This window comes from Ranitomeya imitator, chromosome 2 (genome assembly GCF_032444005.1).
Source record: "Ranitomeya imitator isolate aRanImi1 chromosome 2, aRanImi1.pri, whole genome shotgun sequence".
Lineage (NCBI taxonomy): Eukaryota > Metazoa > Chordata > Amphibia > Anura > Dendrobatidae > Ranitomeya > Ranitomeya imitator.
Genome location: NC_091283.1, coordinates 321,540,441 through 321,612,529, shown reverse-complemented (window position 1 = coordinate 321,612,529; position 72,089 = coordinate 321,540,441). Strand labels below are relative to the sequence as shown.

At 45.6% G+C, this 72,089-nt stretch overlaps 1 protein-coding gene across 1 annotated transcript; it reads left to right on the top strand.

Moving 5' to 3' along the window:
- Nucleotides 1-46,329: 46,329 nt before the first annotated feature.
- LOC138663484 (oocyte zinc finger protein XlCOF6-like) lies at nucleotides 46,330-60,081 on the top strand. The gene is made up of 7 exons (XM_069749722.1): nucleotides 46,330-46,356; nucleotides 53,227-53,376; nucleotides 53,506-53,685; nucleotides 53,768-53,891; nucleotides 53,975-54,072; nucleotides 54,614-54,704; nucleotides 58,342-60,081. The coding sequence occupies exons 2-7, from the start codon at nucleotides 53,299-53,301 to the stop codon at nucleotides 59,781-59,783; spliced, it is 2,013 nt and encodes a 670-aa protein (XP_069605823.1). The 5' UTR covers nucleotides 46,330-46,356; nucleotides 53,227-53,298; the 3' UTR covers nucleotides 59,784-60,081.
- Nucleotides 60,082-72,089: the final 12,008 nt, after the last annotated feature.

The window sequence follows — 72,089 nt, the reverse complement described above, 5'->3', positions numbered from 1 at the left end:
CATGCTCTCTCCCCCCACAAAGTCACTGCTGGCTGCGTTCTCTTAACCCCTATGTGCCAGCTCTGACACAAGCATCTTCTCACTCAGTGAGTGTAGCCAGGCAGGCACACATAGGGGTTAACAGAAGGCAGCCAGTGTGACATTGTGGGCGGAGAGAGCACATTCTCTGCTCTCCCCCCTGGCTGGCTGCAGACAGTGCTGAAGTTTATCAGGCAGATTCCGGAGCTCCGTCCTACCAGTGCCTGAGTGCAAAGGTATCTTGCAGTTGTGGCTCAGTCTGCTGCTGTCTGTCTCCGCTGCCTAAAAATGTGGGTGATGTCTGGAGGAGCAGCTGGTGGGGTGCAGCCTGTAGCCGCCCAGCTCACCCAGAATACATGCATGCTGCACCAAACCTGCACCAGTGGGTTAGGAAGAAGCTTAACCCCTTCCCATCTGTATGAAGGTTATTGCTGAACCTTAAAGATAACAATCCGACCCGCATTAATGGGGTTAACCAGATGCCAGGAGGGAGGGGAGCTGCTGCCATGGATAAATCTGAGCTGTGGGCTGTATGTTGGGGCCCCGTGGCCCCAGGCTGGTGACTGGAGGGACTCTGCCCAGTGCTGGCATGTGGGTGATTTCTGCTCCGGAGTCTCAGCTTCTCTCCTCCAGGTCACACTGTGCAGTGACAGCAACATTGGTTGTCTCTGTCCAGGTCCCAGCAGCTGCCACCGCTCCCACCACGGACATGGCATCACTTAACCCTTCCCCTGCAGCCACCGGCAACAAATCCACATTATTCCTTGATTAAATCAGGTTCCAACCCAATAGAGGAGCAGACATTTCCTGCTGCCATTAGGGTCCGGGAGGGGGTGACATTGGCTGCCCTGCTACTCTGTAGTGGGGGGTGACAAATGTAACATGGGGTAACGATGACGGAGAAATGCACAGGATAATAGTGAGCGCGACAGAGGGCAGTGTATGGTATGGAGCAGTCAGGGGGTGGGCTGCAGGATCCCCCCATACTGTACATGACTGCTCGGGACAGGGAGGCGTTTAATGAGCTTCTAATGACAGGGCACTAATTGGGTCATTAGGGTTTGTGGAAAGGATTCAGCATCAGGTCCCTCATTAATGCCCGAGCCGCCTGTTACTTTGTAGCACAGATCTGTTGGGGCCGCAAAACCAAACAACGTAGTTTATGTAGAAAAGTCTTTGTTTCATAGAAAAACTCAAAACAGAAAAGCACCTCTCCTGTATATATACACTGCACAGCACCTTTCCTCCTGTATATATACACTGCACAGCACCTCTCCTGTATATATACACTGCACAGCACCTTTCCTCCTGTATATATACACTGCACAGCACCTCTCCTGTATATATACACTGCACAGCACCTTTCCTCCTGTATATATACACTGCAGAATCTACAATAGCTGTCACTCATGTAAGAAGTGAAATCTGGCATTGTACTATACATTTCTCTGCCGTATCTGTGCATCATAAATCAGGGTATGTGTTAAAGGGGGGGGCCCACTGAGACTCTTTCGCCCGGGGCCCTCGAAAACCTGGAGTCGGCCCTGGAGATGGCACACACAGGACTGGCACTCTAGCAGAAATGCCAATCTTAATCTCCCACTACTTTTTTTGGTTAGGGAGAATTGCCAAGAAATCAGGGCCAGTATTACACACTAGGCTTTCTGTGCCCCAAAATTGGAGAGAGATGGCACACACAGGACTGGCACTCTAGCAGAAATGCCAATCTTAATCTCCCACAACTTTTTTTTTTAGGGAGAATTAAAAAAAAAAAGAAAAAAAAAAGGATTATAGACACTAGGCTTTCTGTGCCCCACAATTGGAGAGAGATGGCACACATGACTGGCACTCAAGCACAAATGCCAAGATTAATCTCCCACTATTGATTTTTTTTCAGGGAGAATTAAAAAAAACAAAAAAACAGGGACTGTCCTACAATTACTATCTCCCTGCAGTAATCTCAGCCAGGTATGGCAGGCAGCAATAACAAGGAGTGGACTGCTGCACAAATTAAATCAATTAAATACCACAGTACACCCCAAGATAACCACAAATCAAACAGGATCTCACTATATTAATCAAAAAAATCCATTAGATAGGGTGCGCTGTGAAAACGGACAGTGAAAACCACTGCCAGAGAAGAGATTAAAAACCAGAGCACTGAACAGGAAAACCACCAGAAAAGTATACCAATCCAGGGGAATTTAGAAATTAAAGCCTTTATTTTCAACAAGTGGCAATTGATTACATAAAATATATGATCATGCATACAAATAAAATATTAAATAACAAGAATTGCGCTACAGGATAAAAACATAATAGTTCCCAGCAAGAAAATAACCCCAGATATAACCTACTCAGGATTTTTACTTCAGCTGTGCCACAGATGACCCCAAAAACAAAGTGTTAATCCGTGAAAAAAATAAAAAAAATATATTTTAAAAATATTTAATACGGAGAAATGGGGGGCAATACTAAAATAATCAAAAAGTGCAACTGTGCGATATTACAAAATATATGAATATATACAGTGGGGCAAAAAAGTATTTAGTCAGTCAGCAATAGTGCAAGTTCCACCACTTAAAAAGATGAGAGGCGTCTGTAATTTACATCATAGGTAGACCTCAACTATGGGAGACAAACTGAGAAAAAAAAATCCAGAAAATCACATTGTCTGTTTTTTTAACAATTTATTTGCATATTATGGTGGAAAATAAGTATTTGGTCAGAAACAAACAATCAAGATTTCTGGCTCTCACAGACCTGTAACTTCTTCTTTAAGAGTCTCCTCTTTCCTCCACTCATTACCTGTAGTAAGGGCACCTGTTTAAACTTGTTATCAGTATAAAAAGACACCTGTGCACACCCTCAAACAGTCTGACTCCAAACGCCACTATGGTGAAGACCAAAGAGCTGTCAAAGGACACCAGAAACAAAATTGTAGCCCTGCACCAGGCTGGGAAGACTGAATACGCTATAGCCAACCAGCTTGGAGTGAAGAAATCAACAGTGGGAGCAATAATTAGAAAATGGAAGACATACAAGACCACTGATAATCTCCCTCGATCTGGGGCTCCACGCAAAATCCCACCCCGTTGGGTCAGAATGATCACAAGAACGGTGAGCAAAAATCCCAGAACCACGCGGGGGAACCTAGTAAATGAACTGCAGAGAGCTGGGACCAATGTAACAAGGCCTACCATAAGTAACACACTACGCCACCATGGACTCAGATCCTGCAGTGCCAGACGTGTCCCACTGCTTAAGCCAGTACATGTCTGGGCTCGTCTGAAGTTTGCTAGAGAGCATTTGGATGATCCAGAGGAGTTTTGGGAAAATGTCCTATGGTCTGATGAAACCAAACTGGAACTGTTTGGTAGAAACACAACTTGTCGTGTTTGGAGGAAAAAGAATACTGAGTTGCATCCATCAAACACCATACCTACTGCAAAGCATGGTGGTGGAAATATCATGCTTTGGGGCTGTTTCTCTGCAAAGGGGCCAGGACGACTGATTCGGGTACATGAAAGAATGAATGGGGCCATGTATCGTGAGATTTTGAGTGCAAACCTCCTTCCATCAGCAAGGGCATTGAAGATGAAACGTGGCTGGGTCTTTCAACATGACAATGATCCAAAGCACACCGCCAGGGCAAAGAAGGAGTGGCTTCGTAAGAAGCATTTCAAGGTCCTGGAGTGGCCTAGCCAGTCTCCAGATCTCAACCCTATAGAAAACCTTTGGAGGGAGTTGAAAGTCCGTGTTGCCAAGCGAAAAGCCAAAAACATCACTGCTCTAGAGGAGATCTGCATGGAGGAATGGGCCAACATACCAACAACAGTGTGTGGCAACCTTGTGAAGACTTACAGAAAACGTTTGACCTCTGTCATTGCCAACAAAGGATATATTACAAAGTATTGAGATGAAATTTTGTTTCTGACCAAATACTTATTTTCCACCATAATATGCAAATAAAATGTTAAAAGAACAGACAATGTGATTTTCTGAATTTTTTTTTCTCAGTTTGTCTCCCATAGTTGAGGTCTACCTATGATGTAAATTACAGACGCCTCTCATCTTTTTAAGTGGTGGAACTTGCACTATTGCTGACTGACTAAATACTTTTTTGCCCCACTGTATATATATATAGGTAAAAAATATAAAGTGCCAATGTGCTGTGACCAGGGGTGGATTAAGGGTAGCCAGGGCCCCGGGCTGTTCAGACACTGTGGGCCCCCCCCGGTCATGTGACGGGGGTCATGTGACGGGGGTCATGTGACGGGGGTCATGTGACGGGGGTCATGTGACGGGGGTCATGTGACGGGGGTCATGATATACCCGAACCAGATTATTCCAGAAAAATGGCCAGGCCCTACTCTACTGTAACCTATTAAATATTTGTTAGAATCTGCAATACAATTTAGGTATATTTTGACCAATAATATCACATACAAGGAACAAATACCACCGCACCATGACCAGACCACAAATTACAACCACAGTGATCGAATAATATCACATACAAGGAACAAATACCACCGCACCATGTCAAGACCACATATTACCACCACTTGGTGACCAAATATCACATACAAGGGACAAATACCACAACACCATGTCCAGACAACATATTACCACCACATAGTGACTGAATACTACAATACTGATCGGTAAAAAACAACAACACAATACTATCACCATAAGTGCCAGTATTCACAGGAGATCTGTACTTAGTATGCAGTGTCTGTGTAGAGGTAATACAGAGATCACTGGTGGTATTATACACAGGACCTCTATATAGTATACAGTGTATAGTGTCAGTGTATAGGTAACACTGACTCACCAGTGACGTCTCTAGGTGAAGTCCTTCATCTTTCATCCAGCACAGACCGCCATCATTTCTTCCAGCCAGGACTCGTTTCTGCAGGAAATACCACAGTTATCTCGAGCTCCGCTTGCAGAACACATTACTTAATTTTTCACAACTTCTACATTACACCACATGAAGAAAAAAAGGCGATATAGTGTCACTCTGCACAGTAACAGGACCGACCCCCATTTAAAACAGTATACTCAAAAAATAAAATAAATACATCACTGCAGTAATAATATCCCTTAATTAGCCCCTATGGTAATAATATTCCCCACCCTGGCCCCGTGTGTCTCATTCCTGGCTCCAGCCATATGTTCTCGCATCCTGCCCTCATGAGTATCCATTCTACCCCATATGATCTCCACATCCTGCCCCATCTGTCTCCATCGTATCCATCCTGCCCCATGATCCAATCCTGCCCCATGTCTTTCATTCTGCCCCGTGTCTCCAATCATGCCCCGTGTCTACATTCTGCCCATGCCTCCAGTCCTGCCCCAGTGTGTCCAGCATCTGCCTCAGTATGTCCAGCATATTGCCCCAGTGTCCAGCAATCTGCCCCAGTGTCTCCAGCATATTGCCCCCAGTGTGTCCAGCATTGCCCCCAGACAGTGTGTCCAGCAATCTGCCCCAGTGTGTCCAGTAATCTGCCCCAGTGTGTCCAGCAATCTGCCCCAGTATGTCCAGCATATTGCCCCAGTGTGTCCAGCATATTGCCCCCAGACAGTGTGTCCAGCAATCTGCCCCAGTGCGTCCAGTATTGCCCCCAGACAGTGTGTCCAGAATATTACCACCAGTGTGTCCAGCAATCTGCCCCAGTATGTCCAGCATTTCCCCCAGTGTCTCCAGCAATCTGCCCCAGTGTCTCCAGCAATCTGCCCCAGTGTCTCCAGCAATCTGCCCCAGTGTCCTCCAGCAATTTGCCCCAGTGTCATCCAGCAATCTGCCCCAGTGTCCTCCAGCAATCTGCCCCAGTGTCCTCCAGCAATCTGCCCCAGTGTCCTCCAGCAATCTGCCCCAGTGTCCTCCAGCAATCTGCCCCAGTGTCCTCTAGCATTGCCCCAGTGTCCTCCAGCAATCTGCCCCAGTGTCCTCCAGCAATCTGCCCCAGTGTCCTCCAGCAATCTGCCCCAGTGTCCTCCAGCAATCTGCCCCAGTGTCCTCTAGCATTGCCCCAGTGTCCTCCAGCAATCTGCCCCAGTGTCCTCCAGCAATCTGCCCCAGTGTCCTCCAGCAATCTGCCCCAGGGTCCTCCAGCAATCTGCCCCAGGGTCCTCCAGCAATCTGCCCCAGCGTCCTCCAGCAATCTGCCCCAGCGTCCTCCAGCAATCTGCCCCAGCGTCCTCCAGCAATCTGCCCCAGCGTCCTCCAGCAATCTGCGCCAGTGTCCTCTAGCATTGCCCCAGCGTCCTCCAGCAATCTGCCCCAGTGTCCTCCAGCAATCTGCCCCAGTGTCCTCCAGCAATCTGCCCCAGTGTCCTCCAGCAATCTGCCCCAGTGTCCTCCAGCAATCTGCCCCAGTGTCCTCTAGCATTGCCCCAGCGTCCTCCAGCAATCTGCCCCAGCGTCCTCCAGCAATCTGCCCCAGTGTCCTCCAGCAATCTGCCCCAATGTCCTCCAGCAATCTGCCCCAGCGTCCTCCAGCAATCTGCCCCAGCGTCCTCCAGCAATCTGCCCCAGCGTCCTCCAGCAATCTGCCCCAGCGTCCTCTAGCAATCTGCCCCAGCGTCCTCCAGCAATCTGCCCCAGCGTCCTCCAGCAATCTGCCCCAGCGTCCTCCAGCAATCTGCCCCAGCGTCCTCCAGCAATCTGCCCCAGCGTCCTCCAGCAATCTGCCCCAGCGTCCTCCAGCAATCTGCCCCATCGTCCTCCAGCAATCTGCCCCAAAGTCCTCCAGCAATCTGCCCCAGCGTCCTCCAGCAATCTGCCCCAGCGTCCTCCAGCAATCTGCTCCAGCGTCCTCCAGCAATCTGCCCCAGCGTCCTCTAGCAATCTGCCCCAGTGTCCTCCAGCAATCTGCCCCAGCGTCCTCCAGCAATCTGCCCCAGCGTCCTCCAGCAATCGGCCCCAGCGTCCTCCAGCATTCTGCCCCAGTGTCCTCTAGCATTGCCCCAGCGTCCTCCAGCAATCTGCCCCAGCGTCCTCCAGCAATCTGCCCCAGCGTCCTCCAGCAATCTGCCCCAGTGTCCTCTAGCATTGCCCCAGCGTCCTCCAGCAATCTGCCCCAGCATCCTCCAGCAATCTGCCCCAGCGTCCTCCAGCAATCTGCCCCAGCGTCCTCCAGCAATCTGCCCCAGCGTCCTCTAGAAATCTGCCCCAGCATCCTCCAGCAATCTGCCCCAGCGTCCTCCAGCAATCTGCCCCAGCGTCCTCCAGCAATCTGCGCCAGTGTCCTCTAGCATTGCCCCAGCGTCCTCCAGCAATCTGCCCCAGCGTCCTCCAGCAATCTGCCCCAGTGTCCTCCAGCAATCTGCCCCAGTGTCCTCCAGCAATCTGCCCCAGTGTCCTCTAGCATTGCCCCAGCGTCCTCCAGCAATCTGCCCCAGCGTCCTCCAGCAATCTGCCCCAGTGTCCTCTAGCAATCTGCCCCAGCGTCCTCCAGCAATTTGCCCCAGCGTCCTCCAGCAATCTGCCCCAGCGTCCTCCAGCAATCTGCCCCAGTGTCCTCTAGCATTGCCCCAGCGTCCTCCAGCAATCTGCCCCAGTGTCCTCCAGCAATCTGCCCCAGTGTCTTCCAGCAATCTGCCCCAGTGTCCTCCAGCAATCTGCCCCAGTGTCCTCTAGCATTGCCCCAGCGTCCTCCAGCAATCTGCCCCAGTGTCCTCCAGCAATCTGCCCCAGCGTCCTCCAGCAATCTGCCCCAGCGTCCTCCAGCAATCTGCCCCAGCGTCCTCCAGCAATCTGCCCCAGCGTCCTCTAGCATTGCCCCAGCGTCCTCCAGCAATCTGCCCCAGCGTCCTCCAGCAATCTGCCCCAGCGTCCTCCAGCAATCTGCCCCAGCGTCCTCCAGCAATCTGCCCCAGCGTCCTCCAGCAATCTGCCCCAGCGTCCTCCAGCAATCTGCCCCATTGTCCTCCAGCAATCTGCCCCAATGTCCTCCAGCAATCTGCCCCAGCGTCCTCCAGCAATCTGCCCCAGCGTCCTCCAGCAATCTGCTCCAGCGTCCTCCAGCAATCTGCCCCAGCGTCCTCTAGCAATCTGCCCCAGCGTCCTCCAGCAATCTGCCCCAGCGTCCTCCAGCAATCTGCCCCAGCGTCCTCCAGCAATCGGCCCCAGCGTCCTCCAGCATTCTGCCCCAGTGTCCTCTAGCATTGCCCCAGCGTCCTCCAGCAATCTGCCCCAGCATCCTCCAGCAATCTGCCCCAGCGTCCTCCAGCAATCTGCCCCAGTGTCCTCTAGCGTTGCCCCAGCGTCCTCCAGCAATCTGCCCCAGCATCCTCCAGCAATCTGCCCCAGCGTCCTCCAGCAATCTGCCCCAGCGTCCTCTAGCAATCTGCCCCAGCATCCTCCAGCAATCTGCCCCAGCGTCCTCCAGCAATCTGCCCCAGCGTCCTCCAGCAATCTGCGCCAGTGTCCTCTAGCATTGCCCCAGCGTCCTCCAGCAATCTGCCCCAGCGTCCTCCAGCAATCTGCCCCAGTGTCCTCCAGCAATCTGCCCCAGTGTCCTCCAGCAATCTGCCCCAGTGTCCTCTAGCATTGCCCCAGCGTCCTCCAGCAATCTGCCCCAGCGTCCTCCAGCAATCTGCCCCAGTGTCCTCTAGCAATCTGCCCCAGCGTCCTCCAGCAATTTGCCCCAGCGTCCTCCAGCAATCTGCCCCAGCGTCCTCCAGCAATCTGCCCCAGTGTCCTCTAGCATTGCCCCAGCGTCCTCCAGCAATCTGCCCCAGTGTCCTCCAGCAATCTGCCCCAGTGTCCTCCAGCAATCTGCCCCAGTGTCCTCCAGCAATCTGCCCCAGTGTCCTCTAGCATTGCCCCAGCGTCCTCCAGCAATCTGCCCCAGTGTCCTCCAGCAATCTGCCCCAGCGTCCTCCAGCAATCTGCCCCAACGTCCTCCAGCAATCTGCCCCAGCGTCCTCCAGCAATCTGCCCCAGCGTCCTCTAGCATTGCCCCAGCGTCCTCCAGCAATCTGCCCCAGCGTCCTCCAGCAATCTGCCCCAGCGTCCTCCAGCAATCTGCCCCAGTGTCCTCCAGCATTGCCCTCAGTGTTTCCACCGTTATAAAAACAAAAAACAAAACCTGTCCGCGCTCCAGCGCTGAGCTCCCTCCAACAGAGCACACTCGCCGGCGACTGACAATGACGTCAGACGCCGGCGACGTGTGCGCCTGCGGCCGACATCAGCCGCCAGCCTCCAATTGGCTGGTGGCTGTTGTTAACTATTGACGTGCGGGCGAGTGCCCGCACGTCAATAGGAAACCGGCGCAGCGCCGTAAGGGGCCCGGTGAGCAGATGAGAAGGGGCCCGATGCGGGCCCCCTCTCTCTGCCCACCGGGTATGGCGGGGGCACATAAATGCTGGCGGCGGCCGCCGGCATTCACAGATGATTATCAGAGGGTCAATCTGTGCGGTAGCCCAGGGCCCCCCCAGACCACTGGGCCCTGGGCTACCGCCCATATTGACCCTCTGATAATCCGCCCCTGGCTGTGACCATAGGAGAGGTCAGAACCTGTGCACTCCACATCAATCATGTGAAACTATGTGCAAAGAGAGGGTCAGAATAGCACAGCAGTGAATCGTACTCATATACCTGTGGGGGGCTGGGTCCTGTGGCTGCTTACACCCGACGCGCGTTTCGGAGCACTGTCCTTCGTTAGGGGGTGACTGGTGCAGGCATTAATGGGTGTTTATATAGTGCGCTCATTCCGAACGCTGTGGCCCGGGTAGGAACGGCGCATGCGCGGTCAGGAGGTCCCGGAAGTTCCGGTCCTCGCGTCACATGACCGGCCGTACAGGAACGGAGTACCTGACGTAACCAAGGGAACATGGACGCGGAGAGCCGGGACCCAGGGACACAGACCGGGCATGCGCACAGCCCGAGACACAGTGTGGGAAGGTAAGTATGGCGTTACAAATATAGGTAGACGGGTAGAAGTAATGAAAGTGAAAATATAACTAAGAGCGCACCTGTATATCTTCTAGAATACTAATACGATATGTGGACAAACAAGGGGGATGGAATATTAACAAAAAAGTTGGATATGTGTATCAAAAATAATTATATAAAGGATATGGCCATATTTTAAAGTAAAAATATATCCTCAGTACTAAAAGGGAAAGTCTATGATGAAAGCACACCTTATGTTACTTACACCCAGGGGCGGATTATCAGAGGGTCAATATGGGCGGTAGCCCAGGGCCCAGTGGTCTGGGGGGGCCCTGGGCTACCGCACAGATTGACCCTCTGATAATCATCTGTGAATGCCGGCGGCCGCCGCCAGCATTTATGTGCCCCCGCCATACCCGGTGGGCAGAGAGAGGGGGCCCGCATCGGGCCCCTTCTCATCTGCTCACCGGGCCCCTTCCGGCGCTGCGCCGGTTTCCTATTGACGTGCGGGCACTCGCCCGCACGTCAATAGTTAACAACAGCCACCAGCCAATTGGAGGCTGGCGGCTGATGTCGGCCGCAGGCGCACACGTCGCCGGCGTCTGACGTCATTGTCAGTCGCCGGCGAGTGTGCTCTGTTGGAGGGAGCTCAGCGCTGGAGCGCGGACAGGTTTTGTTTTTTGTTTTTATAACGGTGGAAACACTGAGGGCAATGCTGGAGGACACTGGGGCAGATTGCTGGAGGACGCTGGGGCAGATTGCTGGAGGACGCTGGGGCAGATTGCTGGAGGACGCTGGGGCAATGCTAGAGGACGCTGGGGCAGATTGCTGGAGGACGCTGGGGCAGATTGCTGGAGGACGTTGGGGCAGATTGCTGGAGGACGCTGGGGCAGATTGCTGGAGGACACTGGGGCAGATTGCTGGAGGACGCTGGGGCAATGCTAGAGGACACTGGGGCAGATTGCTGGAGGACACTGGGGCAGATTGCTGGAGGACACTGGGGCAGATTGCTGGAGGACACTGGGGCAGATTGCTGGAGGACGCTGGGGCAATGCTAGAGGACACTGGGGCAGATTGCTGGAGGACGCTGGGGCAGATTGCTGGAGGACGCTGGGGCAAATTGCTGGAGGACGCTGGGGCAGATTGCTAGAGGACACTGGGGCAGATTGCTGGAGGACGCTGGGGCAGATTGCTGGAGGACGCTGGGGCAATGCTAGAGGACACTGGGGCAGATTGCTGGAGGACACTGGGGCAGATTGCTGGAGGACACTGGGGCAGATTGCTGGAGGACGCTGGGGCAGATTGCTGGAGGACGCTGGGGCAATGCTAGAGGACACTGGCGCAGATTGCTGGAGGACGTTGGGGCAGATTGCTGGAGGACGCTGGGGCAGATTGCTGGAGGATGCTGGGGCAGATTGCTAGAGGACGCTGGGGCAGATTGCTGGAGGACGCTGGGGCAGATTGCTGGAGGATGCTGGGGCAGATTGCTGGAGGACGCTGGGGCAACGCTAGAGGACACTGGGGCAGATTGCTGGAGGACGCTGGGGCAGATTGCTGGAGGATGCTGGGGCAGATTGCTGGAGGACGCTGGGGCAATGCTAGAGGACACTGGGGCAGAATGCTGGAGGACGCTGGGGCCGATTGCTGGAGGACGCTGGGGCAGATTGCTGGAGGACGCTGGGGCAGATTGCTGGAGGACGCTGGGGCAGATTGCTAGAGGACGCTGGGGCAGATTGCTGGAGGACGCTGGAGCAGATTGCTGGAGGACGCTGGGGCAGATTGCTGGAGGACGCTGGGGCAGATTGCTGGAGGACATTGGGGCAGATTGCTGGAGGACGATGGGGCAGATTGCTGGAGGACGCTGGGGCAGATTGCTGGAGGACGCTGGGGCAGATTGCTGGAGGACGCTGGGGCAGATTGCTGGAGGACGCTGGGGCAGATTGCTGGAGGACGCTGGGGCAGATTGCTGGAGGACGCTGGGGCAATGCTAGAGGACGCTGGGGCAGATTGCTGGAGGACGCTGGGGCAGATTGCTGGAGGACGCTGGGGCAGATTGCTGGAGGACGCTGGGGCAGATTGCTGGAGGACACTGGGGCAGATTGCTGGAGGACGCTGGGGCAATGCTAGAGGACACTGGGGCAGATTGCTGGAGGACACTGGGGCAGATTGCTGGAGGACACTGGGGCAGATTGCTGGAGGACACTGGGGCAGATTGCTGGAGGACGCTGGGGCAATGCTAGAGGACACTGGGGCAGATTGCTGGAGGACGCTGGGGCAGATTGCTGGAGGACGCTGGGGCAAATTGCTGGAGGACGCTGGGGCAGATTGCTAGAGGACACTGGGGCAGATTGCTGGAGGACGCTGGGGCAGATTGCTGGAGGACGCTGGGGCAATGCTAGAGGACACTGGGGCAGATTGCTGGAGGACACTGGGGCAGATTGCTGGAGGACGCTGGGGCAGATTGCTGGAGGACGCTGGGGCAATGCTAGAGGACACTGGCGCAGATTGCTGGAGGACGCTGGGGCAGATTGCTGGAGGACGCTGGGGCAGATTGCTGGAGGATGCTGGGGCAGATTGCTAGAGGACGCTGGGGCAGATTGCTGGAGGACGCTGGGACAGATTGCTGGAGGACGCTGGGGCAGATTGCTGGAGGATGCTGGGGCAGATTGCTGGAGGACGCTGGGGCAATGCTAGAGGACACTGGGGCAGATTGCTGGAGGACGCTGGGGCAGATTGCTGGAGGACGCTGGGGCAGATTGCTGGAGGACGCTGGGGCAATGCTAGAGGACACTGGGGCAGAATGCTGGAGGACGCTGGGGCCGATTGCTGGAGGACGCTGGGGCAGATTGCTGGAGGACGCTGGGGCAGATTGCTGGAGGACACTGGGGCAGATTGCTAGAGGACGCTGGGGCAGATTGCTGGAGGACGCTGGAGCAGATTGCTGGAGGACGCTGGGGCAGATTGCTGGAGGACGCTGGGGCAGATTGCTGGAGGACATTGGGGCAGATTGCTGGAGGATGATGGGGCAGATTGCTGGAGGACGCTGGGGCAGATTGCTGGAGGACGCTGGGGCAGATTGCTGGAGGACGCTGGGGCAGATTGCTGGAGGACGCTGGGGCAGATTGCTGGAGGACGCTGGGGCAGATTGCTAGAGGACGCTGGGGCAGATTGCTGGAGGACGCTGGGGCAGATTGCTGGAGGACGCTGGGGCAGATTGCTGGAGGACGCTGGGGCAGATTGCTGGAGGACATTGGGGCAGATTGCTGGAGGACGCTGGGGCAGATTGCTGGAGGACGCTGGGGCAGATTGCTGGAGGACGCTGGGGCAATGCTAGAGGACACTGGGGCAGATTGCTGGAGGACACTGGGGCAGATTGCTGGAGGACACTGGGGCAGATTGCTGGAGGACACTGGGGCAGATTGCTGGAGGACACTGGGGCAGATTGCTGGAGGACGCTGGGGCAATGCTAGAGGACACTGGCGCAGATTGCTGGAGGACGCTGGGGCAGATTGCTGGAGGACGCTGGGGCAGATTGCTGGAGGACGCTGGGGCAGATTGCTGGAGGACGCTGGGGCAGATTGCTGGAGGACCCTGGGGCAGATTGCTGGAGGACACTGGGGCAGATTGCTGGAGGACACTGGGGCAGATTGCTGGAGGACACTGGGGCAGATTGCTGGAGGACACTGGGGCAATGCTAGAGGACACTGGGGCAGATTGCTGGAGGACACTGGGGCAGATTGCTGGAGGACACTGGGGCAGATTGCTGGAGGACACTGGGGCAGATTGCTGGAGGACACTGGGGCAATGCTAGAGGACACTGGGGCAGATTGCTGGAGGACACTGGGGCAGATTGCTGGAGGACACTGGGGCAGATTGCTGGAGGACACTGGGGCAGATTGCTGGAGGACACTGGGGCAGATTGCTGGATGACACTGGGGCAAATTGCTGGAGGACACTGGGGCAGATTGCTGGAGACACTGGGGCAGATTGCTGGAGACACTGGGGCAGATTGCTGGAGACACTGGGGGAAATGCTGGACATACTGGGGCAGATTGCTGGACACACTGGTGGTAATATTCTGGACACACTGTCTGGGGGCAATACTGGACGCACTGGGGCAGATTGCTGGACGCACTGGGGCAGATTGCTGGACACACTCTCTGGGGGCAATATGCTGGACACACTGGGGCAATATGCTGGACATACTGGGGCAGATTGCTGGACACACTGGGGCAGATTACTGGACACACTGGGGCAGATTGCTGGACACACTGTCTGGGGGCAATGCTGGACACACTGGGGGCAATATGCTGGAGACACTGGGGCAGATTGCTGGACACTGGGGCAATATGCTGGACATACTGAGGCAGATGCTGGACACACTGGGGCAGGACTGGAGGCATGGGCAGAATGTAGACACGGGGCATGATTGGAGACACGGGGCAGAATGAAAGACATGGGGCAGGATTGGATCATGGGGCAGGATGGATACGATGGAGACAGATGGGGCAGGATGTGGAGATCATATGGGGTAGAATGGATACTCATGAGGGCAGGATGCGAGAACATATGGCTGGAGCCAGGAATGAGACACACGGGGCCAGGGTGGGGAATATTATTACCATAGGGGCTAATTAAGGGATATTATTACTGCAGTGATGTATTTATTTTATTTTTTGAGTATACTGTTTTAAATGGGGGTCGGTCCTGTTACTGTGCAGAGTGACACTATATCGCCTTTTTTTCTTCATGTGGTGTAATGTAGAAGTTGTGAAAAATTAAGTAATGTGTTCTGCAAGCGGAGCTCGAGATAACTGTGGTATTTCCTGCAGAAACGAGTCCTGGCTGGAAGAAATGATGGCGGTCTGTGCTGGATGAAAGATGAAGGACTTCACCTAGAGACGTCACTGGTGAGTCAGTGTTACCTATACACTGACACTATACACTGTATACTATATAGAGGTCCTGTGTATAATACCACCAGTGATCTCTGTATTACCTCTACACAGACACTGCATACTAAGTACAGATCTCCTGTGAATACTGGCACTTATGGTGATAGTATTGTGTTGTTGTTTTTTACCGATCAGTATTGTAGTATTCAGTCACTATGTGGTGGTAATATGTTGTCTGGACATGGTGTTGTGGTATTTGTCCCTTGTATGTGATATTTGGTCACCAAGTGGTGGTAATATGTGGTCTTGACATGGTGCGGTGGTATTTGTTCCTTGTATGTGATATTATTCGATCACTGTGGTTGTAATTTGTGGTCTGGTCATGGTGCGGTGGTATTTGTTCCTTGTATGTGATATTATTGGTCAAAATATACCTAAATTGTATTGCAGATTCTAACAAATATTTAATAGGTTACAGTAGAGTAGGGCCTGGCCATTTTTCTGGAATAATCTGGTTCGGGTATATCATGACCCCCGTCACATGACCCCCGTCACATGACCCCCGTCACATGACCCCCGTCACATGACCGGGGGGGGCCCACAGTGTCTGAACAGCCCGGGGCCCTGGCTACCCTTAATCCACCCCTGCTTACACCATACATACAAAATGTTGTTAAAATCCGAAAATAAGGATTTGATATATGCTTCCTAGTGTTTATTGTAGATATGTGGCCATATTTAATAATACGCCATATAATGCAAAGACGTATCCCTATAATTAAGGGGGATTAGACAGGAGAGGGGGAGGAAAGAGGAGGGTACAGATATACAATATATATATGATAATTGTAATATTGATGACAAATGTAAAACAAAAGCAAAAAAGAAAGAAAAAATAAAATAAAAATAAAAAAATATATGAATAATATTATGCAAAAAAAAGGGGATGAAAATAAAAATGAATGAAAAAATATGAAAAATAATAATTAGTACAAAAATAAAAATAAAAAAGTAATAAAAATAAAAAATAAAAATAGTAAATAATGATAAAATGAAAAAATAAAAAAAAATAAAAAATAAATAAAAATAAGGAAGAAAATCATACAATATATTATATATTCTTGATATTGCTCATCATTCATATGTTCCACAGGATCTTCAGATTTGTGATCCACAGAGTGCACGGCTCCACCATCTGATGTCCAATATACTTGGAGAAGAACAATATATCCAAGCAAGTGAAGTCCACATACAGTAAGATAAAAACTAGAAAAAATATGAGTAGAATTAAAATCACATAAAAAGCCTAAAAACAGTCCAATATAAAATAAATAAAAAACAGGAGTAAAATGTAATAAAAACGATGGTTTACATGAAAAAGATTTCTTTACAGAAATGGTACGAAACTCAAATTTTCATTCAGACCTTTAGGTGACACCGTATCAAGAGTCCATATCCATTTGGTTTCTTTTTTGGCCAAGGCTACACTTATTTCACCACCTCTCTCATTCACTTTGATCATGTCTATGCCAATGACCTTTAACAGGGATGCGTCACAATCATGATATAATTTAAAATGTTTCGGAATTGTTTTTAATAGGGACACATCATTTATTTCTTTTGCAGCTTGGATGCCTAAAATGTGTTCCCTGGTACGAACCTTGAGTTGCCTGGTTGTCATGCCCACATAGATGAAAGAACATGGGCATGTAGCATGGTATATCACAGCTTTTGATGTACATGTTATATTCTGTTTGATCTTATATGTGGCTGTACCATCATGATTGCAGAAGGTATTGGCTCTTACAATATTAGGACATGCAACACATTGTCCGCATGGTTTACAACCAGGGACTGTCTTTATACCTGTAAGAAAGGAGGGGATTGTAGGATTGTAGGTATAGTGACTTCTGACTAAATGATCTTTCAAATTCCTCGATCTGCGGTAGGTAATGTTTGGCGTTTCACCAATGTATTGAGACAAAACTGGATCAGCTTTCAAGATAGCCCAAGACTTAGTTAAATACGACCGCATTAACTCGGTCTGTCCATGATATTGAGTGATATATCTTACTATCCGATTAGATTTGGACGGATTATTCCCATATAGGGCTTGATGCCTCGTTGTATGCTTGGCACGGTTATAGCCTTTCTTTATTGAACGCTTGCTGTATAACCGTTCCAAGAATCTCACTTTGAGTTCACTAGCTTGCCTTTCAAAATCCATGTCACTTGAACAAATCCTACGCAGACGCAAAAACTAGCCTATAGGAATGGATCTGATCATCGCTGGGGGGTGTGATGACGAGGCATGGAGGAGGGAATTTACAGCCGTGGATTTCCTAAAGATATTAGTGTACAAGCAACCATCATCATCCTTATGTACACCCACATCCAAAAATTCCATAAACTCTACATCACATTTGTAGGTTAGGTGGATATTTAAAGTGTTGGAATTTAATTGTTCCATAAACACGTGGAGAGATTCCACAGACCCTTGCCAGATGAAAAATACGTCATCAATGAACCGCACCCAAATAAGGATGTGGTCCATTGATGACACTGGCTCTGAATGAAAAAGGTCCCTCTCCCACAGCCCCAAGAATAAATTTGCATACGAAGGCGCAAATGAGGCGCCCATCGCTGTACCTTGGAGCTGTAGGTAGAGGGACCCCTTAAAAAGAAAAAAAATTTTTGTCAAAGAAAATTCCAATAGCTGCAAAACAAATTGTCTCATGGATGTAGGTATGGATGATGATTCTAAAAAATACCTGGCTGCCTGTACACCACTACCATGGCGGATGTTAGTATATAGGCTCTCGACGTCACAAGACACCAACAGCGTATCATTTCCAACATGAAGGCCATCTATTTTTTCAAAAAATCGTTAGTGTCTTTAATAAAAGAAGGTAAATTTTCAACTAAAGGTTGTAGTCTCGAATCAATAAACATGTCAATTTTTTCTACATAGTTACCACAGCCCGATATGATGGGTCTACCTGGTGGAGTTATTTGGTTTTTATGAACCTTGGGTAATAAATAGAATGTTGGTATAGTCGGTTCAGGTACCTGAAGGGCCATGAATAGATCCTTATTAATAACATAATTATCTAGGGCTTCCTTCAAAATTAATGAAAGTTCTGCTCTAAATTTACCCAGGGGGTTAAAAGTTAATTTTTTATAGTAAGTGCTATCCCTTAGCTGTCTAAATGCTTCGTGTTCATATATCTGTTTGGGCCAAATTACAACGTTACCCCCCTTGTCAGCCGGTTTGATAACCACATCAGATAAATTCTCCAGTTTTTGTAACGCAATTTTTTCATTACCATCCAAATTATTAGCAGATGGAAAACGAGGAATCTTATCAAACTCCTTGCTTACTGTTTTCACAAAGATGTCAATGATGGGACAGGCTGACAAGGGGGGAAACCTACGAGACCTAGGCCGAATAGATGTCGGGACCTTACCTCCCTCCGGGTCATTGTGTTCTTGCGCTAATTCATCCAGGATCTCTAGTGCCTCCTGTTCCGCCTCTGTAGGGAATAATTGTAATATTTTTTCATTATGAAAGTGCTTTTTAAACATGAGTTTCCTTGCGAATAAGTGTAAATCTTTGATGGCTACAAACTTATCGAATTGTGCCATAGGGCAAAACGTGAAACCCTTTTTAAGAACATCAATCTCATTGTTGGATAAAATATGCGTACTCAGGTTAATCACCTTCAAATTGTCTCTTGGATTCTCCGGCGAATATCTGAAGTTACGTTTCGCCGGCGCATAACGTGGTTCACGTTTGCATTTAGGAGTAGACATAACTGAAGCCAGGGTGGAGACAGAGGCGGAAGAGGAGGCACCAGAAATATCCACTGTTGCAAGATTTGATGAAGCAGAATCAGTCCGATCACGTATATCTCCATTCTGATGGCTTTTACGCCACCTGTAAATCATGCCGTTGGCGAAGTCCCTTTGGTCTCTTGCCAGTTTGTTCTTCTGGTTAGTTTGAATATCCTTTATCCATTGGCCCATTTGTTTGTCCAATAGACTATCCATGGACGCCAATTGTTCAGCGGACAAGCATGTTTTAGCTTTAATATAAGTATCATCCAAGGATTTATCAATTACAACCAAATTATTAGAATTATATTTCACCAATAATTCCATTAGTTGTCTAGAGGCAATGTTACAGACCTCTTCCCATTTTTTGATAAAATCTTCATCCGTTACGGAAAATGCTGGAGTTACATGTATCCGTAATCCTCTGGGAATTAATTGGTGTTGTATATAGTTTTCCAAAAAGGCCTTACTCCACCAGGCCCGAGTTCTCTTATATGTCAAATTTTTAATTATTTTAAATAATTCATCAAATTGTAAACCATCCGTAACCATATTTGCACTTTTGCCATTAGAGAATACTTCATTGATCTGTCCCTGCCATGATAGCTCTCTGGTTTTGAAATCCATGTCCGGTATGCAAGGAAGAAAAACCTGTGCGGAACACAGTAATATAAAAAACAAAAAGAACAAGAGACATACCGAAGACTGGGGATCACCCTTAATATAAGGTTATAAATGCGAAAAAGACATTTAATTTATTTATTTATTCTTGAAGTCTAAACAACATATACCACATAGGAAATAGATACATAAAAACATGAGTATTAAAAACACTTGTATTAAAGACCACCCCAAAAAGAGAGAGGCAGAAAGAAATAAAGACCCCTAGGACCCCGAACAATGGGTCTTGTACACTTAACAAATATAGCATCGTGCAATTAGATAATAATGCAGCACATAATTATAGGACATGATAACAAATACTGGTAACGCTGGTGTGGAGAAAGAAAATGTTCCATCCACAAAGCATAAACAGGCCGACACACCAAATGCCTAATAATTCACAGTAATATTAGCACCATATACACTAGCATAGAAAATCCACAAAAAATAATAAGTAGACACTGTATAACCAGCCAAACTTGTAAAATAGCTTATCTAGTACCTTAACATTGGCAAGACAATATTATGCCCAGAGATAGAACTATAATGTCCAGCAACCAGAAAACACACATAAGCACCACAGACCAATAACCGTGGTGAAAATGGTGTATGAGACCAAAACCCACTGCTAGATAGATATGTACTATATCTGGCACCGAAAGGTGCAGAAGTATTAAGATCGCAGTGGGAATAGGTACATGTAGCCACCAAAGCCAACCATGCAAATGAGATACTAAAAAAGAATACAAATGAAACAAAATAGAAAAAAATATATATATAATAATAATAAATAATAAATAGTACCTCAGTAGCAAAAAGATACAGCTGCAAACTGCAGCACAAATATATGGAGCAGAGGTGGATACATGACCATAATGAGCGTGGCAGCAGGCCCACGATAGATGATGAACACTGCCTGCCTATATATTTACGCTCCAGGTCCCATGACACATGTCCAAACAATAGGTACACAAAACCCAGAGAGGAGTCCGAGGGGGGTTAGGAACCCGACGCGTGTCGCCACAGCCGTGGCTTCATCAGGGGTAAAAAATGGTATGAGCTATTAGACTCCAGTACGAGCTTAAATACTATACCTAATGCCGCAGAAACTCCGACAGCTGTGTGATCATAACGTGCGATCCGGAAGTGACAAAATACCGGAAGTGGGGAGAAGGTGTCTATACCCGCGGCCGGGTGTACAAAGATGGCGGCTAAAGCTCATACGGCGCATGCGCTTAATGCGTCACCGGCAATCACAGGCAGAAACAATGAGCTCCGCCCACCTGCACTAATACACTGAACAGAATGGCCCAGGCAAGCTGTATCCGCGCCAAATGCAAACATCAAAATATATATAAAGCCTACGCTACTACATAAGTAGGATGTTAAATATAGCAAAGGCATTATAAATAAGCAAAAACACACAGTGTGCCGATGAGGAGAAACTAACCATTATAGCGCATGCGCAGATGAGCAAGGGCACAAGCCAGGTTGTCATAGAAATGGCTTGTCCAATGAGTTAATAGATGGCCATCTGCATATACCAATATAGAAAATCTATTGGTATCAAGCTGGAACAGCCGCTTAACCATTTCTATGACAACCTGGCTTGTGCCCTTGCTCATCTGCGCATGCGCTATAATGGTTAGTTTCTCCTCATCGGCACACTGTGTGTTTTTGCTTATTTAATTTAGAAAAAAAAAAGGATTATAGACACTAGGCTTTCTGTGCCCCACAATTGGAGAGAGATGGCACACATGACTGGCACTCAAGCACAAATGCCAAGATTAATCTCCCACTATTGATTTTTTTTCAGGGAGAATTAAAAAAAACAAAAAAACAGGGACTGTCCTACAATTACTATCTCCCTGCAGTAATCTCAGCCAGGTATGGCAGGCAGCAATAACAAGGAGTGGACTGCTGCACAAATTAAATCAATTAAATACCACAGTACACCCCAAGATAACCACAAATCAAACAGGATCTCACTATATTAATCAAAAAAATCCATTAGATAGGGTGCGCTGTGAAAACGGACAGTGAAAACCACTGCCAGAGAAGAGATTAAAAACCAGAGCACTGAACAGGAAAACCACCAGAAAAGTATACCAATCCAGGGGAATTTAGAAATTAAAGCCTTTATTTTCAACAAGTGGCAATTGATTACATAAAATATATGATCATACATACGAATAAAATATTAAATAACAAGAATTGCGCAACAGGATAAAAACATAATAGTTCCCAGCAAGAAAATAACCCCAGATATAACCTACTCAGGATTTTTACTTCAGCTGTGCCACAGATGACCCCAAAAAACAAAGTGTTAATCCGTGAAAAAAATAAAAAAAATATATTTTAAAAATATTTAATACAGAGAAATGGGGGGCAAGACTAAAATAATCAAAAAGTGCAACTGTGCGATATTACAAAATATATGAATATATATATACAAGATGGCAGCCCGATTCTAAAGAATCGGGAGTCTAGAATCCATATATACTTTATTTATTCAAATGTAAGAATAATACAATTAATAAATTATAGTAAGAAAGAACAAAAATAATAGGCAGTATATGGAGAAAACACCAAACAAAAGTTCAAAATTGGTGTGAAAATGTCACTGAACCACTTCACAACTAAATATATATAGTTTTGGTAAATGGTATTATCATTTTTTTGACGAAATTCGGCAGGAGCTTGAAGAGCAACGTCACTGGGCCCGCCTCCACGCAGTAGAAACTTGCTGTGAGGTAAAAATTCAAAAATCACACCAAAATGGCGGGCGGAGTGTGTCACAATACGGCACGTTTCTGATTGGTCGCTCGCAGCAGGCGGCAACCAATCAGACACTGGACACTGTTGACGTCACTTATCTCCGGACATTAGCTCCGGACATTAGCTCCGGAAATTAGCTCCGGACATTAGCTCTGGACATTATCTCCGCACATTAGCTCCGGACATTAGCTCCGGACATTAGCTCCGGACAAAGCCACGGAAGTTGGCACAAATTGCAGGAAGTAGTATTCTAGGCAATTAATCTCCGGACATTAGCTCCGGACATTAGCTCCGGACATTAGCTCCGGACAAAGCCACGGAAGTTGGCACAAATTGCAGGAAGTAGTATTCTAGGCAATTATATATTAGATATATAGGTAAAAAATATAAAGTGCCAATGTGCTGTGACCATAGGAGAGGTCAGAACCTGTGCACTCCACATCAATCATGTTAAACTATGTGCAAAGAGAGGGTCAGAATAGCACAGCAGTGAATCGTACTCATATACCTGTGGGGGGCTGGGTCCTGTGGCTGCTTACACCCGACGCGCGTTTCGGAGCACTGTCCTTCATCAGGGGGTGACTGGTGCAGGCATTAATGGGTGTTTATATAGTGCGCTAATTCCAAACGCTGTGGCCCGGGTAGGAACGGCGCATGCGCGGTCAGGAGGTCCCGGAAGTTCCGTTCCCCGCGTCACATGACCGGCTGTACAAGAACGGAGTACCTGACGTAACCAAGGGAACATGGACGCGGAGAGCCGGGACCCAGACCGGGCATGCGCACAGCCCGAGACACTGTGTGGGAAGGTAAGTATGGCGTTACAAAAATAGGTAGACGGGTAGAAGTAATGAAAGTGAAAATATAACTAAGAGCGCACCTGTATATCTTCTAGGATACTAATACGATATGTGGACGAACAACGGGGATGGAATATTAACAAAAAAGTTGGATATGTGTATCAAAAATAATTATATAAAGGATATGGCCATATTTTAAAGTAAAAATATATCCTCAGTACTAAAAGGGAAAGTCTATGATGAAATCACACCTTATGTTACTTACACCATACATACGAAATGTTGTTAAAATCCGAAAATAAGGATTTGATATATGCTTCCTAGTGTTTATTGTAGATATGTGGCCATATTTAATAATACGCCATATAATGCAAAGACGTATCCCTATAATTAAGGGGGATTAGACAGGAGAGGGGGAGGAAAGAGGAGGGTACAGATATACAATATATATATGATAATTGTAATATTGATGACAAATGTAAAACAAAAGCAAAAAAGAAAGAAAAAATAAAATAAAAATAAAAAAATATATGAATAATATTATGCAAAAAAAGGGAATGAAAATAAAAATGAATGAAAAAATATGAAAAATAATAATTAATACAAAAATAAAAATAAAAAAGTAATAAAAAAATAGTAAATAATGATAAAATGAAAAAATAAAAAAATAAAAAAATATAAAAAATAAATAAAAATAATGAAGAAAATCATACAATATATTATATATTCTTGATATTGATCATCATTCATATGTTCCACAGGATCTTCAGATTTGTGATCCACAGAGTGCACCGCTCCACCATCTGATGTCCAATATACTTGGCGAAGAACAATATATCCAAGCAAGTGAAGTCCACATACAGTAAGATAAAAACTAGAAAAAATATGAGTAGAATTAAAATCACATAAAAAGCCTAAAAACAGTCCAATATAAAATAAATAAAAAACAGGAGTAAAATGTAATAAAAACGATGGTTTACACGAAAAAGATTTCTTTACAGAAATGGTACGAAACTCAAATTTTCATTCAGACCTTTAGGTGACACCGTATCAAGAGTCCATATCCATTTGGTTTCTTTTTTGGCCAAGGCTACACTTATTTCACCACCTCTCTCATTCACTTTGATCATGTCTATGCCAATGACCTTTAACAGGGATGCGTCACAATCATGATATAATTTAAAATGTTTCGGAATTGTTTTTAATAGGGACACATCATTTATTTCTTTTGCAGCTTGGATGCCTAAAATGTGTTCCCTGGTACGAACCTTGAGTTGCCTGGTTGTCATGCCCACATAGATGAAAGAACATGGGCATGTAGCATGGTATATCACAGCTTTTGATGTACATGTTATATTCTGTTTGATCTTATATGTGGCTGTACCATCATGATTGCAGAAGGTATTGGTTCTTACAATATTAGGACATGCAACACATTGTCCGCATGGTTTACAACCAGGGACTGCCTTTATACCTGTAAGAAAGGAGGGGATTGTAGGATTGTAGGTATAGTGACTTCTGACTAAATGATCTTTCAAATTCCTCGATCTGCGGTAGGTAATGTTTGGCGTTTCACCAATGTATTGAGACAAAACTGGATCAGCTTTCAAGATAGCCCAAGACTTAGTTAAATACGACCGCATTAATTCGGTCTGTCCATGATATTGAGTGATATATCTTACTATTCGATTAGATTTGGACGGATTATTCCCATATAGGGCTTGATGCCTCGTTGTATGCTTGGCACGGTTATAGCCTTTCTTTATTGAACGCTTGCTGTATCCACGTTCCAAGAATCTCACTTTGAGCTCACTAGCTTGCCTTTCAAAATCCATGTCACTTGAACAAATCCTACGCAGACGCAAAAACTGGCCTATAGGAATGGATCTGATCATCGCTGGGGGGTGTGATGACGAGGCATGGAGGACTCTTGATACGCTGTCACCTAAAGGTCTGAATTAAAATTTGAGTTTCGTACCATTTCTGTAAAGAAATTTTTTTCGTGTAAACCATCGTTTTTATTACATTTTACTCCTGTTTTTATTTATTTTATATTGGACTGTTTTTAGGCTTTTTATGTGATTTTAATTCTACTCATATTTTTTCTAGTTTTTATCTTACTGTATGTGGACTTCACTTGCTTGGATATATTGTTCTTCGCCAAGTATATTGGACATCAGATGGTGGAGCGGTGCAGTCTGTGGATCACAAATCTGAAGATCCTGTGGAACATATGAATGATGAGCAATATCAAGAATATATAATATATTGTATGATTTTCTTCCTTATTTTTATTTATTTTTTATATTTTTTTTATTTTTTTATTTTTTTTCATTTTTTCATTATTTACTATTTTTATTTTTTATTTTTATTTTTATTACTTTTTTATTTTTATTTTTGTATTAATTATTATGTTTCATATTTTTTTCATTCATTTTTATTTTCATCCCCTTTTTTTGCCTAATATTATTCATATACTGTATTTTTTCTTTTTTTTCTTTTCTTTTTTCTTTCTTTTTTGCTTTTGTTTTACATTTGTCATCAATATTACAATTATCATATATATATTGTATATCTGTACCCTCCTCTTTCCTCCCCCTCTCCTGTCTAATCCCCCTTAATTATAGGGATACGTCTTTGCATTATATGGCGTATTATTAAATATGGCCACATATCTACAATAAACACTAGGAAGCATATATCAAATCCTTATTTTCGGATTTTAACAACATTTTGTATGTATGGTGTAAGTAACATAAGGTGTGCTTTCATCATAGACTTTCCCTTTTAGTACTGAGGATATATTTTTACTTTAAAATATGGCCATATCCTTTATATAATTATTTTTGATACACATATCCAACTTTTTTGTTAATATTCCATCCCCTTTGTTCGTCCACATATCGTATTAGTATTCTAGAAGATATACAGGTGCCCTCTTAGTTATATTTTCACTTTCATTACTTCTACCCGTCTACCTATATTTGTAACGCCATACTTACCTTCCCACATTGTGTCTCGGGCTGTGCGCATGCCCGGTCTGTGTCCCTGGGTCCCGACTCTCCGCGTCCATGTTCCCTTGTTTACGTCAGGTACTCCGTTCCTGTACGGCAGTCATGTGACGCGAGGACCGGAACTTCCGGGACCTCCTGACCGCGCATGCGCCGTTCCTACCCGGGCCACTGCGTTCGGAATGAGCGCACTATATAAACACCCATTAATGCCTGCACCAGTCACCCCCTGACGAAGGACAGTGCTCCGAAACGCGCGTCGGGTGTAAGCAGCCACAGGACCCAGCCCCCCACAGGTATATGAGTACGATTCACTGCTGTGCTATTCTGACCCTCTCTTTGCACATAGTTTCACATGATTGATGTGGAGTGCACAGGTTCTGACCTCTCCTATGGTCACAGCACATTGGCACTTTATATTTTTTACCTATATATATATATATATTCATATATTTTGTAATATCGCACAGTTGCACTTTTTGATTATTTTAGTCTTGCCCCCCATTTCTCCGTATTAAATATTTTTAAAATATATTTTTTTATTTTTTTCACGGATTAACACTTTGTTTTTGGGGTCATCTGTGGCACAGCTGAAGTAAAAATCCTGAGTAGGTTATATCTGGGGTTATTTTCTTGCTGGGAACTATTATGTTTGTATCCTGTTGCGCAATTCTTGTTATTTAATATTTTATTCGTATGTATGATCATATATTTTATGTAATCAATTGCCACTTGTTGAAAATAAAGGCTTTAATTTCTAAATTCCCCTGGATTGGTATACTTCTCTGGTGGTTTTCCTGTTCAGTGCTCTGGTTTTTAACAAATTAAATCAAAAGTGTGTACAAACAAAAAAGATAGCTGTGCAGAAAGGAAGGAACAACAGGATTTGTGCTTTGAAAAAAGCAGTTGGTTTGCACAGCGGCGTACACACAGCAATGCAGCTATCAGGGAGCCTTCTAGGGCAGCCCAATGAGCTACAGCGCTGAGGAAAAAAAAATGTAGCTTCCACTGTCCCTGCAAACAAAAGGTGGTGTTGGACAGTGGAAATCGCTACAGCACAGGCGGTTTGGGGGTTAATGGACCCTGCCTAACGCTATCCCTGCTTCTGACGAAGCAGCAGCAACCTCTCCCTATGCTCAGATCAGCAGCAGTAAGATGGCGGTCGGCGGGAACGCCTCTTTATAGCCCCTGTGACGCCGCAGACGTCAAGCCAATCACTGCAATGCCCTTCTGTAAGATGGTGGGGACCAGGACCTATGTCATCACGCTGCCCACACTCTGCGTCCACCTCCATTGGCTGAGAAATGGCGCTTTTCGCGTCATTGAAACGCGACTTTGGCGCGAAAGTCGCGTACCGCATGGCCAACCCCACACAGGGATCGGGTCAGGTTTCATGAAACCCGACTGTGCCAAAAGTCGGCGTCTTTTGAAAATGAACGATCCGTTTCGCTCAACCCTACCCACGAGTACAAAGAGAACTAAGTAATGTAATAGATAAACCATTATTTCTTATTTTTAGGGACTCTATAGCGACGGGGTCTGTTCCGCAGGACTGGTGCATAGCAAATGTGGTGCCAATATTCAAAAAGGGCTCTAAAAGTAAACCTGGAAATTATAGGCCAGTAAGTCTAACCTCTATTGTTGGTAAAATATTTGAAGGGTTTCTGAGGGATGTTATTCTGGATTATCTCAATGAGAATAATTGTTTAACTCCATATCAGCATGGGTTTATGAGAAATCGCTCCTGTCAAACCAATCTAATCAGTTTTTATGAAGAGGTAAGCTATAGGCTGGATCACGGTGAGTCATTGGACGTGGTATATCTCGATTTTTCCAAAGCGTTTGATACCGTGCCGCACAAGAGGTTGGTACACAAAATGAGAATGCTTGGTCTGGGGGAAAATGTGTGTAAATGGGTTAGTAACTGGCTTAGTGATAGAAAGCAGAGGGTGGTTATAAATGGTATAGTCTCTAACTGGGTCGCTGTGACCAGTGGGGTACCGCAGGGGTCGGTATTGGGACCTGTTCTCTTCAACATATTCATTAATGATCTGGTAGAAGGTTTACACAGTAAAATATCAATATTTGCAGATGATACAAAACTATGTAAAGCAGTTAATACAAGAGAAGATAGTATTCTGCTACAGATGGATCTGGATAAGTTGGAAACTTGGGCTGAAAGGTGGCAGATGAGGTTTAACAATGATAAATGTAAGGTTATACACATGGGAAGAAGGAATCAATATCACCATTACACACTGAACGGGAAACCACTGGGTAAATCTGACAGGGAGAAGGACTTCGGGATCCTAGTTAATGATAAACTTACCTGGAGCAGCCAGTGCCAGGCAGCAGCTGCCAAGGCAAACAGGAGGATCATGGGGTGCATTAAAAGAGGTCTGGATACACATGATGAGAGCATTATACTGCCTCTGTACAAATCCCTAGTTAGACCGCACATGGAGTACTGTGTCCAGTTTTGGGCACCGGTGCTCAGGAAGGATATAATGGAACTAGAGAGAGTACAAAGGAGGGCAACAAAATTAATAAAGGGGATGGGAGAACTACAATACCCAGATAGATTAGCGAAATTAGGATTATTTAGTCTAGAAAAAAGACGACTGAGGGGCGATCTAATAACCATGTATAAGTATATAAGGGGACAATACAAATATCTCGCTGAGGATCTGTTTATACCAAGGAAGGTGACGGGCACAAGGGGGCATTCTTTGCGTCTGGAGGAGAGAAGGTTTTTCCACCAACATAGAAGAGGATTCTTTACTGTTAGGGCAGTGAGAATCTGGAATTGCTTGCCTGAGGAGGTGGTGATGGCGAACTCAGTCGAGGGGTTCAAGAGTGGCCTGGATGTCTTCCTGGAGCAGAACAATATTGTATCATACAATTATTAGGTTCTGTAGAAGGACGTAGATCTGGGGATTTATTATGATGGAATATAGGCTGAACTGGATGGACAAATGTATTTTTTCAGCCTTACTAACTATGTTACTATGATATTTGCACCTGGCAGTGAATTTTGTTGGTGGCTGAAACTGGTAATAATTTGCCAATCGTCCCAGTTTATAGTCCCCCAATTGATGGACTACTCTTTAGACTGGTTTACAGATTCAAGCTGATTTGAGGTGATTTTTTGTAGTGTTTTTGTTTTGAGATTGAGTTCAACACTATAAGTTGTTAAGGGAATTCTAGGGCTATCAGGGTGAGCCGCCGGGGAGCGGGGGCGCCATATTGCATCCAACAGGGTGTCAACCTCCGCTGGCAGGTAGGGTTCAAATAGAGGTGACTAGGGTGAAGTAAATACACCCACACCCTATCCTGTATCACTACCTTGTTAGGTATAAGTAGGTCAACTTTTGAGAGGCCTGGTAGCATTTTAAAATTGAAATAATTTAGTGTTTTGCTTGGTTTTTGATTGTATTCAATAATAAACTTTAAATTTTTAATGGAACAGCCATAAACCCCCAGCGTAGGTTTTGGGTGGGCTACAAGGCGTTACATCCAGACCTTCTCTTCGGCCGGCCAAACGGTTTTCTTCAGGTCACTTTAAGACAAATACACTCTTAACATTAATAAACAGTTTCTTCACTATAAATAATGAACAGTGTCTTCTTTGGTCATATGTAAAACCAGTAGAAAGCACCTAAGGAGGTGCCAACTATTTACAGGAAAGTTTGTGGACCATTCACTGTCCATGGCCTCAGTGTCTCTTTAAACAAAAGAACTTTTATACTTTAGCAGTCGTTTTAAACTCTTAGCAACATTTAGTTAACTTGCTACTTCTTCTTCTGCCTGCCAGGCCAGGGACTGCGGCATCTCCTGCTTTTCTAGACGTCTGCAGTGCTCCCGCCAGGTTATAATGGGGATTTCTCCTTGGAGCACTATCATGTCCGCCACTGCGGGTCCCTCTTCAAACACCAGGGGTTTGGTATAGTTAACCCAGGGCTTGCTGGCTGGAACTAACGGAGCTGTCATTTGGTCCAGGCTGCCATCCCCCTGGACCCAGTGTAGTCGATGGCCTATCCCTCTGGGCCTTGGAGTCGGCCGGGTTGGTAAGGGGCCCACCAGGGTGTCATCTGGTGCAGGGGTTGCAGCGGGACTTGAGGCCAGTGTACCCTCAGTGTATGGTGACAATTCACCGAGGGACCCAAAACCCTGATCGGGTGTGTACAGCGATGGGAGTGACTCGGGCCTAGCCGTTTGGCCTTCTGCCACCGGGGTAAGGGTCGCACCCCTTAGTTTTTCTTCCTAAGCTCTGGATCTTCATTCTTGCTCCAGGCTGGACAAGTTTGGTGGCGGTCATCTGGTAAGGTTCCCGAGGAAAGTCTCTTTCCACCCGGCCACAGCCTCCAGCTGCATCCGCACAAGCTGCTTGGTAAGTTCCTCCACTTCTTTCCGCAGTTTGGTCCGGATCCAACGTCGGTGGCTGGTACAGTTTTTGCGGATGCTGGCTTGGGGAGCCCTCCTGCTCCACCCCACGCTCACCTCCCTCCGCCATGCTGCTTTCCGGCATTTCCTACTCGGTCTGGTTTCCTACGGTTTCACTCCACCACGCCTGTCTTCATGGGCAATTCTTTCTCTTCTTCCCGCCATCCCAGACCAGGAAGCGGAATTCTCTCGTTGATTAGCATACTTCTCTCACATAGTAGTATTGATGAGGGGTGGCCGTGGTTTTCACGCCGTTATGGAAATTTGGGTTGGAGAAATCTATCCCTCTGTGCGCTGCGGCCGTTCCCAATAAGACTGAGTATTTTGAGCACTCATCAAGAATGGACTGTACACCATTGTGACAGAAAAACATTCCATCAACACTGATGATTTATTGTACATACATAGTTTTATAATCGCATATAGAAAGGAGGTGGTTAGGGGTGGTTAGTTAATTACCATATTGCCTAGCACCTCTGTTATTGGTTATCTAAGTATATATGGAATATTGTGATTAATGCACATATGAATGCTGATTAAGAAACTAAAATGTAGCACTCTGAATCTAGGACAAAGTTGAGACATCTGATCATCACTTAATACATCTGGTGCTGTTCCACTTTTCGGGTGTCTGGAAAGTACCGAGGAACCATCTGGCCAAGCTCATATGGTCAAGTTGAGCAATTGATTATAAACTAGCTGATTATATATGATTATAAAGCAGTATACATGCAAGTGAGATCTACATGATATATATATTTCCATCACAATCCCCCTTAGATATCACTTGCCCTAATCCTAGCCTCCTGTCCTAAAGCACTGCAACTATTTTGTGCTGCCGGTGAACTGACGTATGCCTAGCGCACACGCCCCACTCCGTACAGACTTTTCGCACATGGGCGGTCAGGAGATCTGTCCCTAACGGGGGTTCGCTGCAATCAGTCTCTTAGTCAATAGCATGTGTAGTGTGCGGTGGGTATTCTTTAACAGGTAGGTCATCTATTCGGTCAGGCAGGGCATCCACAACATAATTCTGGCTTGGGTGTCATCCTCTGGTAGGGGAGCTTTCTTGCAATGTGATGAGTGGATCCAAGTGGATCTTCCCTCCAGCTTCACAGAGTTTGGTGTCATCAGCGGCAAGGACCATCAAATCTGGGATTGAGTGGTGTTCTCCTTACAAACTTTTTTCACCAACACCCAATCTCCTGGCATCAAGGAGTGCGTACCGGACACTGAATCTGGATCTGGCAATGAAGAAAAAAACTTGAGAATGGATATTAGCAAGTTTCTTGGTGAGTTCAATTACATAAGCAGACAAAGTATCATATTGCATAGTCAGCTGCTGAGGGAAAGAATACCCCTAACCTGGGACTAGACCCAAACAAAATTTCATATAGTGGCAGCTTTTCTGGGCCTTTGGAAGTGTGCCTTACACTAAGTAGTGTGATTGGGAGTGTCATGCCATGGTTTGTTTGTCTCTTGGGCAACTTTCAACATCCTGTTCTTAAGTGTCCCATTCAGTCTTTCTACTTTCTCGCTACTCTGAGGCTTGTAGGGAGTGCATAGGTCTAAATCTGACCCTACAGCTGACCAGATCTCCCGTGTGAGATTTGCTGTGAATGCGGGTCCCTGGTCACTCTCTATCACTTCTGGGACCCCATATCTGCATATCTTATCTCTGAGAGTAGCTTCTTTGCAGTAGTCTTTGCTGACTGGTTCCTCACGGGAAAAGCTTCTGGCCATCCTGAGAACACATCCATGACCACAAGGGCATATTCGAATCCTCCATTTGGCGGCATTTGGATGAGTTCTATCTGGATACTCTGGAAGGGGTACAGTAGTCTGGCAAGATGATGTGTGGGAACTTTCTGCATTCTTCCAGGGTTGTATTTGCTGCAGGTCAAACAGATGCTAGTGAACTTGGCTGTTAGGGTGGAGATCCCTAGAGCGAACCAGTAAGCACCAATCAGATCATTCATCTGTGTCTTTGATCTGTGTGTGGGCCCATGTGCCCACTGGACCACCATAGGGTACATGCTTCGGGGTAAACAGGGTTTGTAGTCCATTGCATATACCCTTCCTTCTTCATGTGTTGCTCCCTTCCGCATCCAGCATTCCTTCTTGTCCTTTTGGGGTTTAGGCTACTTTCACACTAGCGTCGGACTCGGCCCGTCGCAGTGCGTCAGGCCGACGTACCGACGCTAGCAGTGAATGTGCCGCACAATGGGGGCAGCGGATGCATTTTCCAGCGCCCCCATTACTCTTGCTCTTACTCTTGCAGCTTTTTGAGCAGATCCCAGGACGTCATCTGGTCAGGTTTCTTGTCTTCAGTCGTCATGTAGTAGCCGTCTGGCTCTACGACCTCTCCCAATTCTACATATTTTCTTCCTTTGATTGCTTCTTTGGCTGCCATATCCGCCATGTTATTACCCCGTGCCATTTTTGGAAGTTGGAGTGCGTCCAGCAGGTCCTTGATGGCTCCATGATGCTTCACGGTTGTTCCGCTTGCTGTGATGAAGTCCCTTGCAGCCCAGATGGGTCCAAAGTCGTGTGCTATGCCATGCGAGTACCTTGAATTGGTGTATATGTTCGCAGTTTTGCCTTCTGCAATCTGGCAGACGTTCATCAGCGCTATCAGTTCTGCTTCCTGGACTGACAGGCTAGGCGGCAGACTTCTGGACCACAGGCTCTCCTGATTGCTGGTCACTGCACATCCCGTGTGGAATCTTCCTTCATCATCTGCAAATCTGGAGGAGCCATCCACATAGAGGATCAACTCTGGGTTGGTCAGTGGCTCTTCTGCCACCTTGGGTAGTCCTGCTGTTTCCTGTGGCATGATGCTGAAGCAATCATAGTCATCTGTCTGGAGCAAATCCAGATCCCTGCGGAAGGTACCATGCAGATTTTGATGAGAATTTTGATCTGGGGGTCCATATCTGTATCCCCTTTGGGAGTGGGAGTAGAGTGGACGGGTTGAGGACTGTGCATCTGGAGATGGTGACATTGTCAGGCAGGAGTAGAGAGCACTGGAGGCGAAGATGTCTGGAGGTTTGGTTGAGGATGCGGAGCCAGGATTTCCAATGGATATCCAAGAATGATGTCAGCAGTCTTGTCCAGGAGGGCATGTGCTGCAAATGTTGCTCTCATGCAGGAGGGGGCTTCCCTTGCAACTGGATCCAGGCAAGCTGAAAAGTAGCCCAAAGGTCTCTGCTTTTCCCCCTGAAGCTGCGTCAGGATTCCAGTAGCAAGGTTTTTTTTTCCATCAGGTAGAGATGGAATGGCTTCTCGTAGTCCGGTAAGCCTAGTGCTGGCGCTGAGACTACAGAGCCTTTTAACTTCTTGAACGAGCTGAAGGCTGCATCTGTCAGGAGGAACGGGGTTATGTTGACGCAATCATACAGAGGCTGCATTAGGACTGAGGCATCAGGGATCCAGGCTCTGCAATACGAAACTGGACCAAGCTAGAACCGTCTTCTTCACTGTGGTATTCCGGTTATCTGTCAGATCTTTCGTCTGGTGAGCAATACAGTGTCTCTGGAACGTAACTCGCTTCAGACACCATTGGACTTTGTTCTTTGAGACCTTGCAGTGCTGCTCTGCTAGGTAGAGTAGGAGAGACAAGAAATGGGTTTTACACATGTCAAAGTCAACTGCACAAAGGAGTAGATTGTCCACGTATTGTAGCAGGGTTACTTCTGCATGTTCTGTGACCCAGTTGGTGAGGACTGTGGACATTGCTTTGCTGAACTGTGACATCACTATCCATGTGTGCTGTCCCCCCTGGTGCATTAAGGCAAACAGGAACTGGTCTTCCGGATGAAGGGGAACACTGGAGAAAGCATTAGCCAGGTCAGTCACTGTGAACACTTTTGCTGTGGAAGGCACATTTGAGAGCAGAGTGTGCGGATTTGGCACAATTGGAGTTTCAAACACCGTGATGTCATTCACAGCTCTCAGGTCATGTACCATTCTGAACTTGGCTGGCTCTCTTTTTACAGTCTTGTTCTTGACAGGGAAAAGCGGGGTATTGCAAGGAGACGTGTAGGGAATAACGACCCCTATTTCCAGGAACACCTTCAATTGGTCTGAGACAGCTTGACTCTGGACGATGGGCAGGGGATACTGGGCCTTACAAGGATATGGAGTACCTGGCTTGAGTGATACCCACACTGGGGCAACTTTAGGCTGTCCCACGTCCTGGGGTCCCTTAGACCATAGACTTTCTGGTACTACATCCAGTACCTCCTTGGGCAAGCCTCCGTCAGTTGTTTGAGGTTCTTGTAGGGCTGCCAGCATGATTCTTCTTGGGTCAGGGATGAAGAAAGTGTCACGGTCCCATCTTCCTGGAACACTGTGGTTGCCTTCAGCTTCTGCAGTAGGTCCGCTCCCAGCAGGTTGAGTGGCAGGTCCCTGACACCACAAACAGGGACAGGATAGAGTGTCCTGGCTGAGTGCACACGCTCAGAGGCTTAGCAGGCTGGGAATGTCTGACTTGCCCATCAATGCCCATGCGAGACACAGAGGATTCTGATGGGCAGGTGGGATCAGGGAGTTCCACATGTCTCCTCACACTTCTGGCTGCATCGGTGTGCAGAAGAAAAGGTCTGACAACGCCATCCACTTTCAGAGTAATTTGAGGTTTTGGCACTGCAGATGGGGTTTTACACGTCAGGAGCGTAGTGTCTTGCGGACCTGGCTTGTCCCTGTCCTATGGACGGGGTACTTCACTGCTTTCTGTACTTCTTCCTTGACCGGTTTCTCTGGACCAACTCTTGGGTTGCATAGGTGCTCTGCACTGGTTCCAGAAATTGCCAAACTTGCCACAGTTACAACACTTGACACTTCTTCTATCTTTGTAGGGTGGTTGTGCTTCCAGGTCAGTGGTCACCATGAGAGGGGCCATCTTCTGCACTCCTGGTTGGGACCCTTTGGCTACTGTGGACAATGGCATGATGGGCACTGTAGCGACAGCGGGGTCCGGCCTGCTGATTAAAGCTGCGGGGCCTGGTGGTATGATGGGGCCTGCAGGTGCATCCATGGCGAGGCCTGGGGGTGCCATGAGACAGGCGGCTGCATCCAACCCGAGGTCTTGGGGCATTGCAGGGGCTGTGGCTGCATCTGCCATCACTTCTTCCCCCTTGTCTGACATAGCTGGTCATGAATGGTGAAGCCCAGGTCTTGGAAAACTTATATTACTCTGTCATGAAACTTCTCCACAGCCTCTGTCTTGTCTTGGCTCATGTCATGTAAGCTGAGGGCTTGTCCTGCCAATCTGCCTTTGGCCCACTCACTGAGCTGTTCAATGAGCTGTGGCCCTGAGTCCCAAGCATGTACATCTAATTCTGCTGGAAGTTGGAATTGTTCCTTCATGATTGGCCAGAGTGCATCACCTGCTTTTATTTCCATTTATGGCCCAGAGATCATCCCAGGTGGCTATATATGTTCGCTGGTTCTGCTACATTCTTCGGTAAAATGGCATGGGATGCATCCCTGGGTCTGGAAGATTGTTGAGAATGCTGGTCACCTGACTTGATGTGAAGTTCACATAGTGTAATGGTGGTGCCTGCATCTGCCCCTGCATTCTTGGTGCCTGTGGGGTTCTTTTCCTAGTACTGGGCAGCATGTATGATGTTCCCTCCTCATGTTCATCAGAGGAATAGTTGTAATAGCGTGTGCTGGGGTCATACACTGGCTGATTGTTGGACTTAGAAGTTGCCTTTATATGTAATGATGTCTCCCCCCTTGCTGAAGCATAGGCTTATAGTTCTATGTTGCTGTGAATGTAGGCAGCTCTGACCAGTGCTGAAGTTGTACATTATCAGCAGATGGTGATGTCAGTCCTCCTCCCTCTGCACCCAGGGCTGAGCTGTCTGCTGCCTCATGTGTCTGGGGACTGCCTACTGCATTGTGTGTAGGGGGATTTTCACCTTCTTTCCCCGATATCACAACTGGCAATGGCTGGACTGTGCCAGGGACATAGAAGGGGTGCCTTGTGCTGTAAGCACCACATTTTTTGAATTGGGCGTTGGCCCAGCCAGTAACAAGAGAGAGAAGGAGGAGAGAAAGAGTGACAGAGAAAGAGGAGGATAGAGAGGAGAATTCCTCCCCCCTCTGTGCAGTCTTAGAGGGCATGGTTGGAATAATGATACCCTCTCCCTGTAGGGAGGGATGGAGCGCGCCACATATAAACTCCCTATACCATGGATTCTGTTGAGAGCCGACTGCACATGTCTAATGTATGGGGAGGCGCTGATGACTTAATACCTTTCCCCATTTTATACACATAAAAATCACTTCCTGGTTTGCTCACATATCTTTCTATACCACCTAAACGATGTAAGCTCTGCTGCTACTCTATACCATGTATTAGTATTCAGCAATTTAACATCAGCTAACTTCCCTTATTTTCCTTTCTACGTCATGCCATTCCGCAGCTTGAAGTCTGCCATTCTGATGGATTTCACATACTTTATACCTTCTAAAATTCTTCACATACTTAACACCTTTGTGTTCTGCCACTATCTGGGCGGCTGTTCTCTCTTCAGGAAATAAAAGACCCTCCTGTTGCTTGGCCACCTTATACCCCAGAAACACCACAGAGAGAACACCACTGTTCTCCCTGTGGCGTTTCTTATTGATTTCAGTGGGTCCCGATGGTTGTAACATTTCGGTTATGGATTGCCTCTATATTTGTGTATATATATACAGTACAGACCAAAAGTTTGGACACACTTTCTCATTTTAAGATTTTTTTTGTATTTTCATGACTATGAAAATTGTACATTCACACTAAAGGCATCAAAACTATGAATTAACACATGTGGAATTATATACTATTATATAACAAAAAAGTGTGAAACAACTGAAATATGTCTTATATTCTATGTTCTTCAAAGTAGCCACCTTTTGCTTTGATGACTGCTTTGCACACTCTTGGCATTCTCTTGATGAGCTTCAAGAGGTAGTCACTGAAAATGGTCTTTCAACAATCTTGAAGGAGTTCCCAGAGATGCTTAGCACTTGTTGGTTCTTTTGCCCTCACTCTGCGGTCGAGCTCATCCCAAACCATCTTGATTGGGTTCAGGTCTAGTGACTGTGGAGGGCGTAGCACCCCATCACTCTCCTTCTTTGTCAAATAGCCATTACACAGCCTGGAAATGTGTTTAGGGTCATTATCCTTTTGAAAAATAAATGATGGTCCAACGAAACGCAAACCGGATGGAATAGCATGCCGCTGCAAGATGCTGTGGTAGCCATGCTGGTTCAGTATGCCTTCAATTTTAAATAAATCCCCAACAGTGTCACCAGCAAAGCACCCCCACACCATCACTCCTCCTCCTCCATGCTTCACGGTGGGAACCAGGAATGTACAGTCCATCCGTTCACCTTTTCTGAGTCGCACAAACACACGGTGGTTGGAACCAAAGATCTCAAATTTGGACTCATCAGACCAAAGCACAGATTTCCACTGGTTTAATGTCCATTCCTTGTGTTTTTTAGCCCAAACAAGTCTCTTCTGCTTGTTGCCTGTCCTTAGCAGTGATTTCCTAGCAGCTATTTTACCATGAAGACCTGCTGCACAAAGTCTCCTCTTAACAGTTGTTGTAGAGATGTGTCTGCTGCTAGAACTCTGCCTGACATTGACCTTGTCTCTAATCTGAGCTGCTGTTAACCTGCGATTTCTGAGGCTGGTAACTCGGATAAACTTATCCTTACGAAGCAGAGGTGACTCTTAGTCTTCCTTTTCCGTGGCGGTCCTCATGTGAGCCAGTTTCTTTGAAGTGCTTGATGGTTTTTCCAACTGCACTTGGGGACACTTTCAAAGTTTTCCCAATTTTTCGGACTGACTGACCTTCATTTCTTAAAGTAATGATGGCCACTCGTTTTTCTTTACTTAGCTGCTTTTTCCTTGCCATAATACAGATTCTAACAGTCTATTCAGTAGGACTATCAGCTGTGTATCCACCAGACTTCTGCACAACACAACTGATGGTCCCAACCCCATTTATAAGGCAAGAAATCCCACTTATTAAACCTGACAGGGCACACCTGTGAAACAAAAACCATTTCTGGTGACTACCTCTTGAAGCTCATGAAGGGAATGCCAAGAGTGTGCAAAGCAGTCATCAAAGCAAAAGGTGGCTACTTTGAAGAACCTAGAATATAAGACATATTTTCAGTTGTTTCACACTTTTTTGTTAAATATATAATTCCACATGTGTTAATTCATAGTTTTGATGCCTTCAGTGTGAATTTACAATTTTCATAGTCATGAAAATACAGAAACATCTTTAAATGAGAAGGTGTGTCCAAACTTTTGGTCTGTACTGTGTATATATATATATATGTATATATATATATATTTATATATATATATATATATTTATGATCTATGTTTATCATGAGGACATCCTGTAACTGTGTGTGTTTATCTGCTTGTTATCACCTTATACCCCATGGCAAAAACAAAAATGAAAAACAAACGAAAAGGAAAAAAACACAACAACAAAAAAACAAAAAAAAATGGTTTATAACAAAACACAAAAGTAAAAAGAAAAGGAAAACTTCAAAAAGTTGGTGCAAGAAGTTGAAACCAAAAGAAACGAAAACCATCAAAAACTTGGTACACAACCAAAAACTTTAAATTTTGATACAGAAAGAAAAACTTTAAAAAGTAAAAAGACAGAAGGAAAAACTTTAAAGAATAAAAAAGTTAAAACGTTTTTTTTTCTTCCTCTGCTCAAACGCAGTCAGACACACACACACTTCCCATTTCTTATGCTGCTGTATCGAAAGCCACTAAAATCACGTATCTGAAAACAAGTATGTCACAGCAAAAATGATAGATACCATTCAGTTTCACTTCTTCAAAAACTGCTACACTGTAGCATGACTCAGAATGCAGAAACAGGAAACTTTGCAAAAACAGATGTGACAGTGTGATTTTCAATGGATATATCTTTGCGAGCAGCAGAAGGGGAAGTTCAGAAAAAGAGAAAAAAACTTTCCTTTCCAATTATATGCACTTAAAGCAGCAATACGTGACTTGAACAAACAGATACAGATGTCCGGGAGAACGGATGCCCTCTTTATTATTCTGTGACACGTGCAGGTTGCTCTGGGAACAGACTACTGCCAATCGCACTGGGCACACCTGTGCCTGGGCCTTCTGAGTGAGAAACACAAGCGGGAAATCTACCACCCCGGTCCGGTCATCCTAACTGGCTCACCGGCACTACAGGAATCTGCAGTAGCCCTCTAAGTTATCACTACCCAAGCCTGGAGCCTGGGACCACCTGCCCCTGGACTATTTGTCCCTCCTATGCACGGGAATCCTGCAATAACTTATCAAGCGATTTGACCTCCTGCGGTCTGTTACCCAGCAACCACAAGCAAAACAGTCACCGTTCCAACTGTCTCCCGGATCAGACACAAACACAGAACACATACACCGCACACAGCAGACACCTTGACTTATATCCCAGGGTTTGGATACAGGCTTGGACTTTTTACACTACCTAGGAATGCGGTGGTGACCACACCTGACCGGCAAGAGGTATAGACCCGGACTGGGTACAAGGGACTTTCAGGTAAGATGATAACATTTTCTTACCTTACTTATGGAGCTGCGCAGTCTCCATCCCGTGTACCAAGGCTGTGGCCAACACCTCCTTCTCCGGTCAGCAGGGTCCCCTGTGCGTTTCGTCCACTGCCGCGCATGCAGGCGCCAGATGTTACCTGCTTGTGCTGCGGCCGTTCCCAATAAGACTGAGTATTTTGAGCGCTCATCAATAATGGACTGTACACCATTGTGACAGAAAAACATTCCATCAATACTGATGATTTATTGTACATACATAGTTTTATAATCGCATATAGAAAGGAGGTGGTTAGGGGTGGTTAGTTAATTACCATACTGTCTAGCTCCTCTGTTATTGGTTATCTAAATATATATGGAATATTGTGATTAATGCACATATGAATTAAGCAACTAAAATGTAGCACTCTGCATCTAGGACAAAGTTGAGATATCTGATCATCACTTAATACATCTAGTGCTGTTCCGCTTTTCGGGTTTCTGGAAAGTACCAAGGAACCATCTGGCCTAGCTCATATGGTCAAGTTGAGCAATTGATTATAAACTAGCTGAGTATATATGATTATAAAGGAGTATACATGCAAGTGAGATCTACATGATATATATATCTATTTCCATCACAACGCCGTTCCTCCAGGTGCCACTTACGACAACACGCCCTTCTCCTCCTGCGTGCCACAAGGTGCTTTAATGTCTGCAGCTTTGGTCGCAGTTTACATTCTAATAGTCTCACAGTTAATCTCAGTCTGAGGCGCACAAGACCCATTTTAAAGGGGTCAGTCCATCCTGTTTGTGATGCCAAGTTGGAACACCCGCCAGGGCGGTGGGGTACTCGGTACCGGGTCTGGTACTTAAAGGGGTGTGTCATGGCGATGGTGACCCGGTCCGTGGTCCTGTGTGGCCATGTTGAAGGAAAAGGTCTTTAAAGGGGTTTGTGAAATAATAAAAGTTTGTGATGCCACCTGTGGTACTCGGTCAGGGATTACCGATGCTGCTTAAAGGGGTCCTTTGGGGTGATGTTATGGCAGCAGGGATGGTATGGCTTCCCACAGGTGAAGCTGGGTCCCCAGGGTTCCCGATGTGTTTGGCAAGGATGGTGCAGTGCCGGAAAATAAACGGAGGACACAGGGTTGCAGTCTCTTTACCTGGTTTACTGATGGTAGACAGCCACAGTGCAGGGTACCAGATCATAGGTGCTGGTATGGTGCGTGTTATGACCTGGTGGTCAGGACAACAATGGACCTGGTGGACAAGAGCACACGGAATGACCTGGTAGTTACTGATAATAAAGGACGAGCTCTGGGACGTGGGAACTCTGCTGACCGCAATCCCTAATCCTATCACACACACTAGAAATAGCCGTGGATTGCTCCTAACGCTCCCTATGCAACTCGGCACACCCTAAGAAACTAGCTAGCCCTGAAGATAGAAAAATAAGCCTACCTTGCCTCAGAGAAATTCCCCAAAGGAAAAGGCAGCCCCCCACATATAATGACTGTGAGTAAAGATGAAAATACAAACACAGAGATGAAATAGATTTAGCAAAGTGAGGCCCGACTTACTGAACAGACCGAGGATAGGAAAGGTAGCTTTGCGGTCAGCACAAAAACCTACAAAAAGACCACGCAGAGGGCGCAAAAAGACCCTGCGCACCGACTCACAGTGTGGAGGCGCTCCCTCTGCGACCCAGAGCTTCCAGCAAGCAAGAGAACAACAAAATAGCAAGCTGGACAGAAAAATAGCAAACCAGAGAAAAACAAGCAGGACTTGGCTTCTACTGGGAAGACAGGTCACAAGAACGATCCAGGAGTGAACAAGACCAATACTGGAACATTGACAGGTGGCCTGGAGCAAAGATCTAAGTGGAGTTAAATAGAGCAGCCAGCTAACGAATTAACCTTGTCACCTGTGGAAGGAAACTCAGAAACACCCACAGCCACCAGAGGAATTCCATGGATAGAACCAGCCGAAGTACCGTTCATGACCACAGGAGGGAGCCCGACAACAGAATTCAAAACAGGTGCGGCTGGCTTGGAAGCGACTCTGGAATCCCCCTAACCAGGTTTTGTTGGAAGCCTTCCTTCTAGCGCTGTGTTGTAGTCCCTTGCTGCCTTGGGCCTCACACAAGGTCCTCGCGTTTTCTCTCTGTCCCCCTTTAGGTTGGACACTACCCACATTATATGTAATTCAAGCCTTTTTACAGGATCTCTATCATGACCCAGGCTCTATCTACTACTGTGTCTTTGGGTGTTAATGGTGGACAGGTGACTTGCAATCTGCTGTCCGCCGTTTTCTGCCATGGGGCATAGAGTTACCCCCACAACCTCGGTCTTCCGGCTACCGGTATCTGCGCTCAGCGTGGAGGAAGCTCAGTCACAGCTTCTATCCAGCTCTCAACTCTCCTTTGTTCCTTTTCCTCCTTCATGCTCTCTACAGCCTGTTCCGTCATTTTCTCTCTCCTTTCCAGGAGCTGCAGCACCTCATGTGGCTGCATGGCCCCACACTTTCCTCATAGGAGCTGCAGATCTTCTCGTCTGCACAGCCCCTTTCTTCTGTCTCTCTCTGACTACTTACCCTTCAGCCAGAATATATCTAGGGGAGCCACCCACAAACTGTATCAGAGCTCCCCCTTCTGGCCTGGAGTAAGAACATGTTGCATGTTTGTGAATACCTGATAAAGGGATCCTTCCTCGCTTCCAATCATGACATCACTCTCCCCGTGAGGAAAGCAATGCCACTGTAACAACCAGGAACCTGGGGTGTTACACACCTTCCTGCTGCTCTTCCTGCATTCTCTTCTGTGGGCGGGTCCTTCTTCCGTGCTTCCGGCCATCCCAGACTAGGAGGCATAATTTTTCAAGCTCCGCCCATGACAACACGCCCCACTCCTCCTGCACGCCACATGGCGCTGCAATGGTGGCGGTAATGGCGGCAATTAACAATTCAATGGTCTCTCAATGAAGCACATTCTCTGAGGCGCACAAGACCCAGTTTGCTGGGTCAGTCCATCCTGTTCGTGACGCCAAATCTTGGAGCTCCCCGCTAGGGCCTACGGGTACTCGGTACTCGGTCCGGTCATCATTAATGGGGTGGTCTTCTGTGGTATTCTGTCAGGGGTGACCGTCCGACGCTGCGTAAAGGGGTCTACTGGGGTGATGGTATGGCAGCAGGGATGGTATGGTTTCCCACAGATGAAGCTGGATCCCAGTGTGATAGATAAAGATGGTGTAGTAAGAATCAGAGGACACATGGTTGCAGTCTCTTTACCTCTACTGGTATAAGGCAGCCACAGTCCAGGGCACCGGATCACAGGTACTGGTATGGTCCAGCCGGCTTGAAAGAAACTCAGTATTCCCCCTAGCCAGGTGGGGTTGGAAGCCTTCTCTTCTGTGCTGTGTTGTAGTCCCTTGCTGCCTTAGGCCTCACAGAAGGTCCTCACATTGTCTCTGTCCCCCTTGTTGGTAGGACACTACCCACATGGCAGGTAACTCGAGCCTTTTTACAGGGTCTCTCAGGATGACTCTGGGCTCTATCTGTTCTGTGTCTTCGGTTGTTAATGCTGGACAGGCGACCTGCAATCTTCTGTCCGCCGGTTTCTGACATGGGGCATAGAGTTACCCCCACAACCTCGGTCTTCCATCTACCGGAATTCTGCGCTTCAGAGTGGAGGAAGCTCAGTTGCAGCTTCCCTCCAGCTCTTTACTCTCCTTGCTTCTCTTCCCTGTCAGTCTCCTACAGACTGCTCTGCTTTTTCTCGACTTCCAGGAGCTGCAGATCCATGGGTCTGCATGGCCCCAGCTTTCCTCTCTCAGACTCTGTCTGCTTCCTCTCTCCTCACTCTCCTCTCACAATCTAACTAACTCCTCCCCCAGGACAGAATATATATATCTAGAGAAGCTCCCCTGAAACCGAGTTCAGAGCTCCCCCTTCTGGCCTGGAGTCAGAACAGTGTTGTATGTGCTGGTTACCTGTTAAAGGGATCCTTCCTCGTTTCCAAGCATGGCATCACTCTCCCCATGAGGAAAGCAATGCCACTGTAACAACCAGTTACCTGGGATGTCACAGGGATGCATGGAAGAAATTATTGATCCTAGAGGCAATATGAAGTAACCGTCAAATGATTCAAAATGTTAATCATTTTATAACAATCTATGAATTTAGGAGCAAGCATCCTAGATGTGACCTTTAAGAGTAGATTTTTTTGAGGACAACCACCCAAAAGACAGGAACCTTCCTATGTTTGTGGTTAGAACATCTCTTGGCCCAATAAACAGCTACCAAAAGACCCCTTATGACCTTCTTCCAGACCTTAATTAATCTGGAAGATAATCCCTCTTCCTCTGGCATGGAGGATTGCACCCCAGAAAAGTTCCCAAATAGTGAATGAAATCCCCTGCAGCAAAAAGTGTGAGGTCCCAGTAGATGTAAAGGAAGAGTTACTAAGAACAAACTCGGCAAGGTGCAGAAATTCCACCCAATCCTCCTATTTAGAAAAAACAAAATCTGTTAAACACTGCTATACGTCCTGGTTCATACATTCTGTTTTTACATTAATCTCTGGATGATAGCCTGAGGAAAAAGACAGCTTGATACTCAATCTGGAACAAAAATTAAGCCAAACGCTAAGAAATCTAATCCCTTTATCAGAAATAATGTTTTTGGGAACACATTGCTAAGGTTATATGCCTCTCTTAAGTCAAGTTTGGAAAACTATTTAGCTTCAGATAATTGGTTAAACAGGTCAGGTATAAGGGCTAAAGGACAGAGATTGTGAACCGTGATTTTATAAATCTCTTGCATGTAGGCAACCCTCCATCCTTTCTTTAAGAAAAAAAAAAACATGGCGACTGGAGAGGTGGATGGCCGTATATGACCCTTAGGCCGGAGTTACACTACAGCGAGATACGGCCGAGTCTCGCAGGTTAAAAACAAGCTCTGGCACCGACACTCAGGAGCGGAGTGTGCTGCTCTATGTATTGCTATGTGGCTGCATGCTCCGCTCTGGAGTGCCGGTGCCAGAGCTTGTTTTTAACCTGCGAGACTCGGCCGTATCTCGCTGTAGTGTGACCCCGGCCTTAGCCAGACTCTTTTGAATATAGTCTATTAAGGCCATCCTCACTGGAAGGGGTTAAATAAATGAGATTTCGGCATTTTGTCTCCTAGTATGGAGTTGATAGCAGAATCATATGCCACCATATTCAGCTCTGGCAAAAATTAAGAGACCACTGCAAAATGTCCAGTTTGTCTGAGTTTTGTCTTTATAGGTATATTTTGGAGTAAAATGTAAATTGTTCTTTTGTTCTATGAACTTCTGACTTGTCTCCGAAGTTCCAAGCAATAAATTTTGTATTTTTTTCTGACAAACAAAAATAGTTAAAATTACAAAAATAACCCAGTGCTTTCAAACCTCAAATAATGCAAAGAAAACAAGTTCATAATCATTTAGAAACAACAATACTAATGTTTTAACTCAGGAAGAGCTCAGAAATCAATATTTTGTGGAATAACCATGATTTTAATCACAGCTTTCATGCATCTTGGCATGCTTTCCACCAGTCTTTCACACTGCTTCTGGCACAATAATGTAAGCAGTTCTTCTTTGATGGCTTGTGACTATCCATCATCCTCCTGATTACATTCCAGAGCTTTTCAATGGGGTTCAGGTCTGGAGATTGGGCTGCCCATGACAGGGTTTTGATGTGGTGGTCTCTTAGGCTATGTGCACACGTAAGAAAAGAGGTGCAGAATTTTCTACACAAAATCCGCATCTCCTGGCAGAATCCGCACGTGCGGATTTGCCGCGGTTTTTATGCGGATTTAGTGCGGATTTTCTGCAGTTTTTCCCACTGCGGATTTCTATTAATGGAGGGGTGCAGAAACGCTGCAGATCCGCATAAAAGAAGTGACATGCACTTCTTTTAATTCTGCATCAACTCCGCACTGATTTTTCTGCACAGCTTTTTTTTTTTTACATTGATTTACATTGTACTGTAAATCACAGTGCGGCTCTGCAGCGTTTCTGAGCAGAAAAATCTGCTGCGGATCCGCACTAAATCTGCATCATGTGCACACAGCCTTAATTGTTGCCAGAGATGTAGTAGACGTCCGGTAACTGGTAATAATTCCCTCATGTGTGGGGTCTATCTGTCTCCAGAGAAATCACACGTTACAGTCCACACATAACACTGTGTAGAAAAGGCGGCGCGGGGTAATTGTGCCAGTAGTGAGGGGAAATAATGGCGGAAACGTCACTGACTGAGGAGAAGTTTCCATGTAGAGTGTTCACTCCGGATATCATTCACTGAGGCCCCTGATCATGTGACCCCTGACTCCTCCCCTCCTGTGACCTCATCACAGGTCCTGTGCGCACAGAACAGCCATATATGTGGAGTGGGCTCTGCAGGTGGAGGTAGGTGCTGGAGATTCCCCATCAGTGGGGGGGACATTAACCCCTTCAGCATGAAGACGCTTTTGGGGTCTCTGTGTGGTGTGAACAGTGACGTAACAGCTGTAGACAGAATTCGGCTTCGCTGGTTCCCAAGTCCTCAGACACCTGCAGGATGAGCGGACAGAAGCCCAGAGAAGTTCTCCCACAATGCGATGATTCCTCTCCTGGCTCCAGCACCATAATGTAGATACTAGTGATGAGTGAGCGCGCTCGGCATTGATCGAGTATCGTGTGCTTTGGCGCTATGCTCAAGAACCCGCCCCGTATGTTTCACGGCTGTTAGACAATAAACATAGTTACATGGGCTGAATAACGACCTAGTTCCATCAAGTTCATCCTTTCTCCACCAATTGTTCATTTTGTCACTAATTTAACTATAACCCACAGTGTTACTTGTTCTGAGGAAATCATCCAGCCAGTTTATAAAAGCTGTTATAGTGTCTGCCGTGCTAGGTGCATTACTACATTTATCAATATTAAACCTCATTTGATCTTATCCAGATCATTTTTTAATATTGTAATTTCAAGGTCAGATTTTAACCCCTTCATGACCTTGCCCTTTTCCGTTTTTGCGTTCTCGTCTTTCACTCCCCTCCTTCCCAGAGCCATAACTTTTTTATTTTTCCGTCAATATGGCCATGTGAGGGCTTGTTCAAAAGTGCAACTTGTCCCGCAAAAAAAACCAACACCTTTTGGTTTTATCATGTCGTGTACTAGAAAACAGGAAACAAATTCCAGGTGCGGTGAAATTGCATAAAAAGTGCAATCCCACACTTGTTCTTTGTTTGGCTTTTTTGCTAGGTTCACTAAATGCTAAAACTGGCCTGCCATTGTGACTCTCCAGGTCATTACGAGTTCATAACCAAAGATTTCTAGTTTACGTTTTATCTAAGTGGTAAAAAAAAAATTCAAACTTTGCTTTAAAAAAAAAAAAAAAAAAAGCACAATATTCCAATACCCGTAGCGTCTCCATTTTCTGTGATCTGGGGTCAGGTGAGGGCTTATTTTTTGCGTGCCGAGCTGATGTTTTTAATGATACTGTTTTGGTGCAGATACATTCTTTTCATCGCCCGTTATTGCATTTTAATGCAATGTTGTGACGACCAAAAAAACACAATTCTGGCGTTTCAATTTTTTTTCTCATTACACTGTTTAGCGATCAGGTTAATCCTTTTTTTTATTGATAGATCGGGCGATTCTGAACGCGCCGATTCCAAATATGTGTAGGTTTGATTTTTTTTTTTTTTGTTTTATTTTGAATGGGGCGAAAGGGGGGTGATTTAAACGTTTATATATTTTTTTTTTTCATATTTTTTTTAAACTTTTTTAAACTTTTGCCATGCTTCAATAGCCTCCATGGGAGGCTAGAAGCTGACATAGCCTGATTGGCTCTTCTACATAGCGGCGATCATCAGATCGCTCCTATGTAGCTGATTTACAGGCATTCTATGAGTGCTGACCACAGGGTGGCACTCACAGCAAGCCGGCATCAGTAACCATAGAGGTCTCAAGGAGACTTCTGGTTACTATGCCGACGCATCATTGACCCCCGATCATGTGACGGGGTCGACGATACGCTCATTTCCGGCCGGATGCGCCGGTTAAATGCCGCTTTCAGCATTTGACAGCAGCATTTAACTGGTTAATAGCGGCGGGTGAATCGTGATTTCACCCGCTGCTATTGCGGGCACATGTCAGCTGTTCAAAACAGTTGACATGTCCTGGCTTTGAGGTGGGCTCAGCGCCGGAGCCCACATCAAAGCAGGGGATCCAACCTCCGCAGTAATAGTACGGCGGAGGTCGTGAAGGGGTTAATATCCTACATAGTTTGGTGTCGTCAGCAAAGACTCACACTTTACTCTCAATCCCATCTGCAAGGTCATTAATGAAGAGGTTAAAAAGAATTGTTTCTAGCACAGATCCACTGCTGACTTTATCCCATTTAGAGATAACTCTTTGTTTCCTGTGATTTAGCCAATTCCTTACCCATCTGCATATAGTTCCCCCAGTCCTTGCTTCTGTAGCTTCAGTATAAGGCCGTTATTTGAAATTTTGTATATATAAGACAGTATCCTACTTCTGACTCTGTCTTCGTGTGGTATTTCCTGATGAAGAAGTCGCTTAGACTTAGAAATGCGTTGAATAAACCACCTTTACATAGTAACATAGTTAGCAAGGCCGAAGACAGACATTTTGTCAGAATAAATCCCCAAATCTACGTCCTTCTAAATAACCTAATAACTGTAAGATACAATATTGTTATGCTCCAGGAAGACATCCAGGGCTCTTCTGAACCCCTCGACTGAGTTCGCCATCACCAACTCCTCAGGCAAGGAATTCCAGATTCTCACTGCCCTAACAGTAAAGAATCCTCTTCTATGTTGGTGAAAAAACCTTCTCTCCTCCAGACGCAGAGAATGCCCCCTTGTGCCCGTCACCTTCCTTGGTATAAACAGATCCTCAGCGAGATATTTGTATTGTCCCCTTATATACTTATACATGGTTATTAGATCGCCCCTCAGTCATCTTTTTTCTAGACTAAATAATCCTAATTTTGCTAATCTCTCTGGGTATTGTAGTTCCATCATCCGCTTTATTAATTTTGTTGCCCTCCTTTGTACTCGCTCTAGTTCCATTATATTCTTCCTGAGCACCAGTGCCCAAAACTGTACATAGTACTCCATGTGCGGTCTATCCAGGAATTTGTGCAGAGGCAGTATAATGCTTTCTTAATTTTAAATACATCTGGACCTACATCTATTCTCAGCACAGATTATATCCACATTAACCCGTTGATTCATCTACAGCATGGTCACTTGTTGACCTGTGGTTCTGCTGCAGCGGATAACTTTATATGCTTTATCAAAAGCTCCATCTGATGAGTAGAATTTGATTATTTCAATTCGCTTTGCGTTGGATAAGACCCTATTTGCGCTGATTTCTCCAACAGCATTCCTAAGCTTAGGAAGGTGACAGTCCATTGAGGTACAAGGCCAGTTAACCCGAGATTCAAAACCTGGCTTCTCCGAAAATCTCCATGGAGCCAGATGACCAGTGAGTTCCATTCCTGGCTTTCACAAATGTATCCATGAGGCTCAAGTGACCGGAGGGTCCAAATCCTGACTTCCCCAAATGTATCCATGGTTCTGTGCTGGTCAATGGAGCAAACCTGCATTCTTTCAACAGGGGCCATGTCCCCCTAAGCTGGCATCCTGTAGAATGAAATTCTGTGTCCCTTGTGATAAAGCTATGATGTCTTTGTTGGTCTCCTGTACAGAGTTTTTGGTTCTTTGGATGTCTTGGCTGAATATCTGTCTCATGTTACAGAGGCACCTAACCTCTTTTTATTGTTAACAAGTGTCATTCATGCCAGCATTCACAGGTAAAGGGGAAGAATAGTGATGAAATCAACTTGCATCATTTGATTATTTAATTAATTTGCATAGTTTTTCCTTCTCTGTTTTGCAAGCCAACAAGCTATCTGGCCTGGACAATGTGTAATCAACATATCAGAAAACATCATTATTCAGTTATCCTGTGTCTTTAGTCATCCAGGATAACAGCACAAAATGTTACATCAAATGTCAACTTACAAGTCAATATTACAGGCTTATACAAACAAAACTAAACATACTGATCCGCTAAGCAGATATTAAGCTGCATGCTGAATCAAAGAGTGCTATGCTTTTTTATAAAAAGTTATAATTTTATTAACAAAAACAATACAAATAATAAAACAAAACAATGCCTCAAAACCATACAAATCTGATATACACTGGAGATAGGCGTAGATAGAATTCTAATAGTAATAAGAAAGCACCAGGTAACACACATGTCCATTAACTCGTTAAGTTTGACACTAGACCTGGTGCCCCCAGGAGGAAGATGTCACGAAACACGTGTCGGGGTTTGGTGGAGAGTGGCGTGCCATGTGCGGCTGGAAGCGGGGAGCACCTTACAATTAGGTAACACGTATAATTATGGGTTTTTATTTACCCATTGTTTAGGCATGGTTAGATGCATGTAGGCAATTGTTTGCACGGTACCTAGATCTGTTTTAGACCAACTCCACAGTTTCCATAGGACTTAATACATTCCTGATTCTGGAGAGTAATAGAAATATGGCAGAAAACAGAGGAAGAAAGTTCAGAAGCTTCATAGAAAGACATTGAAGTTACAGACGCCATTTAACCCTTTGTGGGAAAGTGATTCCAGCACTTCACCAAGTAAAGCCCATGAGAAATGTAGCAGGTAAAGACCCCAATATCCACAGGTGTCCCTTCTAATTGGGGGGAACTATCACCTAATAATCCTGGGACAGTTCTGACAAACACAGAAAAGTGCCCCACTATGGATGTGACAGAAAGTCTGTTTAGTCACTTTAGCTTCATAGTATCAGCTCTAATCCAATGGGGAGAGAGCGATTTACCCTCAAGAGTCACAGATTGTGGGGTTGTTATAAAATGGTATATTTAGGGGGTTTGTGTTGTCTCCTTATAAGAATCACAATGGTTTTGGTCCTTTTCCGCTGATAGATACAAATGACCCAACTATGAAAGACGGGAACCAAGGAAACCTGTATTACTCTCATAGTACCGTGCCCGTTTCTTGGCCCCCAGACACAGTATAATGTTCCCACAGTATCCCCTACACATTATGATAGTACAAGATGTCCCACACAATATTCTTCCACCCAAACCACTAGATAATAAATCCTCACTTATCCCATTCTTCATACCGTACAGTGCCACTTTCTTGGCCCCCCCACACATACAGTATAATTTTTCCACAGTACCTGCATCCCCAATTTTTTTAGGGTATTTTTCATGTAACATAAAGCAGCCTACAAAAAAGCTATTAAAACCTAATATAAAGAGAAAATAAAACACTGTACATGGAGATATTGACATCAAATAACTCCTGTCTTGTTGTTCTTACAAACAAGCTTTTATAAAAGCCTCAAACTTCTGTGTGTGAATCAGACCTGAGATCTAACGTGATAGAAGATTACAGAGTCGGGAAGACGGGAAACCTTCATATAGACGGCCGGTGGTGATGGAGTCAGTGACTGACTCTGGACAAATCTGTTTCTAGAGCCGTAGTAGAAGATGAAGATGTCGTCCTCATCATGAAGTAACAAAACCTACAACATAATGCACAACTCAAAAAATCATAATCAGCATAGTTTTTATTAATAATAAAAAAGGGGTATATATATATATATATATATATATATATATATATATATGGACCAATATTACTATATAATCTGACTCCTAAAGTCAGATAAAAATAAGGGTGTGTACCCAATAGACATCACAGGAAATCCTATACCAGCATCCATTGGTAGCACAATGTGAGCACCTAGCGCTCATAAGACAGACTGATAAGGGAGACTGTACAATAAAGTGGAATACTTAACCATATGTGTGGTCCAGTGGTAACCCACACCTGCCCGACGCGCATTTCGCCTGAGCTTTGACGAGGGAAAAGCTCAGGCGAAACGCGCGTCTGGCAGGTGCGGGTTACCACTGGACCACACATATGGTTAAGTATTCCACTTTATTGTACAGTCTCCCTTATCAGTCTGTCTTATGAGCGCTAGGTGCTCACATTGTGCTACCATGCTATCTGATATGTATTGTTTTCACTGCGTTGCTTGCATTGTGCTATGACTTATACAACCTTAGTGTGCTGTTTTATTTATCCTACAAGTATATAAACAACCCTTATGTGTTGCCATATTAACCCAGCGTGCACTGTTTTACGCCGTGTTGCCATATAAGTGGTTATACTACTGATTTGTGCACACGGTTTGAAACTTTGACACTCTGTGTTTATCTGATTTTTTTCATTATATATAACAAATATTACTCTGGCATCACTTATCTAATGATAGTATCTTGGATAAATAAATATATATCTTCTGGCACTATAACCACTTTTTGTGAGATCATACATGATCCATTTTATGGTGGCCTTTTTTCAGATCTGACAGGCACTAATATACCGGTACTCTGTGGATGCTGGTATATGATTTCATGTCATGTCTATTGGGTACACACCCTTATTTTTATCTGACTTTAGGAGTCAGATTATATAGTAATATTGGTCCTTTGTGATATCCCGCACTCTTTTCCACCGGGTTTTTGTTTTCCCTTTTGTATATGTTATGTACCCCCTTTTTTGTTATTAATAAAAACTATGCTGATTATGATTTTTTGAGTTGTGCATTACGTTGTAGGTTTTGTTTATTCTTTAATGCACGCTACATATTTATTTGTGTATATATGTGTATTCATTTCTCATCATGAAGTAGTTATTTCTCCTGTCACGTGTAATGAATATCTCCTGCAGTATTACTAATGCCGATTCCAGTGTCGGTAAATGAGGCGAGAATTAGCGTTATGGAAGATGAGTCTATGAGGAACGTATTCAGCTGCCAACTCCGAGGAAGAAGCTGCTTGTTGTCTGTGGCCTAAATACATAGGTTTTATTAATAGATGTCAAGGAAGAACGCTGTATGTTGTAAAATAATAAAAAATACCATTGCTGCTTGGGTCCCCCGCCAGTCTCTGTATTTCCTAGTCATTCCCAAAGAACTTGTGATTCCTACAGCCAATCAGTTGCTGAAGCAGTAAGAAACATAGCCAGTCATTGGGAGCATGGAGATGTCTTAGCCAGCAATTCAACTTATGTTCCAGTCCATAAAAGACTAGAGAATACAACATCTACACGTTCTATCTCCTCATGTGTTTCCCTTATTATCTCCAATAATTGTATTATTACACAGGATTTAATGATGTTACAATGGCTCATCTTCTCATTCAGGTCTCTACAATATCGGATCCTCTCAGTGAAGATCTTCTATATACGACAATTTTCCTGAATTACCCATCAAAGATGAATATGGACAGAGACAAGATGGTGGAGAGGATATTACACCTCACCCTAGAGATCCTCTTCCGGCTTACTGGAGAGGTGAGCGATTCTGATGACGTCACATTACATCATTCTTATCTATGGGAATAACAGATGGACAGAACTGGAGAGGTGAGGAGTCTGGAAATGTCTGTAGTGAAATTTATTAATGTGTCTCTCCATAACCAGAGTTACACAGTAGTGAAGAAGACCTCTAGTGAGCGATGTCAGGACCCTGTGTCTGAGGGATGGGGAAGACCCATGAGTCCAGTCCTAAGGCCTCCATGTAACCCCCTGGTTTCTGAGGATATCAATGACCAGAAGATCCTAGAACTCATCTACAAGATGATTGAGCTGCTGACTGGAGAGGTGACTCAGCTGGGAATGTTGGGACATTATACAGTAACGCTATGAAGGGATTGGGGGATGATGGTATCATTGTATGTGTCAGGTTCCTGTAAGGTGTCAGGATGTCGCTGTCTATTTCTCCATGGAGGAGTGGGAGTATTTAGAGGGACACAAAGATGTATACAAGGAAATCATGATGGAGATTCCTCAACCCCTAACATCACCAGGTAATAGACAGGACTAAATACACACAGCCTATAATTATCTGTATGAAAGAAATGAATTCAGTCCCTGTATGTGTTTCCTCTAGATCTATCCAGTAAGAGGACAACACCAGAGAGATGTCCCCGTCCTCTTCTTCCAGAGGACTGTAAACAAGAAGATCCCAATGTTCCTCAGTATCATCAGGTAGATGGAGAGAAGGTGTCATGAGATCTCCCCCATGATGTGTAGACGGCTTTGAAGGTCTTGTGCTCAGTCTTGTTTTATCCACCAGTATTAGGCTATGTGCACACAATGTGGATTTGCTGCGGATCGGCAGCAGATATTTCCGCTCAGAAACGCTGCAGATCTGCACTGTGATTTACAGTACAATGTAAATCAATGTAAAAAAAAAAGCTGTGCACATGGTGCGGAAAAATCAGTGGGGAATTGCTGCGGATTTAAAAGAAGTGCGTTTCTGCACCCCTCCATGATAGAAATCCGCAGTGGCAAAAACTGCAGAAAATCCGCACAAAATCCGCATAAAAACCGCGGCAAATCCGTGTCTGCTGATTCTGCCAGGAGATGCGGATTTTGTGCAGAAAATTCTGCACCACTTTTCCTACGTGTGCACATAGCCTTATATGTTTTATACTTGTGTAATGAGAACGGTAGAGATGGAAGGATTAGAGCTGACCACAGATGTGACTTCTCCGTCAGTCTGTGACTTTTACAATATTTGTTTCAGGGTGAAGATCTGACCCATATTAATACTACAGAGACATATGTGAGGGGTGATGAGCGGTGTAAAGAGGAGATTCCCACATATGACTACCCAGGTGAGTAGTAACCACTAAATGCAGAGAAGTCACAGATTTTTCTCAGTCGCCGGCTGTGGCTGCTTTATCAATAGTCTGTTCTGGTCGTATCACAATCGTCTGATCACCATTTTGCCTATAGACCACAACATTCTGCTCTATTTGGAAGTGTTGAAATTACTTTGTGAAGTTAAATCCTTTTCTATAGAACTTATAACCTGGAGTATCCAACTACCCCCCGGGAATTAGTAGTCACTGACCATTACCTGCCCAGATCTGTAAACTACAAAGCCAAATGACATAGAATGTGCTAACAAGTAAGAAAATCACTTGAAGAAAAATATTATAATGGGCCTGTAAGAGAAAGCGGAGGGTAATGATGCTGTTGGATTCCTAGAATGTGCTGCTGAATGTTCCAGGGGTGGATTCAGGGTAGCCAGGGCCCCGGGCTGTTCAGACATTGTGGGCCCCCCCGGTCATGCGACGGGGTCATCATATACCTGAACCAGATTATTCCAGAAAAATAGTTGCTGTGTGAAACTATAACCTGTCAAACATCCATTGATCTAGTCAATTTACCCTTCAGTTCAGTATATAGCATACAGTGTATAGGTAACACTGACTCACCAGTGGTGTCTCTAGGTTAAGTCCTTCATCTTTCATCCAGCACAGACCGCCATCACTTCATCCAGCCAGGACTCGTCTCTGCAGGAAATAACACAGTTATCTCGAGTTCCGCTTGCAGAACACATTACTTAATTTTTCCCAACTTCTACATTACACCACATGAAGAAAAAGAGGAGACATAGTGTCACTCTACACAGTAACAGGACCGCCCCCCCCCCCCCCATTTAAACAGTGTCCTCAAAAAAATAAAATAAATACATCACTGCAGTAATAATATCCCTTAATTGTATGGTAATTATAATATCCCCAATCCTGGCCCGTGTATCTCATTCCTGGCTTCAGCCATATGTTCTCCTATCCTGCCCTCATGAGTATCCATTCTGCTCCATATGATCTCCCCATCGGTCTCCATCATATCCATCCTGCCCCATGATCCTGCACGATCTGTCTGCAATCCTGCCCCATGTCTTTCATTCTGCCCCGTGTCTCCAATCCTGCCCCATCTGTCTCCAGTCACCAGCGTGCCGCAGCGATGGAAGGGGCCCGGTGAGCAGATGAGACGGAGCCCGATGCGGGCCCCCTCTGCCCTCCGTGCCCATACGCCAGTCAGGGCAGTAATGCTGGGCCCTGGGCTACCGCCCAGATTGACCCTATTATAATCCGCCCCGGGAATGTTCTCATATGGTCCCTACAAGACCAGGTCCAGTCTTTCTGGCCAAACTTTGCCTTTATGATCAACAACATTAAATGTGCAGTCAGGGCCAAGTGTGAATTTCTGTACAGTAACAACAGAGTTTCCCTTTATCATGACTTTTCAATTTCTTTAAAACCAACTAACTTAAAGGAGGATTATGATAAACTACACACAAAATATTACACCTGTCTCATGATATATCTCTAAGCTGTGCATGGCTGATGGCTGTAAAATGCATTTATTTATGCCTGCAGAAGATGATGGCATGGCTCGAGCCTTTGTTTCATGGATTCACTCCACATCATAAATTTCAATTTGTTTTCAATCCTAAAGAATTCAGATTACTGCACAATCTCTCCTGAAATGGGGAGCGCTAATACTTTCTCTTCTCTTATCTTTGACTATCTAATATTTCTTCTTGAAACTCATCTGACAGAAAATTATGATAATTTAGATTGCCAAGAACCACCAATCCCCATACTGTAACTGCTCCAGAGAGGTTTCACCTCTGATCACTCATTTTTTACTATTGAAGTTTGTTGAGTTTGATCATTTCAGTAGATGAGTTATTGTCTATAGTCACAGATTTTGACTACAGTAATTAGTTCCCCAAATACTCTGATAACCAGTTCCTGCAGCCAGTTTTATGTTCCTAATCAGGGTCCATTTTTCAAATCTGACGTGTGTCACTTCATGTGGTGATAATTTTAGAATTCTTCAGAAAATATAAGCCCAAATTTTTTCACATTCACAAAGGGTAATAGCAAACAGATAGACCTCACACATTATTTTACAACTTCTTTTGTATCCGACAATTCCCTATATATGGTTTTACATTACTGTCTGGGCACATTTCAGGGTTGAGAAGGGAAAGAGCTCCATTTAGCTGTTTGAATCCAGATCTTACTGGAATAGCTTGCAGACACAAAGTATTAGGAGCAGTGTTTGTGGCCACCTATCAGCTCAAAAGATGGCCACCACAAACAGGCTTGGCACTATCTAATCCATCTTCCTGATCCCAGGGATTGTCTTGCTCATTACCCTTTAACACCTCTACATGGATCTGGACTTACATAGAGACCCACTTGGCTTGGCCCACAGTGTTGCCTGCTTGTCCGTGGTGTGAAATGGAAAGAACAATAGTCAGGTAGCCGGGTCAGAACCAGTAAGGCAGAGAAAATACAAAATCAGAAGACATAAGAGTAGTCAGCAAGTAGGCCGGGATCACAACAGGAAACAAATACACAAGCCGTGAGCTGAACATGGAGGACCGAACCAGAGAATAACAAGGATGTATCTGGCAGCTTCCTTTAATATGCTTTGAGCTTTCGTAGAATATGGTGCTATCCAATTGGCTGTAGAAGGGAGCAGATTACTTCAGCTGGACAACACATACACCCATACTGCCAGACTAGAAGGTACTACTTGTCCCAGGCACCCTAATCTTAGTGGCTGAATCGAGCCTACGTCGTCCAGTGCTTCTGGTACCAACATCTACTCCGTTTCTAGCCCAGCCAGCCATATGAATAAGGCTACGCCTACTGACATCATAGGGGCAGATCCTAGAAGAGATGTGACACACCATCTGCAGAAGCCCTAATATGACAAAATTTTCTTAAAATCAGAGCCGTAGGAATCCCCATAAAATGACTCCATTTTGGAAATTATAACCCTCAGAGAACTAATCTATTGGAATAGTGGCAATTTTTGATTCCATAGGCAATTTCCGGAAATTAGTACACAGTGGATGTAGGAGAAAACAAATGGCAAATATGCCATTTTATTGCCCAACACATAGTGTGCTGATTGTGCTCCAGGAGACACACACACCGTAAATTAAGTGGGTTCTTATCACTAGAGTAATGCCAAATACATGTGGTTTGGGCATACTGAAAGGCTCAGAGGTGAGGGGGAAATTTGACTTGGGAGAGTGGTTATTGCTGGATTGGTTAATGGAAGCCATGGTAATTTTCAAGAGCCTTTTGAGCCACTAATAATGTGGAAACCTCCTGTTTTTCCACTGACAGATGATGGACCTGAGTGGGGACTTGTTTTTTGTTAGATGAATAGAAGTTTTTATTGGTTTTAGGTTCGTCAACATAATGTTTCTGTGTGGCTTTTTGTTCCATATTTGGGAGGCAGAATGAACAAACAGTTGAACACCACGCTCCACTGGTTCATTTTATGAGATTTTCTATTAGACTGTGAGCTGTCATTGTCTTGGTGAAGAATTCAATGTTTTTACATAACTTGCCATTTTTACAGACAGTTGAAGTAGAAATGGTAAATGACATTCAAGATATTTTAGTAAAAAATAACTGGTTTATATCTTGGCAGATGACTGTATCGGGAGATCAGAGGAACAGCTGACGTCTTTAATTTTTAGATCGGATGATTTTGAGATCCCACTGGATAGAATTGAAGTGAATGCCATTACTCCAGCTATACCATCATCCCTTCACAGCAAAGCCCTATCATCTGATCCTTTGAAACAGGTCCTGTCTTCTGATTCATTGGCGACAACTAAGGAAAATCAGAGTCACAAAATAAACATTAAAAACGAAAATACTCCTAAATCAAAGAAGCCATTTTCATGTCCAGAATATGGAAACAGTTTTACCATTGAAAAGTCTTTTCTTAAACATCCAAAAATTCACACAGTGGAGAAAAGATTTTCTTGTTCCAAGTGTGGAAAATGTTTTAAACATAAATCTTATCTTGTTAAACACCAAAGAAGACACACAGGGGAGAAGCCTTTTTCCTGTTCAGAATGTGGGAAATGTTTTAATGAGAAATCAGATTTGGTTAAGCACCAGCGAACCCACTCAGGGGAGAAGCCTTTTTCCTGTTCAGAATGTGGAAAATGTTTTAAACAGAAATCAGCTTTGGTTACGCACCACAGAACCCACACAGGGGAGAAGCCTTTTTCATGTTTAGAATGTGGCAAATGTTTTAATGAGAAATCAGTTTTGGTTAAGCACCAGAGAACCCACACAGGGGAGAAGCCTTTTTTCTGTTCAGCATGTGGGAAATGTTTTATCCAGAAATGGAATCTTGTTAAACACCAAATAACCCACACAGGAGTGAAACCTTTTTCATGTTCAGAATGTGGCAAATGTTTTAATGAGAAATCAGATTTGGTTAAGCACCAAAGAACCCACACAGGGGAGAAGCCTTTTTCCTGTTCAGAATGTGGGAATTGTTTTAAACAGAAATCAGCTTTGGTTGAGCACCAGAGAATTCACACAGGGGTGAAACCTTTTTCCTGTTCAGAATGTGGGAAATGTTTTAAACAGAAATCTGCTTTGGTTATACACCAGAGAACCCACACAGGGTTGAAACCTTTTTCATGTTCAGAATGTGGCAAATGTTTTAATGAGAAATCAGTTTTGGTTAAGCACCAAAGAACCCACACAGGGGAGAAGCCTTTTTCCTGTTCAGAATGTGGGAAATGTTTTAAACAGAAATCAGCTTTGGTTGCGCACCAGAGAACTCACACAGGGGTGAAACCTTTTTCTTGTGCAGAATGTAAGAAATGTTTTAAACAGAAATCGGCTTTGGTTACGCACCAGAGAACCCACACAGGGGTGAAACCTTTTTCATGTTCAGAATGTGGCAAATGTTTTAATGAGAAATCAGTTTTGGTTACGCACCAGAGAACCCACACAGGGGAGAAGCCTTTTTCCTGTCCAGAATGTGGGAAATGTTTAAAAAAGAAATGTAATTTTGTTATACACCAAAGAACCCACACAGGGGAGAAGTCTTTTTCATTTTCATAGTGTAGAAAATGTTTTACACTAAATCCATCTCTTTAACATCAGAGAAGTCACAAAGGAGAGAAGCGTTTTTCATGTTAAGAATGTTGGAAATGTTTTAACCGAAAATTGTATTTCTTAAAGGGGTTGTCCATTACTAGGACAACACCTTGTCATTCCTCAAGACCCGTTGAAGCGCTACAGTCGGCGCGAAACGGCCGTTGTCTTTCCCTGCTCACCTCCTCGTCTTTCCTGCTCCCCCGTGCCGTCAGCATGTTATCTGCACTGTAAGTGTTTCCAATAAAGGATTCGGACCACGCAATCTTCGGTGAGTGCTGCCGCATTTTTCTTTTATATGTCATTCCTCATGTTTGTCCTCTTTCAAATAAATACACTCATACTCATTTTGCATGCCTGCGCTGTTCAAGGGTCTTAGCAGTCACATTCCCGGGGCTCATGTGAGGTTGTTGCATAACACAATCCCAGCGCGGAATCAGCACTGGCTTCACTGTTCCTGCAGGCAACATGTATGTTTTTAACTTTTTACAAACAATGGATTAAATCAGACAAAATTTGAATTTTTATGGAAATCACCTGGTGCTCTTTTTTTTTTTTGCCTGCATTTACAAGTGGACTCCTGCGACATTGAACCTGGCACCCATGGTCCTTTGATACTCTGGTGAGCACTGTGAAAATAGTTTTTCCCGTTTTCCCATGCTGATTGATTCACTGTTCCTGACTTCGGATATATTGAACATAAACAGGAAGCCAAGGCTGCGGCTGCTCTCTGGCTTACTCTTATTGTTTGATGTGCCCAAAAAGTGAAGACAGTGAACCACGTTTAAGAATGCACTTGCTTTCAAAAAGCATTTGGAATTCTACTAGTCTTTTCCCTATGTTTTGTATGATCTTTAAATACATTTTCCCTGCATGTTTCATCCAAGAAAGAAAAAAAGAATATATATTTTAACTTTGAAAAAATAAAGAATTCATAACTTTAAACATGTCTTGGAATTGTAGAGTAGAAGCTGGATAAATCTTTTCCATTCCAGTGAGAAGGGGTTGTCCAAGTAGTGGATATCCCCTTTAAACATCAAAAATCTCACACAGAGAGAAACCATTATCATACCTACAGTAGAGTGTGAAAAATAAATTACTAGAAAATCATATTTTGTTGACCATCAAAAATAACTCAGATGGGGCGTGGCTAAGACACTGAAGAGAGCAGACGTCCAGCACTGAGCTCTCCCCATCATTTTCACAAACATCTGGTTCCTGCCTAGTAAACGGCAGGTTGTTGTCTCAGTATGGCTGGAGGAGACACCAGGGAGCTGACAGGAAGGATTTGAGTCAGCAATTGTCTCGGAAATCGGCACACGTGCAGAGCTGAGGCAGCCGCGTGCTGAATGCGCTCGGAGTCGACAGGCATCTGCTATGCAGACATCGAGGGGGCTGAAGAGAGCGTCTGTGGGCTGGGTGCTGAGGCCTGAGTCCCCTGGAGACACGGAACCGCTGATGGCAGGAACTGACCTGAGGTGCGGCGGCCATCTTGGGATTTCCCTGGTACGTGGCGAAGACATTGGAGTTGGGGGAGAGACACGACGAGGCAGGCAGGAGATCCTGAAAAAGCTGGGGAAGATAGCTGGCTAGCTGCAGCAGAGGTATGGGGGTTTACAGACTAAGGAAGGGAAACAACTTCCCCTCTTCCCCCCTCCCCTCATTGTTTGGAGTGATTTCCTGGGGCAAGCTGGAGACACTTGGCCAGTGTGATAAAACTCTATGCTCTTGCAGGCTGCAGGGCGCTGGTACCATCTAGTGCTCTTTTTGAGAATTGCGCCTGTTGCACATAATTATGCAGCAAAATTGAGTAGGGACATGACTTTGTAAATCTCTTACTATTAATATCCGAACCTCTAACGCTATCCTATCAATTCGTACTGAATAACCAGTCATAAGACTTACTCTCATTGCATACATAATTTGGGGAAAGTATTATGAGTCCTAATAAATCACAATCTGCAGCTGTCAAGCTGAGGAGCTACGCCTGGGGAAAGAATTTGACGACAATTCAGAAACCCTACCCACATACCTCACCTGTGGGTATGGTTACAGCCTACATAATGAAGGCTGTTGTTTGCACATGGTCTGTGTCTTGGGAGATAGAAGGCCTCCTGTGTGTGTGGCTCCAGACCGAGCCTGCCTGCTGGACATTACACGAGCCTGTGTGCCCACAGGCCTGAGGGATCAGAGAGCCCGGCTAAGGACATTTTGTGTTGTTTTGCATGCTCTGAAGGCCGTTTACCTTTTGTTGTGCTTAGGGATTCATGGAGCAAATAAACCCGCACGGATTTTCTTTTAAAGAAACGTACCTCCTGTCTTCCTCTTGCTGCATCTGAGTAGCTACAATCCCTACAATTGCTGCTACACTTCGGGCATCGGTCCAGGAGGTACCTGGGAGGATTTTTGATCTTTGATCAGTCTTCTCATTGTTTGAGATGAAATTTTAGAGGGACAGCCGGGTCTTGGTAGATTTGCAGTGGTATGATTCTCCTTCCATTTCAATATGATTGCTTGCACAGTGCTCCAAGGGATGTTTAAAGTTTTGGAAATCATTTTGTATCCAAATCCAGCTTTAAACTTCTCCACAACAGTATCACGGACCTGCCTGTTGTGTTCCTTGCTCTTCATGATGCGCTCTGTGCTTCAAACAGAACCCTGAGACTATCACAGCACAGAGCAGGTGTATTTATACGGAGACTTGATTACACACAGGTGGATTATATTTATCATCAGGCATTTAGGACAACATTGGATCATTCAGAGATCCACAATGAACTTCTGGAGTGAGTTTGCTGTACTGAAAGAAAAGGGGCCGAATAATATTGCACGCCCCACTTTTCAGCTTTTTATTTTCCACAAAGATTTTAAATAACCAATTAATTTCGTTCAACTTCACAGTTGTGTTCCACTTGTTGTTGATTCTTCACCAAAAATTTACATTTGGTATCTTTATGTCTGAAAAGGTTGAAAAGTTCCAGGGAGCCGAATACTTTTGCAAAGCGCTGTAGATGATTTATCACAATTGATGTTTAGACCTGATCTCGGACCAAACTCCTTTATATCTGTCATTATTGGGGCCGCAGATGACTTTATATCGCCCCCACACAGTAATGTTATCAGCACAGACTCACCTTCTCTATGATGCTATTACACATAAAACCAATGAAGTCCTTGGAATCTCTCAGTTTACATGCCAGCAGCTCATTCCTAATGGAACTAGGAGAGGTGAAAGCGGGCGCCCATCGTGTACCCCTGCTCAACTAACATGGCCCCGACAATCGACCATTTACTCTCAATCTAGCGGACGGTGACCCATAGAGAACATTGACCCAATTTATAAACTTGTGACCAAATCCCATTTTGCCCAACACTTTCCATAAATAATTCCACTGGACGCTGTTTATTTCCCTATTGGCGAGTACTTTGGCTAATATTTCCCTATCTGCAGGGAGTCGGGATATCGGAGGATGCGAGTCTGGGACTCCAGGTTTCTACAATAATTGCTTCATTCATAGATGTGGGCGATCTTCCTACTGATGCGGCTCCTCATAGACCCCAATAATTCTGGTAACAAGACCCCCCTCATATTCTTTATAGGATTCTCCTGGGATACCAACGGACCCTGGAGCTTCTTCATTTTGGAGTTTACTCGCTGCCTCCTCTAACTCCTCCACTGTTCATGACCCATCCAAGAGCAATCTAGGATCTATGGACAGTTCAGGGAGCGAAGAGCAAACTAGGATCTACGGACAGTTCAGGGAGCGAAGAGCAAACTAGGATCTACAGACAGTTCAGGGAGCGAAGAGCAAACTAGGATCTACGGACAGTTCAGGGAGCGAAGAGCAAACTAGGATCTACAGACAGTTCAGGGAGCGTTATACTCTATAAGTACAGAAATCTATCGTTCTCCTGCACTGTGGAGTAGGGTTGAGCGAAACGGATCGTTCATTTTCAAAAGTCGCCGACTTTTGGCAAAGTCGGGTTTCATGAAACCCGACCCGACCCCTGTGCGGGGTCGGCCATGCGGTACGCGACTTTCGCGCCAAAGTCGCGTTTCAATGACGCGAAAAGCGCCATTTCTCAGCCAATGAAGGTGGACGCAGAGTGTGGGCAGCGTGATGACATAGGTCCTGGTCCCCACCATCTTAGAGAAGGGCATTGCAGTGATTGGCTTGCTGTCTGCGGCGTCACAGGGGCTATAAAGGAGCGTTCCCGCCGACCGCCATCTTACTGCTGCTGATCTGAGCATAGGGAGAGGTTGCTGCCGCTTCTTCAGAAGCAGGGATAGTGTTAGGCAGGGTCCATTAACCACCAAACCGCTTGTGCTGTAGCGATTTCCACTGTCCAACACCACCTTTGTTTGCAGGGACAGTGGAAGCTACATTTTTTTTTCCTCAGCGCTGTAGCTCATTGGGCTGCCCTAGAAGGCTCCCTGATAGCTGCATTGCTGTGTGTACGCCGCTGTGCAAACCAACTACTTTTTTCAAAGCACAAATCCTGTTGATCCTTCCTTTCTGCACAGCTATCTTTTTTGTTTGTCCACACTTTTTATTTAATTTGTGCATAAGTCCACTCCTTATTGCTGCCTGCCATACCTGGCTGAGATTACTGCAGGGAGATAGTAATTGTAGGACAGTCCCTGTTTTTTTTTTAATTCTCCCTAAAAAAAAAAGCTGTGGGAGATTAAGATTGGCATTTCTGCTCGAGTGCCATCCCTGTGTGTGCCATCTCACATAGTGTGCCATAGAAAGCCTAATTTTTTTTTCTGTTTTTTTTTGGGGGGGTTTCTAAATTCTCCCTGAAAAAAAAAAAAAAAAACAGTGGGAGATTAATATTGGCCTTTGGGCTTGTGTGCCTGTCCTGAGCGTTGTCCTGAGCGTGCCATCTCTCTCTCAAATAGTGGGCCATAGAAAGCCTATTTATTTTCTTTTATTGGGTTTATAAATTTTCCCTGAAAAAAAAAAACTGGGAGATTAATATTGGCCTTTGGGCTGGTGTGCCAGTCCTAAACGTGCCATCTCTCTCTCAAATAGTGGGCCATAGAAAGCCTATTTATTTATTTTTTTTTTTGTTTTATAAATTCTCCCTGAAAAAAAAAACAGTGGGAGATTAATATTGGCCTTTGGGCTTGTGTGCCAGTCCTAAGCGTGCCATCTCTCTCTCAAATAGTGGGCCATAGAAAGCCTTTTTTTTTTTTTTTTGGGTTTCTAAATTCTCCCTGAAAAAACAAACAAAAAAAAAATAGTGGGAGATTAATATTGGCCTTTGGGCTTGTGTGCCATTCCTGAGCGTGCCATCTCTCTCTCTCTCAGATAGTGGGCCATAGAAAGCCTATTTGTTTTTTTTTGTTTATTTGGTTTCTAAATTCTCTCTGAAAAAATCACTTTTTTTTATTTGTTTTCTAAATTCTTCTTAAAAAAAATCATTTTTTGGGGGGGGTTTCTAAATTCTCCCTGAAAAAATTAAAAAAAACAGTGGGAGATTAATATTTACATTTGTGCTTCAGTGACAGTCCTGCGTGTGTGGCATCTCTCTCATTTGGTGCCACCAAAAACAGAGTGTGTAACATTGTGCCTGATTTTCATTGTGGTCTCACCCACCTGTAAAGGGGTATCTAAATCATACTGAAGTTATAGCTCACCGTGTAAGTTGTTTGACAGCAACAAATACCGTTAGTTTGGTTACGTTTTTAAAACAATGAGGAAGTCTGGTGGAAGAGGTCATGGCCGGGGGCGTTCATTGTCAGCTGGTAATGAGGGTAGTGGTAGTGGTGGAGCATCAGGTGGTCGTGGGAAAAAAAATATTGCACCTAAGTCTGGAGCTGTGGAGCCAGGTTCGTCGTCTGGCTACACAAGGCCTTGAACGCTCCCTTTTCTGGGAGTAGGAAAACCGCTTTTAAAGCCGGAGCAGCAAGAGCAAGTTTTGGCTTATCTTGCTGACTCAGCCTCTAGCTCTTTTGCCTCCTCTTTTGAAACTGGTAAATGTAAAAGCAGCGCGTCGTTAGTGGATGTTCACGGTCAGGGACAAGTCGCTTCCTTGTCCTCTTCAGCAAAAACAACAACAGAGAAGGATGCAGCAGGCGACACAACGGGTTACTCCATGGAGCTCTTTACGCATACCGTCCCTGGCTTAGAAAGTGAAGCAGTTAACAGGCCATGCCCATTACAAGTTGAATCTGACATGGAGTTCACTGATGCACAGCCACAGCCAGACTACTATGCTGGTCCTTTGACTCAGACCACAACATTGCCCTCGCAGGGTACTGATCCAGAATCAGACCCTGATGAGACTATGTTGCCCCGTCACGAACGCTCTACCACCGACTTACACGGTGACACAGACGGAGTTGCGCACGAGCTAGAAGAGGAGGTTATAGATGACCCAGTTGTTGACCCCGATTGGCAGCCATTGGGGGAACAGGGTGCAGGCGGCAATAGTTCTGAAGCAGAGGAGGAGGGGCCGCTGCAGGCATCAACATCGCAACAGGTTCCATCTGCCGGGCCCGTAGATGGGACAAAACGCGTGGCAAAGCCAAAACCTGTTGGAGGACAGCGTGGCCATCCGGTTAAAGCTCAGTCTGCAATGCCTGAAAAGGGATCCGATGCTCGAAAGAGTGCAGTCTGGCATTTTTTTAAACAACATCCAATTGATCAGCGCAAAGTCATCTGTCAAAAATGTTCAACTACCTTAAGCAGAGGACAGAATCTGAAAAGTCTCAATACAAGTTGCATGCATAGACATTTAACCACCATGCATTTGCAAGCCTGGACTAACTACCAAACGTCCCTTAAGGTTGTAGCACCCTCGGCCAATGAAGCTAGTCAGCAACGCAACATCCCTTCCAGCAGTGTAGGGCCACCATTTTCCGCACCACCTGCAGTATCTGTGCAGGTTTCTTTGCCAGGCCAAAGCAGTCAGGGTCAGGGAATCACCAGTTTCGTAGTAGGAAACACTGCATCTAGGGCACCGGCGGCAACAATACCATCTCCCACCGTCTCTCAGTCTGCCATGTCCACCGGCACCCCCGCTAGTTCCACGATCTCTAGCTCTCCAGTCCAGCTCACCCTACATGAGACTATGGTTAGAAAAAGGAAGTACTTAGCCTCGCATCCGCGTACACAGGGTTTGAATGCCCACATAGCTAGACTAATCTCGTTAGAGATGATGCCCTACCGGTTAGTTGAAAGTGAAGCTTTCAAAGCCCTGATGGACTACGCTGTACCACGCTACGAGCTACCCAGTCGACACTTCTTTTCCAGAAAAGCCATCCCAGCCCTCCACCAGCATGTTAAAGAGCGCATCGTCCATGCACTCAGGCAATCTGTGAGCACAAAGGTGCACCTGACAACAGATGCATGGACCAGTAGGCATGGCCAGAGACGTTACGTGTCCATCACGGCACACTGGGTGAATGTTGTGGATGCAGGGTCCACAGGGGACAGCAATTTTGGGACAGTTCTGCCTAGCCCACGGTCTAGGAAACAGTTGGCTGTAGCCGTTCGCACCCCCTCCTCCTCGTCCTCCTGCAGAAGCGAGAGCTCGTCCACAGACCGCAGTCGCCCAACCACTCCATCCGCAGCTGCCACTGTTGCACACCAGGTCTCCCATTATGGGGCAGCTACTGGCAAACGTCAGCAGGCTGTATTGGCTATGAAGTGTTTGGGCGACAACAGACACACCGCGGAAGTTCTGTCCGAGTTCTTGCAGAAAGAAACGCAGTCGTGGCTGGGCACTGTAGATCTTGAGGCAGGCAAGGTAGTGAGTGATAACGGAAGGAATTTCATGGCTGCCATCTCCCTTTCCCAACTGAAACACATTCCTTGCCTGGCTCACACCTTAAACCTGGTGGTGAAGTGCTTCCTGAAAAGTTATCCGGGGTTATCCGACCTGCTCCTCAAAGTGCGTGGACTTTGCTCACATATCCGCCGTTCGCCCGTACACTCCAGCCGTATGCAGACCTATCAGCGTTCTTTGAACCTTCCCCAGCATCGCCTAATCATAGACGTTGCAACAAGGTGGAACTCAACACTGCACATGCTTCAGAGACTGTGCGAACAGAGGCGGGCTGTTATGTTTTTGTGGGAGGATACACATACACGGGCAGGCAGTAGGATGGCAGACATGGAGTTGTCAGGTGTGCAGTGGTCGAAGATACAAGACATGTGTCAAGTCCTTCAGTGTTTTGAGGAATGCACACGGCTGGTTAGTGCAGACAACGCCATAATAAGCATGAGCATCCCCCAAAAGCGTCTGCTGATGCAAAGTTTGACGCACATAAAGGATCAGGCGTCTGCAGCAGAGGAAGAGGAAAGCCTTGATGACAGTCAGCCATTGTCTGGCCAGGGCAGTGTACAGGACGAGGTAGCGGGCGAAGAGGAGGACGAGGAGGATGATGGGGATGATTATATTTTTAATGAGGAAGCTTTTCCGGGGCCACTGGAAATTGGTGGCGTGGCAAGGCCGGGTTCTGGTTTTTTGAGGGACACAAGTGACGCAGATTTGCCTGAAACTGCCCCTCAACCAAGCACAACCGCAGATTTGACAACTGGAACTTTGGCCCACATGGCGGATTATGCCTTGCGTATCCTCAAAAGGGACACACGCATTACTAAAATGATGAACGATGACGATTACTGGTTGGCCTGCCTCCTTGATCCTCGCTATAAAGGCAAATTGCAAAATATAATGCCACATGAGAACTTGGAACTAATATTAGCAACCAAACAATCAACTCTTGTTGACCGTTTGCTTCTGGCATTCCCAGCACACAGCGCCCGTGATCGTTCTCACACGAGCTGCAGGTGCCAGCAGACCAGAGGTGTTAGAAAAATCAGAAGTGGCGTTGGACAGAGGGGTTTTCTGACCAGGTTGTGGAGTGATTTTGCTATGACCGCAGACAGGACAGGTACTGCAGCATCAATTCAAAGTGACAGGAGACAACATTTGTCCAGTATGGTTACTAACTATTTTTCATCCCTTATCGACGTTCTCCCTCAACCGTCATTCCCATTTGATTACTGGACATCCAAATTAGACACCTGGCCAGAATTGGCAGAATATGCATTGCAGGAGCTTGCTTGCCCAGCAGCTAGTGTCCTATCAGAAAGAGTATTCAGTGCTGCAGGTTCAATATTAACCGAAAAAAGGACTCATCTGGCTACCCAAAATGTAGATGATCTAACCTTCATTAAATTGAACCACAACTGGATTTCGAAATCTTTTGCCCCACCTTGCCCGGCCGACACCTAGCTTTCCTATGAAAAGGTCTTGCCTGTGGACTATTCTGAATGACTTTTCCAATCTCGTAATTTGCAGCACCTGATTGTCCAGCATACGACATGTTAACACCTCCCTAAATGGCCAAACTCCCCACACGGGGCCGTGGTATCGCCACTTGGCGCCAGCACCCGTGAGAGTGCTGTTTGTCTGAAGAGGTGGGTGTGTGTTGTGAATTCTGTGGCTGAATTCACTCCTGTGGTCACAAGTGGTACTGCAGCTTCTGAGCTTCCTCCCTCAGGTGTTCTGGTGAGCTCGTTAACTGCTTCATTACTTAACTCCGCCTGATGCTGCTATCCTTGCTCCTTGTCAATGTTTCAGTGTTGGATCTGAGCTTCTCCTGATTGTTCCTGTGACCTGCTGCTCTGTATAGCTAAGTGCTTTTTGCTTTTTTGTTGCTTTTTTTCTGTCCAGCTTGTCTTTGTTTTGCTGGAAGCTCTGAGACGCAAAGGGTGTACCGCCGTGCCGTTAGTTCGGCACGGTGGTTTTTTTTTGCCCCCTTTGCGTGGTTTTGCTTTAGGGTTTTTTGTAGACTGCAAAGTTCGCTTTACTGTCCTCGCTCTGTCCTAGAATATCGGGCCCCACTTTGCTGAATCTATTTCATCCCTACGTTTTGTCTTTTCATCTTACTCACAGTCATTATATGTGGGGGGCTGCCTTTTCCTTTGGGGAATTTCTCTGGGGCAAGTCAGGCCTATTTTTCTATCTTCAGGCTAGCTAGTTTCTTAGGCTGTGCCGAGTTGCCTAGGTAGTTGTTAGGCGCAATCCACAGCCGCTTTTAGTTGTGTTTAGGATAGGATCAGGTGTGCAGTCTACAGAGTTTCCACGTCTCAGAGCTCGTTCTTGTATTTTTGGGTATTTGTCAGATCACTGTGTGCGCTCTGATCGCTAAGCACACTGTGTTTCTGGATTGCCTTCATAACACCTGTCATTAGCAATCATAACAGTACAAGGAGCCAAACTAATGATTCTCAATAGAGGGAAAGAAAAAGTTCTGACATCATTTTTTTTTTTTTTCTCTGCTCTGTGTTCACTTTTTTTTTCCCCCTAGACATTTGGGTGATTCTGGACACAGGTGTGGACATGGATATTCAGGGTCTGTGCTCTTCACTGGATAATCTCGTTATAAATGTACAAAAAATTCAAGATGCAATTGATCAGAAATCTATGTTAGAACCAAGAATTCCTATTCCTGATTTGTTTTTTGGAGATGGAACTAAGTTTCTAAGTTTCAAAAATAATTGTAAGCTATTTCTGGCCTTGAAACCTCATTCTTCTGGTAATCCTATTCAACAGGTTTTGATTATTATTTCTTTTTTGCGCGGCGACCCTCAAGACTGGGCATTTTCTCTTGCGCCAGGAGACCCTGCATTGAGTAGTGTCGATGCGTTTTTCCTGGCGCTCGGATTGCTGTACGATGAGCCTAATTCAGTGGATCAGGCTGAGAAAAATTTGCTGGCTTTGTGCCAGGGTCAGGATGATATAGAAGTATATTGTCAGAAATTTAGGAAATGGTCAGTACTCACTCAGTGGAATGAATCTGCGCTGGCAGCTTTGTTCAGAAAGGGTCTCTCTGAGGCTCTTAAGGATGTCATGGTGGGATTTCCTATGCCTGCTGGTTTGAATGAGTCTTTGTCTTTGGCCATTCAGATCGGTCGACGCTTGCGCGAGCGTAAATCTGTGCACCATTTGGCGGTACTGCCTGAGGTTAAACCTGAGCCTATGCAGTGCGATAGGACTATGACTAGAGTTGAACGGCAGGAATACAGACGTCTGAATGGTCTGTGTTTCTACTGTGGTGATTCCACTCATGCTATTTCTGATTGTCCTAAGCGCACTAAGCGGTCCGCTAGGTCTGCCGTCATTGGTACTGTACAGTCCAAATTCCTTCTGTCCATTACCTTGATATGCTCTTTGTCGTCGTTTTCTGTCATGGCGTTTGTGGATTCGGGCGCTGCCCTGAATCTGATGGATTTGGATTATGCTAAACGTTGTGGGTTTTTCTTGGAGCCTTTGCGGTGTCCTATTCCATTGAGAGGAATTGATGCTACACCTTTGGCCAAGAATAAACCTCAATACTGGGCCCAGCTGACCATGTGCATGGCTCCTGCACATCAGGAAGTTATTCGCTTTCTGGTGTTGCATAATCTGCATGATGTGGTTGTGTTGGGGTTGCCATGGCTACAAACCCATAATCCAGTATTGGATTGGAATTCCATGTCGGTATCCAGCTGGGGTTGTCAGGGGGTACATGGTGATGTTCCATTTTTGTCGATTTCGTCATCCACCCCTTCTGAGGTCCCAGAGTTCTTGTCTGATTATCAGGATGTATTTGAAGAGCCCAAGTCCGATGCTCTACCTCCGCATAGGGATTGTGATTGTGCTATCAATTTGATTCCTGGTAGTAAATTCCCTAAAGGTCGATTATTTAATTTATCCGTGCCCGAACACCCCGCTATGCGCAGTTATGTGAAGGAATCCCTGGAGAAGGGACATATTCGCCCATCGTCATCACCACTGGGAGCAGGGTTCTTCTTTGTAGCCAAGAAGGATGGTTCGCTGAGACCGTGTATTGATTACCGCCTTCTTAATAAGATCACTGTTAAATTTCAGTATCCCTTGCCATTGTTATCTGACTTGTTTGCTCGGATTAAGGGGGCTAGTTGGTTCACTAAGATAGATCTTCGTGGTGCGTATAATCTGGTGAGAATCAGGCAAGGAGATGAATGGAAAACTGCATTCAATACGCCCGAGGGTCATTTTGAGTATCTAGTGATGCCGTTCGGACTTGCCAATGCTCCATCTGTGTTTCAGTCTTTTATGCATGACATCTTCCGTGAGTATCTGGATAAATTCCTGATTGTTTACTTGGATGACATTTTGATCTTCTCAGATGATTGGGAGTCTCATGTGAAGCAGGTCAGAATGGTTTTTCAGGTCCTGCGTGCTAACTCTTTGTTTGTGAAGGGATCAAAGTGTCTCTTCGGTGTGCAG

Bases quoted from the DNA above. Each gene is read 5' to 3' on its own strand.
- LOC138663484 (XM_069749722.1), top strand. From the start codon at position 53,299: ATGAATATGGACAGAGACAAGATGGTGGAGAGGATATTACACCTCACC. The intron at 54,073-54,613 runs GTAGATGGAGAG...TATTTGTTTCAG, and splicing joins ATGTTCCTCAGTATCATCAG to GGTGAAGATCTGACCCATAT. The intron at 54,705-58,341 runs GTGAGTAGTAAC...ATATCTTGGCAG, and splicing joins TCCCACATATGACTACCCAG to ATGACTGTATCGGGAGATCA.